The sequence below is a fragment of the Maylandia zebra genome, linkage group LG3, assembly GCF_041146795.1.
Source record: "Maylandia zebra isolate NMK-2024a linkage group LG3, Mzebra_GT3a, whole genome shotgun sequence".
Classification (NCBI taxonomy): Eukaryota; Metazoa; Chordata; class Actinopteri; order Cichliformes; family Cichlidae; genus Maylandia; species Maylandia zebra.
The window spans coordinates 29,256,601-29,317,548 of NC_135169.1; the positions used below are offsets into that span (position 1 = coordinate 29,256,601).

The 60,948-nt window shown below is 37.8% G+C and overlaps 4 protein-coding genes and 2 long non-coding RNA genes across 7 annotated transcripts; all 6 read right to left on the reverse strand.

Annotated features, from left to right (window-relative positions):
* Positions 1–3,999: 3,999 nt before the first annotated feature.
* On the reverse strand, positions 4,000–6,933 carry LOC143417058 (uncharacterized). The gene is made up of 3 exons (XR_013097273.1): positions 6,807–6,933; positions 5,665–5,884; positions 4,000–4,824 (listed from the first exon to the last, which is right to left on the reverse strand). It is a non-coding gene; the product is annotated as an uncharacterized LOC143417058 (long non-coding RNA).
* Positions 6,934–16,985: 10,052 nt separating this feature from the next.
* On the reverse strand, positions 16,986–20,347 carry LOC143417060 (macrophage mannose receptor 1-like). Its single transcript, XM_076882695.1, has 5 exons — positions 20,269–20,347; positions 19,853–19,962; positions 19,322–19,708; positions 18,816–19,163; positions 16,986–18,329 (listed from the first exon to the last, which is right to left on the reverse strand). The coding sequence occupies exons 2-5, from the start codon at positions 19,884–19,886 to the stop codon at positions 17,986–17,988; spliced, it is 1,113 nt and encodes a 370-aa protein (XP_076738810.1). The 5' UTR covers positions 19,887–19,962; positions 20,269–20,347; the 3' UTR covers positions 16,986–17,985.
* Positions 20,348–27,304: 6,957 nt separating this feature from the next.
* Positions 27,305–35,368, reverse strand: LOC101477785 (collagen alpha-1(VIII) chain-like). The gene is made up of 4 exons (XM_076882185.1): positions 35,253–35,368; positions 28,655–28,842; positions 27,856–27,987; positions 27,305–27,582 (listed from the first exon to the last, which is right to left on the reverse strand). The coding sequence occupies exons 1-4, from the start codon at positions 35,366–35,368 to the stop codon at positions 27,305–27,307; spliced, it is 714 nt and encodes a 237-aa protein (XP_076738300.1).
* Positions 35,369–37,046: 1,678 nt separating this feature from the next.
* Positions 37,047–40,174, reverse strand: LOC143417059 (uncharacterized). Its single transcript, XR_013097274.1, has 3 exons — positions 40,099–40,174; positions 38,934–39,153; positions 37,047–38,126 (listed from the first exon to the last, which is right to left on the reverse strand). It is a non-coding gene; the product is annotated as an uncharacterized LOC143417059 (long non-coding RNA).
* Positions 40,175–44,014: 3,840 nt separating this feature from the next.
* On the reverse strand, positions 44,015–45,484 carry LOC111501023 (collectin-12-like). Its single transcript, XM_076882186.1, has 3 exons — positions 45,463–45,484; positions 45,071–45,304; positions 44,015–44,461 (listed from the first exon to the last, which is right to left on the reverse strand). Exons 1-3 carry the CDS (start codon positions 45,482–45,484, stop codon positions 44,115–44,117), a joined length of 603 nt encoding a protein of 200 aa, XP_076738301.1. The 3' UTR covers positions 44,015–44,114.
* Positions 45,485–49,314: 3,830 nt separating this feature from the next.
* Positions 49,315–58,569, reverse strand: LOC101482560 (E3 ubiquitin-protein ligase TRIM62). 2 transcript variants are annotated; one of them, XM_004563512.3, is made up of 14 exons: positions 58,481–58,569; positions 55,354–55,582; positions 54,976–55,163; positions 54,814–54,895; positions 54,642–54,724; positions 54,459–54,546; positions 54,293–54,381; positions 54,044–54,160; positions 53,422–53,517; positions 53,241–53,344; positions 53,039–53,147; positions 52,754–52,892; positions 52,644–52,670; positions 49,315–51,313 (listed from the first exon to the last, which is right to left on the reverse strand). In XM_004563512.3, the coding sequence occupies exons 2-14, from the start codon at positions 55,562–55,564 to the stop codon at positions 50,769–50,771; spliced, it is 1,878 nt and encodes a 625-aa protein (XP_004563569.3). In that variant the 5' UTR covers positions 55,565–55,582; positions 58,481–58,569; the 3' UTR covers positions 49,315–50,768. The 2 variants fall into 2 exon arrangements, with proteins under 2 accessions (XP_004563569.3, XP_004563568.3); XM_004563511.3 differs by having other exon boundaries at positions 54,814–54,898.
* Between the last annotated feature and the right edge of the window lie 2,379 nt (positions 58,570–60,948).

Sequence of the window (60,948 nt, forward strand, 5' to 3'; positions counted from 1 at the left end):
CGATCCTCATGTGTATTGGGTTCAGCTGTTCTTCCCTCCTGTGTGTGATTACCCGATTACCTTGTGTGTGTATATTTAGTGGGTGTCGGTCTGTGTTCATTGTCGGCTCGTCTGTGTTCATCTGCGTTCTATGGTGTTCCGTTCCTGTCTCTGCGTCTCTCTGCTCTGCTCTCCGTTTCGTTAAGATTTCAGGTTTGCTCTTTAGTTTCTCCCAGTTTAGGTTTCCGTTAGTAATCTCTCACGCTTCGTTGCCTGTTTCTGCCACTTTGTAAATAAACATCACTCGAATCATCAGTCAATGCCGCATTTTGGGTCCTCCTTTTCCTCCACACTACACGGCTCACTCCGCCAGCCGTGACACAAAGTGCTCTACGCAACATGCTACATTCACACACTTTCTCTTAACGGAGTGCTTCCTAACTACATTCATACACATTCACAGTCACAACATGCAGACTCGAGAAGCCAGGGATTGAACCACTAACCTTCCAATCAATAGGTGACCTGCGCTACCACCTGAGCTACAGCCACACACTGTCAAAGATGTGTAAACCCTCACTAGGTTTTGGATCAAGTGTACATTCACAAACCTGTCAAACCTGCATTTGAAACGTTGGCTACCCTAGCAGTATAGTGTTGCAACATTGCATTTGGGTCTTCTGAATAAAATAGGAAAATAGGACCATAAATAGTGCCTCATTGCGAGACCTGGCCCGCATCTGGTTGACATACACTCTGCCATGACACCAGTCAGTCAGAAGTGCCAGCTTGATGCCAGATACCGGCCAGGTCTATTTTCCAAGGGGCCTGGGCCACATAAACCAAACCATAATTGAGCTCGTAGCATGCCATCACATAAACAGTGCCATCTGTGCCAGGTGTTGCCCATATCTGGATGACATACGTCTTTTCATGCCAGAGGTCAGCCAGCAGTGCCGGCTTGATACCAGATCCGAGCCAGACCTGCTTGCTATGTGGGTTATGGCTCACTACCAAGGCCGGGTCTTTTGTTTGACTCATCAATGGCCTTTTTGAGAACATCAATTTCTCTCACTTTTTACTTATAATATTTACAAGTTATAATGAGATTAAAAACAAGAAGAGTTGACTATTATGCTGAGATTTGCTGGCATGAGAGTTTTGTGTTTTTCAGGTTTGCGGGTATTTAAAGAGTTGATAGCACACATAAAGCATGTCACTGGACACTGCAAATGTTAACATCATGGTGGAGTTAGATCAACAATCCGATTATTAATCAACCTGGAGAACTGATATTTGGCTGGAAAATTAATTCTCATAAACAGCAGTTCCTCTAGTGGCTACTGGAGGCTGGCTCCAAAAGGGATTCAGTCCCAACAGACAGACCGTAGTGTTAAAAAGCCTTCTTAATGCTGCTTTTAATGCTGTTTAACTCTAAACAGCATTAACAGACGTGTTTAAAAACAGGTATAAAACTACAGTAGTTGCCCCCTTCATGACAGTTTTACTGTCAACAAATTGGCTATATGACCCATCTATGTGGATATTAATAAAGGCCTAACGTTAGGGGTGTGGTGGTTTTGACTGAGCTGTATGCAAACACATGCATGCAAACATGTATGCAAACAGCTTTCTGTTTAACACTGATGTTTGCTTAGCTGTGCCAACTACAGGGAGTGCAGAATTATTAGGCAAATGAGTATTTTGTCCACATCATCCTCTTCATGCATGTTGTCTTACTCCAAGCTGTATAGGCTCGAAAGCCTACTACCAATTAAGCATATTAGGTGATGTGCATCTCTGTAATGAGAAGGGGTGTGGTCTAATGACATCAACACCCTATATCAGGTGTGCAGTAGCCCAATAACCGTTGTCAGGATTGATTGAGAGTTTCCCCTTGTGGTTTGCATCACGTCTCGCCAGACCCAGATCCCACCTGGTCTTTTTGCTGACCTCCACCTCCCAGTATGCCCTGCCAGAGGACAGCCTGTTGAGCCCCACGATACTTCCAAACATATTAAACCTTTGCAGAGAATCAGGATCTTTTGACATCTTTCCACCATCTCTCACTTTTTTCCCCATTATCAGAAATGTCAAGGCTTTGGTGTGCGGTATCACATAAGCATTCACAGCAATGACAACAATCTCTTGAACTGAAGCTTCTCCAGGTTTGCTCAACATATTCCAGAAAAAAATGCTGGCACCATGAACATGCGGGCTGATCTGTGCGAGGGAGGAGGACGGTAGTGACGTGGCATTTTCAAACCATATCGTTTTATCCTTCTGCACTGAGAAGCAAAATTTCTGGCTTACTTACTTTTTATAAGTTAAGACAACTCAAATAAACTGAGTTGATCAGCTTTTTGAATGAAAAGTACTGTAACTTACTTAAACTGAGTTCTAATAACAAGTTGATAAAGACTGGGTTCAGTCTACTTAATATTTTGAATAAAACAAAATATTAGATTTTACAGTGAGGTATCTGGCAAATGTCTCACAGAGAAGCAACACATATTTCAATGATGATTAAAAAAAAACGTACCGACTTTGAATATTTTTACAGAATATTTTTAAACCATCTAGGCAGTGCCTCACACAGGAAACCAGGCAAACTCACTCAGCATTCAATGCTTGTCTTTACAGGAAACAAAAAGCAACAACAACAACAACATCATCTTTTCTTCCCACGAGATATGGCGGAAGAAGCGGTAATACTAGTAAACAGTAAGTATTGTGTGTACATGACAGCTGGTTATGAGATTTGATTCTTTAATAATTCCTCTTCAAGAACAGTTTCACGCTTTGAGTTTTACAGATAGAATATTAGAAAGGTGAGGGGAGTAACAATAGCTTAGTGGAACTTTAAGGCAATATTTCATTTTTCTTTAAAAGCTAATATAAATTTTCTGAAAACTAAAGGTAGTTACTGTCTAGACACAGGGATTGAGAAAATTGACAATAAAATAAAATAAATGATCAGCGACTATGGTTAAGACTGCAAGTACAATACCCGAATATATGTGTGATATGTGTCTATGATTCATACATTTTTGTGCATATAAAACTATTTTCTATAAGGTCTTTTACAAGCCTGTGCTCCCATGCACAGGTGGTGTTTTGATATATTCTCCTATCCACCACCTGTAACAGCACTCTTGCCTGACTAGAACATGTAAATATAAACTTGACCTCTTATTTATGTTTGAAGCCAACGTTGCAAAAGTGCAGAAATCCTGAGAGAAAGCAACTACAATCCAATGAATTCAAAAACAGGCTGGTAACTGAGGTGAGCAGATCGATCCAAAAATCAATAGTATTGATACCAACACTAGTATTGGTATTGGATCAATACTAGCACAACTGGGTCGATACTTGCTTTTATCATTCAAGTTCAGTATGTAGCCTGCTGAACTGTGTTAACTATTTCTTTGGAAAAAATAAACCTCAAACATGCACTATGGTCTCCAAAAGCCCAATTTCAAAACACATGAAAAGCTCAAAGGTGTGTTTTGTTGTGTTAAGTAATTATTGTGGAAAGTAACAATCACAGTGATATAGTGGTGATTGAAATGTGTTCAGAATTTGCAAATTGAGAATTCATCTTTCACTATACCTGTATTTACTTGGTATTGGATTCATACCCAAATTCTGAGTGTGGCACAGCACTACTGTGAATGAGGGAAAGTGTGAATGTTGAATGTTTTTGTTGAAATGTCCAGGAATGTATAAACATGTTAAATGACAAGATATATGTGTTCAAATAGCGTCAGTTAACGCACAGCTTCAGGTTTTTTATTTCTATTTAATTCTTCATAATTAAACAATAAGAATAAGTAGCCTGACATCCTGTAATCAGTATGAAACTATAATTTGATGAAGCTAAAATACAATAACACATTAAGTTTTTGTACAAAGTATCGGTATAGGATCAGTATCGCTGATACCACCCTGAATTTTACTTCTTCTCAATTTCTCAATAGTAACCACAAAACTCAAAATATGTCAACAAAAACCCACAACTCACTCAGACTGTTTATTTTGTTCATAACAAAATGACATAACAGAGTGAGTTGTTTAGGTGCCATAAAATAGAAACCAAAAACTATGTTAACTTCCAAAGAGATTTAGTTTTAATGTTAGCATATAAAATATAAAAAGTAAATAGGTTTAAAATATTTGCGGGACAGTATGGAAAAGACTGACAAATAAACACAGAGAGGATCACAACGAAGCTTAAAATGAAAACCATGCTTATAAAAGACATTGTCTTATTTATGATGGTATCATGATGAATTTTCATGCGTTTCTCTCTTTGTATAGCTGCAAATAAACTGTAGCTGAAAGTGCATTCATAAGAAATTTAACTGTTCCTTTTATATGTGGAATATAGTCACATTTTTGATTTTCTCACTGAATGCTATAGGACCAGGATTTAATGAGATAAGCAAAGGACATATAACAAATAATAATATTTAATGTAGCAAAGAGCCAAAAGATATAAGGAGATTGTTTATCCAAGCAAAAAAAATAAAAATTAGCTAACCATGACAGCGTTCATCTGTTGGCTTCTGGAACACATATTTTTCAAAGTGAACAGGACGACACTGGTTTCCAACTTTGTCACAAGCCACTATCACTTTTGTTGTGCTTTTCGTAATTCTTGTAACGCTACAGCTGCTGGTGTTCACTTCAACATCATGTATCTTAAAGGTTGAGGTACTGATGCATAAGTTATCACGAACACGCCTGCCGGAGCCATTACAGATCTTCACCACACGTTTCTCATCCTTCTTCTTGATGAAGGACTGCAGAGGTCTTTTGCAGAGTCTTTCATTCTCCAAGTACCTGAAGAGTCATATCAGTGTCCGATGTTAATGTCAGGACATTAACCTTTTTTCTTTAAAAAACAAACAAAAAAACCCCCATAACACTTACATTAATATAAATAATATCAATAATGTTATAGTTATTTTTAGTAAATGCTAAACAGCTCTTACTGGCTATTTTGTTGAGTACACATGTTCAAAACAAATATAATCAGTCAGTCACATAGCAGCAACTAAGTGAATTTAAATATGTAATATGGTCAAGATGATGCCCTTAAGTGCAAAACAAGCATCAAAATGGTGAAGAAAGGTGATTTAAGTGACTCAGAATGTGGTAATGTTGTGGTTGCCAGAATAACTGGTTCAAGTTTAAAAAAAAAAAACAGTGCTACAGGTGTTTTCTCATACAACCATCTCTATGGTTTACAGAGAATGGTCTGAAAAAGAGAAAATAACCAGTGAGTGTCGGGTCATTGCGCAGAAATGCCTTATTTATGTCAGAGCTCAGAGGAGACTAGTCAGACTGCTCAAACTAGATTTTTGAACTAACACTGAGTTCAGTGGGCTTAAATGTCCTCCATAATCACCACATCTCAATCCAATATTACCTTTGGGATTTTGGTGAAACGGGAGATTTGCATTATAAATCTGCATCCACTGTGATGCTGTCATGTCTACATGGATCAAAATCTCAGAGGAATGTTTCCAGCACCTTGTTGAATCTATGCCAAGAAGAATGTAAGCATATGGTTTGTTGAAAGCGTACTTGTGTACTGGATCCCATTGTGTTTTGCCAGTTGCACTGTTAAGGAAAAGACAGCATTCTATCGATCCACCTATCTATAAGCCTTTAACTCACATTTGCCATGCCTCCTTTGATTTTCTGTTGAAGTTTTGCTGAAGGATGTGCTTCTGAACAAATCTGTTGAATCCATTATTGTTCCAGGTCCTCTGACATGGGCGATTGTTGTACTTGTTCCGTGGGTTGGAGTTTCGGCTTGGATTGTAAACCATTGCATTCCATCCATGCAGAAGTGCGAGAGTGCACAAGATAGTCAGAAGGACAGCGTTCATTTTATCTAGTGTGTATGAAAAAAACATTGTGAGTACATTTATTCACACATTCAGAAACAATGTAATACATGTCTAACACTACAAAGGTCTGTATTAATCAACGTTTTCTTGTTGTTTTTTTAAACAAGCCATTATTTGACTATTAATCAAATTATAGACAAAGATGCTAACGTGTCATGTAACTACCAATTATAGAGCACTAAAGGTTCAGCAATAACCAGTTTTCATACATATATTTAAAGGTGGTTATATTTGGCATAAAGCTTGCTGCTTCCCTTCCTCTTTTCATTCTATATAATAATAATAATAATAAATAATAATAATAATAATGGATTGGATTTATATAGCGCTTTTCGGGGCCCTCAAAGCACTTTACAATACCACTATTCATTCACTCTCATATTCATACACTGGTGGAGGCAAGCTACAGTTGTGGCCACAGCTGCCCTGGGGCAGACTGTCTTTATCTAAGTGTGCATGAGTGTTGGGCTTTATGTCTTCCGCCAGTCTTTCAGTGCACATGTGTGAAGTCACTCACAAATTATTGGAAATCCTACTGGTGCTACTGTAAAAGCTCCAGTGCTTCCCATCATTCTTCAGCAGATCATCCTGCCAGTTAAAACACTTAAACTGTAAACTTAACCATCTCAGGTATAAAGTAGTTCTTTATTGCTTATTGTGAGATTTATGTAACAAAACTGGTGGAAATAAATTAAAACAAATCCACTGTAAGTGCACTGTAAGTCTAATATCTACTTTTTCACATCAGGGTCATCATTATCATTGTAGTGGTTTTACTAAAATGTCGGAAAATTAAAGGTTTTCAAAAGACTGTTACTGCTACTTGATAAATTATAAAAGATTGTCTTTATATGTATTGTTAAAGGCAGAAACTGTGCGTGGCGTGTGTGTGTGAAGAGGTCTTACCTGATCACATGAACTTCCTATGTTGTCAGTGTAGCTGTTTTAGTATGGAGGAGAAAAACAACTGAGGTTTGAGTCTATGAAACGTTTCCCTCTTTTAAACCAGCATCTTCTCTGGTGTGAACTATAATAACCAATCATCTCAAATTTCCACTTTCTATAAAGTATAGGTTAATGATCATTTCAAGGCAAATAAGTAATGTGTAAATGTTTTTTGACACAAACTGAGAGCACACCCTTCTGTTTCTGTAAATGAAGAAGTTCACACTTGTGTCTGGTGTTAGATGGTAAATGGTAAATGGCCTGTATTTGTATAGCGCTTTTCTAGTCCCTAAGGACCCCAAAGCGCTTTACACAACCTGTCATCCACCCATTCACACACACATTCACACACTTAGTGTGAAACTTTCCATTTTACACCCACAGTGGGTGGACAACAAATAAACTGAAGTATAGAAAAACAGAAAAAGAACACAAAGAGCACCGGCCACAGAGCTAAAATATTTCACTAGACTGTCATTGAACACCTTTATTATGAATCCATCATATTTCACATGATTGGCAATCAATAAGCAAAATATGGTTGAAGTGTTTTGCTTTGTACGGCATTCACAGTGAGTTACAACAAATTTAATGTGAAGTATTGAATTGTTTTTAACATTATCATGAAATAACACACGCTCACTCAAATGCATACAAGTGACATCAAATAGCAAATTCACTCATTGCACTCCTTTTTAAACTCATGTTTTATATATAGAAATAACTTTTTTTACAGCAACTAAATTCTTCTTAGCTATGAAGTGAATTGAGTAAAAATGTCTAACATGTTATTGAAATCACACAGTAAAGTATCCTTTGCTTATCTTTTGATGTTTTGATCATTTTGTACAATTTTTAGAACTTTATTTTAAATCTAGTACCCGGAGCAGATTCTTCTCATACTTTACAAAGCTTTGCCTCTTCATAACACTGACACAATGTAACAATCTGTCTTATTTTTATATAAACCTGGAAAAAAATCTGACATTTTTAGGCTTTAGAAACAAGCAGAAAGCAGAAAGTCAAACTCACTGGTTACATCTAGTGGACGATTGAGGAATAACAGTCTGGAAAAACTACAAGGTCAAACATGTTTTATTGTATTATTTGAACCAACATCTTGACAAAAAATATAAAGTTTGAAAAAAAAAAGAGATCTGTAAATGACAGTTTTATTGATTTAAATACATCATATATAATGATCACAACTGTTGCGGATTATAAATGAAAACATTTAAGAACAAGAGAAGAACTCATTCATCTTTTTACATATAAATATAATGAATAGTATTTATAGTCAGGGGTTAGAGAAGGGCCTTTAAGTAACAGTTGCTCAAGTATGTGTGTGTCTATTGTGACTCCAAAAGCATGTCAGTCTTGCAGCTATGAGCTCTCTTAAGAAAGGCAAGACAGTACACCAAGCCTATTCAAATGGCGGCCCGCGGGCCAAATGCGGCCCAGAAGCAACCTGCGAGTGGCCCTGCCTGTGGTCCTGGCAGAAACACAGAGCAAACGCAAAAAATTAATTAATTAAAAAAAAAATTTAAAAAATTAAAAATTCCTACAGCGTAGTGTAGACTGTGAATGCAACACTCCTAGTAGCCTAGCAATATTTAACCCACAATGCACCGTGATGTAAACATATTAAACAATCACAGCAGCATGTCTTTCTCACTCCAAAAGCGCAAAATTGACAATGAAAACTGTCGGTTTAACCCTGCCTGGACTGACAAATACTTATTCATTTTACCGAGTTTAATAATCTTACAACCGGAGTTGTACTACCATGGTGAGGGTCCTGTACAGCCCAAGAGAGAGCGGCAGCAGCTTCCCTTCGTGTTTGCTTCTTGGCGAAGAAGAAAAGGCCTTTCACAGATTCTGAAACAGCGAAATACTGCATGCTGGCCGTGGTGGATGCGGTGAAAAGTGATGAAAAAATTAAAGTAAGTGTGACATCTGCTATTAAAAACGTACCCCTGTCAGACAGTTCAAATATTCGTAGAGTTGAAGTTCTGGCGTCAGACGAGTTTGAAATGCTTTTAGATGACCTGAAGAAAACTGATGTAATGTCTATAGCAGGAGGTCACAGACAGAACTGATAATGCACAGTTGTGCGTACATGTCCGTTTTTTGGATGGGAAATTGCTCGGCTTACTACCGTTAGAGGGACACACAGCTGGCGAAATGATGTTTGAGAAGATTTCAGCTCTTTTTGAGGAAAATGGTCTGGATATGAAGCGTGTCTGTATACTTGTGACGGATGGGGCTCCATCCATGGCAGGAAAAGTGAGTGGTCAGCGAAATATTTATTTTAAAAGGGAATTATCAAAATGTTTTTTTTGTTAATATTATTATTATTTCAAATGTGCAAAAAATAGTTTAGTTATAGCTCCCTTTTTTTAAAATGGACCTTTTGGTGTGCATTTGTGAGAGGTCACCAGATTTACAGGGGAATAGGAATAAAAAAAATACTTGTTTTTCAATACAGTTGTGTGGGTTTGAAATTGATCATGATCTGCTGCTTACTGGCTTCAAAAAAAATATCTGGCCCAGATAAATTCCTCGGTTTGAAAATCTGGCCCAACTAACTTCGTAGTTGAATAGCCATGCAGTACACTATAAACTTATTTACACAAAACTGTGTTTCTAAAAGATTTTTGTAATTCTCACAGCTGGGTAGCTGTGAATTAGGAGGTAGAGCAGGTCAGTTAATTAGAAGGTTAGTAGATTGATCCCTGGCTCCTCAAACCTGTGTGTCAATGTATCTGTGGGCAAGATGGTGACCCCTGAGTTGAATCATGTGCTCTCCCTGGAGGATGAATGTCAGGGTTAAAGAGCTTAGACATTGGAAAAAAAGGACTTGTGTCAATGAATGAATGAGGCTTGTAGTAAGAAAGTGTTTTGAGTGCTCAAAGCAAGTAGAACAGCACGTTATAAGTACAAAATGGTCAAGTGCCCTTTTGTGTCAAAGGTGTTAGTGTGAATTTACTGTACTGCTAAAATGTCACCTTCATCTATGCATGATGATAATGGTTGACATGTGACATGGCACTCAGAGGTTTTGGCTTCAAATTTACTCATGGCATCTACAAAAGACATTCTTCAAATTTTATCAGGGACAGGTGAGTGGGTCTCTACTTCTTAATCCTGGAGTGTAAACACATTTTTAATTCCAATTTGGAGAATGACCGCTTAGATGAAGTAAACACAGGGATAATGCCAAGAGTTCTCAGGTGAATGAAGCATTTTTGAGAAGGTGACATTTTGTCTTATTAGGGTTGAATGGGTGAGAATTTTAAAGGATTTCCTGTATGCACCAAGGACTACTGTAAGGAGTGTAGACTGTTACACTGGCAACATAGTATTTATTTATCCCAACAGACACAGGTCATCCGTTTACAGCATGTCACTTTAAATAAGACGTCATTATGAAAAAAGTAGTTAAGTGGTTTTTGTCAAAGTTTACAATATAAATACTCTGGTTTGTCACATTAGTTTTTAATATTTATTAACCATTAAAGACTGGAGATATTATCACAAAGACCAGTTTATAAGTTCGTAAAGACAAAAAGATTACAAAGATAAAAAATGAACTACAAACATAAAAATTAAAACTGACTTTTTTTCTGACATCTATCAAAAAAAGTGTAATAATGAAGTAATGCAGCAATAATGAAGAAAGTAATTATGATATTGTGGCGGACCACTAGAGGGCTCCACTCACACCCAGGATTGAGGAAATTGCTGTGTTGCTGTGTTTGTGGTGCGATGTGTTCAGTTGATGTGAGAAGAGGAATAAAGCAGGAGTGAGAACTAAGAGCTCCGTATCGTCTGTTTACCTCCACATTGGTGACCCCAGACTCGAACATGCTACAGGTCGTGGATGATGCTGGCTCCGCTCTGGATGCAGCTGTGCTTGCTGTGGCGCTGAAGCTACCGGACTTTTGGCTCCATGATCCCCCGTCGTGGTTCATGCAAGTGGAGGCTCAGTTTGCCCTTTGCGGCATCTCGGCAGACGACAAAAAAGTATCACTATGTGGTGGTCTCGCTTGACCCGAGACCCACCCGCCCAAGTAGGGCTGGGCCATATCATACAGTTCACGGTAATACTGGTATAATGTTGGGCAACGATAAGAAAATGAAATATCCCGATAGAATATGGGTAAAATGCGCATGGGCAGTGCCTTTGTTTTCGCACAAACATGGCAGAAAAAGCATAGCGGCGACGGAGAATAAGAAGGGCGAAAGTGGATCATTGAATGAATCAGATGAACCAGAATCGGTTTGTAAAAATGCTGCAACTTCAGTGATGTTGAACTGGTTTAGTTTTCATCCGTCAGATACACAACAAAGCACTATTTTTGGTAGAGCATGCTAGCGGGCTGTCATTATTACCGTGTTTTGTGGAAAATACGGCACACTTAAAATCAATTCTTTGACAGTGCCCCTTATAATCCCGTGTGCCTTATGTATGAATTCTGGTTGTGTTGACTGACCTCGAAACAGCACATGGCTAGTGGCCTGGGGGTCGAGGTCCCCCACACCACAGCATACCACCTGCAAGCTAACAGGATGTGCAAACGGTTTCACCAGTCACTCAAGGCTGCGCTCCGGGCTTCCTTAACAGGTGGTAACTTAGTTGACCGTCTTCCGTGGGTTTTGCTGGGATTGCGCAGCGCGGTTAAGGAAGACCTCGGGGTTTCCCCGGCTGAACTGGTCCTCGGCCAGCCCCTCCGGGTACCTGGGGAATTCTTACCTGAGAGCCCTCCCCCATGTTTCAATACCTCTGTGCTGCCTCTTCGTCCCCCAAGAAACTCATTTTCTGTTCCTGGCCCTGTGCACCACTGCCTGCCTGACACTTTTGTTCCAAGTTCGTTGGACTCTTCTCGTTTTGTTTTCGTCAGGCACAAAGGACCCCATTGCGCCCACCGTATGACGGGCTGTACAGGGTTATTAAACTGGGCCAAAAACATTTCCTTTTGGACTTTGGAGGTCGGCAGGAAGTAGTCTCTGTTGACAGACAAAAGCCTGTGTAACAGGGTCATAAACCACATCTTGTTATAATTACACAAAATGTGTTCTAAACCCCCTTTTCTACAATTCCCCTGTGGGAGAGGAGCTGGAGGGGGCAAGCTATTTATTTGGAGGTCTTTCTTTCTTTTACCTTTTATCGTCAGGATCAGACACAACGCAGAACCACACCGGTTACACTTGCACATGTTCTGCGAGACGATCAGATGGTCCCGGCCCAGGCCCCCTGCCACGGCTGCCCGCCTACCACCGGGCTCATGGATTCTGCTTTTTCCTCTAGGAGTTCATTTTTCTTTAGCTTTGTTTACATTTTTGTATTTATCGTCTGCAGCTGCGACAAACAAATGAAGTTATTGAAGAATTATCTGGAACATTATGCCACAGTATGAAATGGGACTAGATTATACAAGCTGAAGGAATGTAGAGAGATCAGCGGACATCTGAAAGATAGCGCAAGCTCTTGACACTAAAACCATGCTCGATTTACTTCACTCAGACATGTCCCGAGTTTTTCACAGACAGTATGTCAAATGTGCAAATCAACAAAGACTGTCGAGCAGACAGTCCAATTTATACATACTTGCACAAACTTCACAACCACATTGATTTCCTCTTGCACTCATCAGCTTTTCACAATAAAACAGGAATCTTGTAAAAATTAATCATATATAATTCAAATGCTCTTTTAAACTTATTAAACACATTGTACTCATTTTAAAATGAATTTCAAGAATTTTATAAACATAGCTGTTATTATTTTACATTTGAATGGATTTTAACATTTTCAATATTTCTGTCATGTGATGTGGTAGGACTCAGGCGCAGAGCAGAGTTCAGGGGAAAACAACGTTTATTTACACAGTCACCAGGTGCAGATATATACAGTGAGAGGAGCGGGGGTCCTTGGTCCGAAAGGGAAGTCCGGGATAGGAGTCACATACACGCTAGCTCTTCTTCTTTACAACGGTTCAAACAACAGGTTGGTCACAGGTCTGGGGAAACTGTGCACAGAAGAACAGAGGGTTACACAGAGATCACAGCAGGTCCACAACACTTAAGGATACCAGGCTGAGGTTTACTGACGTGTCTAGCACAATCATCCAGCTGTGAGGCTGTCTGCGTCCCGGCCTTAAGAGTCCAACCCATAATTAGAGCCTGACAAGATGCAGGTGTGTGTGCCAAGGGCGGGAGCCTGCAGTGAGCTCCGCCCTGGTGGGGAGGAGAGAGGAGAATGTACACAAAACACAGCCGGCCGGGCAGACATGACAATTTCAGTGTATTTTAATTAATGACAGTTTTAACGTGCTTAAAAACCAAATAAGTCAATTAATTGAAATAAACACACCGTACATTGTGTTTGTTTATAAATAATCTGTATTTGCATGTACCAACAAAGGTTGATATTCATAGAAAAAGAGATAAGCTGGCAGATGTTTCATGTGACCATAAAATGTGGTTCATCTGCTACGATGGTGAGGAGATGTGAATAATATGAAATGTTATAAAAATATAATGAAATCACATGAACTGAGAAAAAATGGTCAGAGGACAAAGGCTAAGACTGCTTCGAGCTGTCAAAATGTTCTCAAACTAGATTCTTAAATTATATTAAGAATATATATAAAATATAGAACTAGATATTTGTTAAATTATAAAAGAATCTTGAGTAATATTTTTTTTAAATGTATATTAAAATGTATATAAAACAGCATTAGTATCTGTTAAATGTGAAGTGGTCTTACTGGGTCTGATCACACCAACGTGTTGTTAGTGTAGCTGTTTTATTATGGAGGAGACAAACAACTGAAGTTTGAGTTCATGATCATGTGAACTAGAACAACCAATCATCTCAAATTTTCCTTTTAGTATTTGTTAGTGCTCATTACAAAGCAAATGTATAGAGGTTTCTTTTACACAAACTAATACCACATTTTACTGTTGTTGTAAATTAAGAAGTTCACTCTTGTGCGTTAGTGTGAAATTTTCACTGTACACCCAAAGTGGGTATAAATCAACAAAACTAAATTACAGAAAAGTAGAAAAAGAAAACAAAGAGCACCAGCCACGGAGCTAAAATATGTCACTGCACTGTCAGGTATCACCTTTATTAATAATTCATTATATTTCACATCATTGATCATTAATAAAATAATTACAAATATGCAATCAATAAACAAAATATAGTTGAAGTATTTTTGCCTTGTACAGCATTCACACTGAGTTACTAAGTTTAATGTGAACAACTGTCTGTGAGGTCCTCAGTCATCCAGGTCATCGTAGTCTACGGAAAGACAAGCGTCTGGACTTCTTTAAGTTGGTTGAAGATGTGAACAAGTGAGTTTTTTTCAACAGTATCAACAGCCGGGGCCACTTGCGGGCTAGTGGTATGAACAAAATAATAGCAGAAATGCTGCCACGTGTCTGCCAGAAAGAGAGGACAAGTTTGTTTATTTGGTAGTTCAATGAAAGGCTTCAGTTAGTTAAGAGTTATTAAAAAACAACTTGCATTCATGTTTGCAATTTTGTCTTGTTATACAATATTTCAAAAAACAAACAAAACACTATTTACGGAAATGTTTGTGGGTGTTTTCTTGTTTGTTTGTTTTGTACACAAAAAAAGAAAGAAAAAGAAAAACACTAAAGTGGCCCTCCAATGAGATGACAGTGCCAGCAGTGGCTCACACCTCATTAAAGTTTGAGACCCCTGGTCATGTTATTGAAATCACACAGTAAAGTGATCTTTGCTTACTTTTTGATGTTTTCATCATTTTATTTGCCTTGAAGTTCTCTTTCAAATCAAGCACCTGGAGCAGATTCTTCTCATATTTTGCAAAGCATGGCCTCATCATGACACTGACACACATTTTTATATAAACCTGGAAAATACTGAAGTTTTTAGAATTTAGAAACAAAGCCAGGTATGATATGCAAAGTTGGAAATTTCGATTTAATAATTGTCTAGTCAAAGGGTTTGAGAAATGTCAAAAGAAAAACAAATAAAAATAAAGTGATTGTGGTTAAGGCTGCTAGCACATTAGCAGAAGTAAAGAACTGTAGTTCATGCAGTTATTTATAAATACAAAACAAGCTTTTTGTATCTGTGAACAGAGGGTAGCTTTGTAGATTGTGATCCTTCACTGCCAAGTAACTTCTGCTTTATTATTTATATATTTTATGAAGGAACATTAAAGTGACCTTTGCTTACCTTTTTTTTGTTTTGTTTTTTAAATGAATTCTGTTACACTATTAGAGATGTGTTTTAAATCCAAAACCTCGAGCAGATTCGTCCCATATGCTACAACATTGTATCTTTATTACACTGAAACATAATCTATGTTATTTTTATATAAACCTGGAAATAATCTGAAACTCTTAGAATTTAAAAACAAACTTTTTACTCTCTGCAGATTTTCTCATATCTACAGTGGAATTATTTTAACCTGCACAGTGTTTTCCTTTTAACTTTACAGTAGTCAGTGTGTGCACACAGGAAACACAGACCAGTTGTGTGCATTGTAACTCATTAAAAGTGACAGCCCTCAGCCAAGCAAGTCATTTCTTCAGATCGACTTTAAAAATGTGCTTAATTTAAAGATAGCTTTTCATATGAATTAAAAAGAAACATGTTGACCCTCACTAAGAGTTCTGCCTTGTGGTTTGTGGGAAAAACTTCATAATGCAGCAGAATAATGAACCCAGTCACACCTTACACAGCTTTACATGTTTAAAAGCAAACAGTGCTGACTGTGATGGACTCATTACTGACTTCCCTTACAGTTAACTGAACTCAGCAACACTGATTATTCACAAGGGTGCAGAGAAAGGCAGCACCATTCTCACATACATGACTCACAGTATCAGGTCTGCACAAACTCGTGGGGTCCATGCATCGAGAGTGTTGCTGTCAGTACAGTAAAAGTGGGAGTGGGGTCAGGGTGGGTGTTTGGAGTGGGTACTTTATCTGACTTTATATAATGAAAGTAACATGAACATCCCATTCATTATCCAGAACTTTCTTCCATATAGCACAAAGTGACACACGTTGGAGAAAGTGTGCAGCAGGAAGAAAGTCAAACACACTGGCAACATCTAGAGGACAAATAAGGAATAACAGTCTGAAAAACTACAACATCAAATACATTTTACTCTTTTAGGCTACGTTCACACTGCAGGTCTTAATGCTCAATTCCGATTTTTTGATCAAATCTGATTTTTTTGTCTGCTTGTTCACACTACAGATAAAATGCGACAGCAAACGCGCTCTAGTGTGAACGCTCAAAGCGGCCCGCATGCTCAACAGAAGATGTCACACACAACGCGCTCTGTTTAGACCCAGAGCAAACAGTATTGTTTGACTGATGGCCCTTAATATAAAGACTTCGGACTTCACCTTTCCCAATTTTTGCTGTAAGTTATTTTGTTATTTACATAATAATGTAGATAACCTAATAATGATCCTTATTGCTGTTTTAGAGGAGCGGTGCTTCAAAGGACAGTTGCAGAGTTCTGTCAGAATCTGCAGATTATACAGTACAAATAAAATGTTCACGTTTCTCCAACGTTGTCTTCCCAGCAGTTTCACCGGATGGCCAGGAAGCGTTCACAATGTCTTCTCGGGCGCTTCTCCGGCGCTGATAATTGGCGTCTGTCTTGTGTCAGTGACGTAAAAGACGGATTTAATGCGATTTGACCGTTCACACAGCAGTCGCTTTCTAAAACATCAGATATGTATCGGATTCAGTGCCACATAGAAGGTTAGTAGATCGGTCAAATCTGTGTGTCAAAGTATCTTTGGGCAGGTGCTGAGCACTGAGTTGCCCCCAGTGCTCCCACTGGAGGGTGAATGTCAGGTTAAAAGAGCTTAGGCAAGAAAAAAAAACAAAACACTTTTGTCAATGAATGAATGAGGCTTGTAGTAAGAAAGTGCTTTTTGTCAGTAAGTCACACGTGTAAGGATTTTAAGGGTTTTCTGTAGAAATAAATGTACCAAGAACTACTGTAAGGAGTGTTGATTGTTACACTTGCAACTGAATATTTATTTATCTTGACACACACAGATTGTCAGAGGTTGTGTGTGGAGGCGTGGAAGAGATGACCCAAACGCAGGACTCACGGTGCAGAAATGATGAGGATTTATTGGAGTGGGTGAATAAACAACGCAGGAACGGCAGAACTGACTAGCTGACTGAAAGACTGAGTGGCTGGCTGAATAACTGAGCACTAACGGGAACGACTACATAACATCACACAAACATCAATGACACGACAAGGGCTGAAGGGAAGAGAGGGCTTAAATACACGACTAACAATGACAACGATTGGAGACAGGTGAGTGAACAACTGAACCTAATGAACTAATGATAAATGGGAAGAGGACTGAACATAATGCACACAGACCAAGGCTAACACAATAAAACAGGAAGTGGAACAGGCAGTAGATAAACAGTGAACGTGAACTGAAAATACTGGGTCAACGACCCAGAAACCCTGACACAGATCACTAGTTTACAGCACATCACTTTAAATAGTCATATGAAAAAAATAGTTACCTTGGTGAAAGTTTACAATATAAATGCTCTGGTTTGTCGCATTAGTTTTAATATTTACTAACCATTAAAGATTAGAAATATTATCACTAAGACCAGTTTATAAGTGCACAAAGACAAAAAGATTACAAAGATAATAAAAATAAAATAAACAGCAAATATGAAAACTGAAACTAACTTTGTTTCTGACGTCCAATAAGAAAAGTGTAATAATAGAGTAATGCAATGAAGAAAGTAAGTATAATATCGCTGAATCCGACAGTCAAGAGGAAAATAATAAACCATATTACTTGAGTGCAGATCAGACTTTATCAGTGTTGAGCCATTTACAGCTAAAGATTTGATTTTTGCTTCTAGCTGAAATTTTGTCATCACCAAAAAAATCAGGCATCATGACTGAATCAGGCAGTCAAAAGGAAACTATATTTACTTTACTGAATATCAGATATTGCCAATTTTGTGCTGGTTAAAACAATGTTTGTTTTTTTTGTTTGTTGTTTTGCTATTAGTTGAACTTTTGCCAGTAAAAAAAAAAAAAGAGCCAGTGACACAAATCAGAAATCTTATTTAAAACAAACAAAATTATATGTCTCATTGTCTCTCTGACTGACCCACTCACACTGTCCTCCACTCTGCATGCCCACAGCCCTGCCACAATCCTCAGTCTTTCCCTCTCTGCTCCACTTCTCATAACAGACCAACTTGTCATTGACCCAGAACCACAGATCCAGAGTGCAGGAGTAGCGCAGGCCGAGCCAGACAAAAGGACTCGAGGCATTCTTGGCTGTCACCTCTGCCCATCTCTGTTGGTAAGGGTTAGTGATGGAGACCAGTCCCCTGTGAAATATTCTGCAGTAATCCAAGGCCTCCTCCCAGGTCTTGTTTTCTTTGATCAGGATCAGTTTATCTGCCATAAAGAAAAAACAACACATTGAGTTGAATCTAGTGAGCTGTAAACATGAGAAACTCTCTGTGCTGTTTATTTTGTTCCAATTAAAAAAAAAAAAACCTAGAAAAAGCGTGTGTGTTACTCTGCCCTCAGTAGAAACCAGTATAATAACAATAATGAACTTTGTGCAGACAGGTCGACAACATCCTGAAATATTTATGTGTTTTTAAACTATTAGGAATCCAAAACAACTTCTCTCCATATTTACAGACAACAGAGACTTTAAAACGTTGGTTGAACATAAAAGTAGCTCAAAGTTATCCCACAGATATTTAAAGTCATCTGACTGTCAACTAAGTGTGTTCATGTTTATGAGATTAATTCAGCAAACATGCAGATGTAGGAGGAGGAAAAATATACAACATGTTCAGTTGGATCTTGTCAGTGATTCCAGTGATCCTCCTTTTAGAGAAACCAATCAGACAAATGTTGATAAAAACTCACCATCATAACAGAAGAAGGGTTTTTCTTTGTCACATTCATCAGAGCTCCATTTTCCTGATCTGTTTAACAGAGTCATAGCACATGTCTTGTTGCTTTGTTTATCATTGAATAACTGCATATCCCAGTATCTGAAAGAGAAATCACTCCCATCTGACCACCTCCAGCTGTCTCTGAACAGACCGACCCATGCACTAAACTTAGTTGTAATCAGGGCCTTCATTTCTTCTCCATCTACCTGATCGAGTCCACTGGCCAAGTCAGTGTAAATTGATCTGCAGTAGCTCTGAGCCTGTGTCCAGCTCATAAATAACGTTATCAAATTCAATGTTTTCTTGTCTTTCTTCATTTCTGTGAAATCAACAGAAAAACACACAAAGACATCCCTCAATAAATTTTCTTGTGAAATTCTGTCTGTCTCTATCTTCTTAAGTTAGTATTATGATATTCCATTATATTTTTATATCATGATATTATAATAATATTTAATATTATTCACATCTCCTCACCATTGTAGCAGATGAACCACATAGTACGGTCACATGAAACATCTGCCAGCTTTTTATCTCCATTATCGTATCTTTTCCTCCCACAGTTTCCAGGCAGTTCTCTACCAGTTCTTCCACTCTGATTCCAGCTGCTGTCATTATGAATGTATTCCACTCCTGGCAGAGACCAATGCCACGTCCTGTTTCCACCTGTGTTGTTGTTCAGTCCAATCCAGGCTTCTCCTTGATTCTGTGCTGAGTTACGGAGTCTGCTCATGTCTGTCATGTCAAACACTTTGGCCAGGTCTGTATATTTCTCTCTGCAGTATCTCTGTGCTTCATACCAGCTCTTGTTTTCTTTAATAAAGTGGTACTCATACAGGCGGCATGTAAAGAGGCAACACTGACCTAATATACAGAAATATGATATAGAGATTATATGAGATTATTGAATTCACTTAAAAAAGTAAAAAACAACAACAACAACAAAACGTGTGAGGTCATAATCTGCATTAATTTTAATTTTAAACAAACAATAAACAATCCACTTACCTATCAGAATAAGCAGATACAGACTCCACTGCATCTTTGATCTGACAGATGAAAGTGATGCTTTATTGCTCAAGGAAACAAAGATTTGAACAGAACTTCTTCGATGCAAACTTTTTGTCAGGAAAGAAAAGATGGATTAAACAGAAAGCAAGATAAAGAAAAATAGTGTGAACATTTTGAACCAGAACAGAAATTAATTCATTTTTAATAATTCAGCAGCTCATGGAGAAGGTAATGAAACCATTAATGTTACTCATCTTGGAAGTTCTTGTTATTTTAAGCTCACAAGTCTTTTCAGTAAACCTCGTGCAAGATAAATGTTTCTTTTTTGTAACACATCACAAAATATTTTCAATATTCTCTACACATCACCTCTGTACTACATACATTAAATATATTACAGTTTTTAAACTTACATGTGATAATTTCTTCTCTATCCGATGTGTTCATGAAGACAGCTCTCAGGTAAATATTGAAACACAGTATAGAGAGCTCTTTTTGTCCTGGTCAGGATTTGAATATTAAAATAAAAGTCTGACTTTCCCTCTGAATGAATGATCCACTGATGTGAGGGATTTTTATATTCCAGTTATGAAAGATGTCATTTACATTATGAGAAAGAGAGACAGAGACAGATTCATCATGTGCTTGGTGAAATGATGCAGGACTGTTGGCCTACCAGGATAAAATTTCTGCTTCCTACATTTGAGTCATTTGAATAAATTTGTGTATCGAGTCACACCATATTGAGTAGTGTCGCGAAATCGATCAATGTAGAGCAGTGTCACAAACCACGGAGGCCCCAGAACAGTGCAATCAAACGTTGAGTTTATTAACAGCCCGGAGAAAACATCAACATATGTCTTCTGACCAAAATACATGTTGTGGACACTTATAAAGCAGTGGGGTACACGCCCATGGCGTCAATGACAGATTAAAATAGGTTCCAGACATTAGTCACAGTTAATCGTACATCTTGTACATCTTTAATAGCTATAACCAGACATAGAACTTCTCATTTTGATAACACCTTCAAGGTAATAATAAATAATAAAGGTAATAATCTTAAGCCCAAGGGCTGGTTATAACCTCCAGTCATCTGTTACCAAGTAGAATAAAATGCAACAGGTTTGCAACAAGAAGCTGGAAACATTTGGGCCTCTGCTCAGGCCTATTCCTAGTTTATATGTATTATATGTACTGTAAGCATGCATTGCAGTTATCCTTCTATGTTCTAGTTTCCCTCAGCATGTATCACCTGGACAGTTACGCCAGTGAAGCTTAAGACCCTTAATGAACCGAACATCAACTCAAAATAGGCACAGATATGCAATGTGTATAAAATACTTCTAACCATACTTGTAATAAAAGTTAACAAAATGGAAGGATCCTCAAATGGACATCTTCATAAACAACTGTAATGCAGTATCAATACTGTGAGAAATATTATTAGATGAAATAATGCTGTAAAGAATGTTATTAATGCAGGTATAATGATGCAGATTATATGGCAGCAATAAAAGAATTTCTGTATCTCCACAGTAGCTAACTCTACTTCTGCTTTCGCTCATAAACAAATTCTGTGCTGTGAGTGGGATCCAAACATCATGCTCAGTGAAATTATGTCTATGTTTGTGTAAGGCATACAGACTTTAACATGAGACCATCAGGCAGTGTCATAGAGGCTGAGATCTCTCGGCTCGACTCTGGCCAGAAATGAAGTGAAAAGATCAACATCCAGTCTTATATGTGATTTATAGATTATATAGATTAAGGAAATTGTGATTGACAGACCCAAAGTTTTAAAGAGATAGTAATGTCAAAGTGCAAAGTGACTTGCAGAGTGATATCTCATTTTTGGGGGTTCAACTGTGGTCCACAGATGGGGGAGAACTTTTTTTGACTCTACTTAATCTCTTGTGCATTATAACATCAGTGTTGTCATCTTTAGACCTCCATGGGGTCATTGTGGACGTCAAACTTTGACTCATTTTGGATGTTGTTTGTATACTGCCTCTGTAGGCTCTGTATTCACATGTTTCCAGAGGGTGGAGGACATGTTTTCTACATGCTAAGAGTTCATTTTTCTGTAGCTTTGTTTACATCTTTTTATGCGTCCCCAGTTATCATATGTGGCTGAGACAAACAAATGAAGTCATTGGAGAATGATCTGGAACAGCATGGCACAGTACGAAATGGGCTAGATTACAACAGTTATGTGTGAAGGAATGCAGAGAGATCAGCGGACATCTACAAGGTAGCGCAGACTCTTGACACTAAGACAAAAGTGAGCAGCTGCTCGGTGGATTTCGCAGACATGTCAAGTTTCTCACAGACAGTTTGTAAAATGTGCGGATCAACAAAGACTGTTGAGCAGACAGTTCAGCAGACGTGCACAAACTTCACAACCACATTCATTTCCTCTTACAATCATCAGCTCTCCACAATAAACCAGGAAACTTGTAAAGATGAATCATATATAATTACTAGATCTCTTAAACTTATTAAACACATTGTGCTCCTTTTAAAAGCAATTTCAAGAATTTTCTAAACACTTTAATTATTCTCATTTTACATTTTAATGGATTTTAACATTTTTAATATTTCAGTGCATTTTAATTTGTTATGGTCCTTAGTGTTTTCCCGTTTTGTATTATTTATCTTTGACTTCATTGTTACTGCCTAGGGTTTTGGAACATATGAGGCAACATGTTTTCCTCCAGGCAAATCCAAGTGTGTCAGCCCTCGTAGGTGATTGGCCAGCTTGAGCCCTGTGGAAAACCAGGAAGCAATGAGTGGCTGATTGAGCTCACCTGCGTCTATAAAAGACTGATGATCTGTGATTCGGCGTGGCTGCTTTAGACTGAGAGCACAGTCCGCCATTTCGGCCCACTTTGTGTTAAACTGTGTGTGTAAAGCCGAGCACTGTCCATTCCCTCTTGCTTGTTCTGGGGAGGTTAGCTGAGTAGGGTTTATTGTATTGGGTGAACCTGGGACCATTTTGTGGCCTTTGCGTTTTTTAATTTCACACTATTTTCACTGTGTTGAATGGAATATAGCCAAAGTTCCTTAAATGAGCTTAAACGGCTGAGATACAGACATACATCCTCTATCGAACCTCATGGTCGATTTCTGCCCCATTGAAAACCATTATAAACGCTATTTTTCATTGCACAATTATTATTATTATTATTATTTGTTGTTGTTTTTGTCCCGTTTAGATCTTTAGCCATCAGAATTGTTGTCTTAAGGCCAAGAAAGATGCCAAGCGGATTTATTTTACCAAGTGGATCATCATGTCCTTGCCATATTGGTCCATTTGATTGACCTTTATTATAATTATGTATTTATTTTATTTTCAGTTGCTACAAACGGGACAGACATGACTGGGGGATAGGACAGGGAGAAAGAATGAAAGAAAGAGAGGGAGAGAAAGAAAACCAAAGGGGAGAAGAGACGGTGAGAAAGGGGGGAAGAAAGAAAGAAAAACAAACAAAACACCTGGATCACCTGTATGGAGAAAAAAAAACAGAAGAGAAAGCAAACAAAAAAAGAGCAACATAATAAAAAACAGCACCATCACAATAAACTAGCTAGCAGTAGATAACAGTAGATACTAAATATTAAACGATATTGTGCAGCACGCAAGATAGACAGCGCACAATGTGCTTTGAGGCAGCAGCCAAGAAAGGTGTAGTCCACGTCTGTGAACACCCGTGTGTACACCTGTGTGCATACCTGTGTGGATCAGCATGCTTGTATTCCAAAGGTTTCTCCATGTAACGATCTGCTAGGGAGTGTGGGGAGCCATAGCCCTGTCCCCCAGGGCATGAAGCAGGTATGGAGGAGATCCAGGCCCCAGACATCCTGAGGCCCCAGAGTACGAGGACCCGAGGAGGACCACCAAAAGGGGGGGAACCGTGCCACCCTCCTGGGAAGAGCTGAGTAGAGCCCCAAACGAGAGGTCACCCAGCAGCTACAGAGCAGAGACCAGAGGGGGTTGCAGTGGCGTGCCCGTGGGCTGTGCCAGAGAGGACCGAGCTTCAGGCCCTGAGACCAGAGGCCTGAGGGCACCCCAACCCCCGGAAGGGGCCCAGCTGGGCCATAGGCGCCCGGCCTCGCCAATCGGCCACCAGGAGTGAGCCGGTACATACATGAGCGCCCAGCCCCAGTCGACAAGGACCACCAACGCACCAACGTCTGAGGGCATCAGCCACCAGCAGGGAGTGTAGTGAGGGGAGATAGGCCTCCGTACTTTGGAGGGCCTGAGACCCAACCTGACATATTGCACAATTATTTTAACTAGGGTTAATGCAATTCTCTAAGTGAGGGTGACAGTCCGGGCCTTACAATCTTAAGGCCCAGAGGCGCAAAACAAAGAAGCGCCGGGGGAAACGTGCCGGCGTTCGGAACTTTTTTGATACATTTCACTGTGTGTTGTACTTGTACAACTATGCATGTGACAAAAAAAACAAAAAAAATGAATCTTGAATCTTATTATTCACATGTGCTATGTGACCTGTCATGCCAAATTAGACAGAACATGTTTCCACTGGGTTGGGATTATTCACGAGGTGTGGTGTCTTTGTTTCGTGAGAAACAGAAAGAGTGAAAAATTAGTGTTGTTACATTCAGTGTGAAGGCTACAACAAAGAATTATATATTTGTTTTCACATGGTATTGTATGTCTTGTGTTGGGAACACTGACACTGGGACCCAAACACTATCCCACCGCTGGAGCCGCTGGCAGCAGCCGGTGGAGCTACTGGCAACGGCCGCCGGACACCGGCAGCGGAAATCACAACTTTCCCCGATTCCCAGCAACATAAATGTTCATGTTCATCCTTCTAAAATAAATATTTTTCTGGTTCAAAGTGATCTTGTATTGTTATTTAGACAATTTTTCTTTCATTTTATTTTAGAACACAACAATAATAAACGTTTAGTGTAAGCAAAAAGTGAAAAACATGATATAGCACAACATTACATTTAGTGTGCTTCTGCAAAAAAAATAGTATTTGATCAAAATGAATATTGGTGCCAATCTTTGGACCATCTAAAGGCCTACTTATAATAACAATCAAATATTACTTCACCACTCTCACATACATGACTCACAGTATCAGGTCTGCACAAACTCGTGGGGTCCATGCAGCGACAGTGTTGCTGTCAGTACAGTAAAAGTGTGAGTGGGGTCAGGGTGGGTAATTAGAGTGGATACTAATGAAAGTAACATGAACATCCCATTCATTATCCAGAACTCTCTTCCATATAGCACAAAGTGACAGTAAATGGAAAAAGTGTGCAGCAGGAAAAAAGTCAAACACACTGGTAACATTTAGTGGACAAATGAGGAAAAAAGGTCTGGAAAAACTACAGCGTCAAAGATGTTTTATTGTTTTATTTGTACCAACATCCTGACAAGTTTCCAAAAGATCCCTAAATTACGGTTTCATTTATTTACATTCATCTAATCTGAGCTTTCCTATTGCTGTGTTCTTGTTGCGCCATCTTCTTGTCTAACACCTGTATAAGTGATCCCAGGCATCTTTTATACTTGGACACATGACTGAATCGTTCTTTGAATTGTTGGACATTGTTGAATCTATGCCATGAAAAATGAAGGCATTTCTGAAGGCAAAAGCGGGTTTAACTTTGTACTAGCAAGTCTGGACACTTAAGGTAGAAGTTAAGTCTATTGTTTTTTTGTTTTGTTTTGTTTTTTTCTTTTGGGGGGGGGGGGGGGTTGGAGTGACCAATAAACCTGTTTACTTCTATATTCATTTCTACCCCAACAATGAGTTAGTCTACATCATGTTGACAATTCTGTCAAAAATAGTGGAACAATGAAGGCAGGAAAGTACTATCATATCTTAATCCATAATACGTCATGCACAATTCCAGATGCTGTCTATCCAGAAAGCATCTGCTTGCGAAAGTGTTATGGGTCAGAAATTTGATTTGTTTCTGGGCTGTGCATTTCTGTTCCTTGTATTTTGTGGTATGTCTTCATTTTTTGCTTTGTTTGTTGTTTTGCCTTATGAGATATTTAGCCACAACGAAAAAAAGTTTCCTTCAATCTGTTTCCATAGATTTCACTTTTTCTGTCATGGCCCTAAAATCTTTCAGGAGGTTACACATGTCAGGATAATATTAATTTGTTTCAGTAACTTATCACCACTGTGGCCCATAAATTGTTAAAATTCATTTTCTAAGCTGTTTCAGCACCACTCACTCTCCAGACCTCCCATTAATATGATCAAACTGGCTGTTTGATGCTGTTTAATAATAAACTGTTCTCTTGTCTGCATCTCTGTATTGCTTATCTATCTGTATCTATCTGTACCAGTTGAACTCAGCATGAGAGCAATGAGGAAACAGTAATACATTTGCTAGCAAAAGAATTCCAGTGTTGCTGTCAATGTATAAGCTCAGACACTAAAAATACACTATTAAAAAACAACTGTGCCATCATATCATTGAAACAGCTCTGGCACATGAAGGCACAATTAGCAGAAAAGAGGTGAAGTGAGACTCTGTTTTGCTATTTCCTCAAAAAGAGGCTTCATTGGTGGACAGCTCAAGATCTTGAACATTGTTAGGTAGGCTGTAAAAGTAAAGTTTATTTGAATGGCATAAATACCCTGCAAAGCACAAAAACTATGACAAGGCTGGAACTTTTCATCTCCTTTTCATTTTATGCCCTGGCCCCTAGACAGGTCATAACATGAATATAAAGATCCTCTGTTTTTCTTGTATTTCTGTTCTATGTTCACTAATTCATTCTGTGCTTATAATTCAAAGTTATATAATGTTGACAGGCTCGAAACAGAGGGACCTCCACATAGGTGTAAATACATGGCTCCTTTTGAGAAACGTGGCATTTTTTCAGGTATCAGTTTGTTGACGAATGCAGTTTAAATGCCCCAGTTTATCCTCCTCACTCCTAAAAATGCTTATAAGTTACTCCTATTTATTTGCACCCCAACAATTATTTAGTATACATTGTCAACACATAATTGTGAAGTAGGAATGGAGGTGATCCCTGTATGCTTCAAAAGTCATACATTATGGTACGTAAATTATTTACTTCAATTTTATTCATTGAGCTCACATTTTGATATTCACGATCAAGCAGAAAAAAAGCAAAACAACGTTGTTTATAAGGCAATAAACTTGAACACAGAGCTCATTCAAACTATCTTACTAAAGATTTTTTTAAACGCTATCAAAATGCAGTTAATAATAGGCAATGCAATGAAACTCAAATCAATTAAATTAACATGAACATACATTTTAAAATTATATCAAATTCAAGAGTGATAATAAAATTAAAGCACAAAATTCTTAAGCACATTTGAATGTTACAGAAATTGGTTTGATTTGTGTGAAGCATCATATTTAAAAGAAGCTCTGGCCTCTCATCCTAAGCAGACATACATTTACTTTTTCTTACGTTTGCGTGACCAAAAAACCACTAAAGGTTGTGTGGTCGTCTCCCCCAACATATGTGTTTGCAGCCATGCTCACATACACTTGGTCTCCTTGCTGCAGCTGCAGGAACACAGCGTTTCCTCCATTATCAGCTCCGTCGCTTTCTGTCTTATGATCAGCTGTAAAGACCGTCATCTCATTATTCTTGAAAATACGCAGATAATGTGGGTAGCTTCTTCCACCGTGATAGAAGATGGTAAAGTAATAAACACCTGCAACAGGTGCTGTAAAGACACCTGAAGAATAAAAGAGTGTTGGTCACATCAAAAAGAAAAGGAAAAAGTAAGGGAGATTTGATCATTACGTCTCATCCTTTAACTACATATAAATGTCATATTTGTAAATTGCTGTTGAAATTTTTAATAATTAAGTTTAGTACATTTAATTTTACAATAACAATAAATATAATTTTCCAAAACTGAATTGCAAACGTGTTTTCGTCTTGCACTTATATCTCTTTTACTTTGTGAAATAAAACAAATGAGCATACAGGAGGCTGTAAATCTTACCTGTGACTGGACTGTAGGCATTGCCAAAGTTTGTAATTACTTTCTTATAGTCTATAATTATGTCTGTGTTGAAGGGTCCGATGTGTGCATTGCCTCTTCCTGCTGTTGCACTGAATATTATTTTGGTTCTTTCTGTGAAAATCAAATCATAAACATAAAATTGTTGTATGTAGGTTCCACACTGACTGATATTGTGACTTATCTGTAAGGACACACAGACGATCAGGTGTATCAGATTTCTTTGTATCAGCAGATAAATGTGACATTTAGCTTTTAATTTGGATAATTATTATGGTATTATTAATGAGCTTTCAGATAACATGGACATTATCCGGTCTTCAAAATGTCATTGTTTTAAGCTTTTCATCTTTAATTAGACAAACAGTGTAATTAATTTTGCATTCTAATATGACAATTTAGGGTGGTCCTACCAAATTTCCAGGTTGTTAGAGAGGCATAAACTCTTTGTTTTTTACTCAGTACACGATTTCCCGATACACAATGTTTATACATTTTAATAAATCATTCCAGCTTTTTCCAATTTTTGTAAAAATAGAAACAAGGCGTAGCTCAAGATTCTTTTATTTTATTTTTTTTACAGCACTGAATTTCAGGGAGTTGATGCTCTATTGTCAGGTTTGAAAACATCAAATAAGAGCAACAACACCTTCCATCTTCCTTCCTATACTAATATTTTTGAAGATTGTTAACGTTGAGTCAAATTAATTGTGAGTATTCAGCCACAATGAAAAAATGCTTAACAGTTTAATCAATGAAATCTCACTTCATTTTGTTTTACCTTTGCTTTGCAGCTCCAAAATTTGGTTTTCGCTGTCTTTCAGCCTGGTTACAGCCTCCTTTAGGCAGATTTCAGTTTCCTTCAGTCTTGTTTCCATAGATTTCACTTTTTCTGTCATGGCCCCAAAGTCTTTCAGGAGGTTACACATGTCAGGATGGTATGGATTTGTTTCAGTGGTATTAGCACCACTGTGTGCCAAAGTCAAGCCGCAAAAGAAGAAAATAGATCGTAAAATGTTAAAATTCATTTTCCAATTTGTTTCAGCACAACTCACTCTCCAGACTCTCTGATGATTATGATCAAACTGGCTGTTTTGATGTTGTTTAATAATAAACTGTTCTCTTGTCTGCATCTTTATATCTCTTATCTGTTTGTACCAGTTGGACTCTGTAAAGCACAATGGGGAAATTGTTTTTCTACTTCCTGACACAGAGGCTTGATTGGTGGACAGTTCAAGACCTTGAACATTGTTAGGTAGGCTGTAAAAGTAACATTTATTTGAATGGCAGAAATGCCCTGCAGAGCACAAAAGCTATGACAAGGCTTTAAGTGGTGTTTAGGAACTTTTAATCACTATAATAAATTTATTATGTCAAAGGCAAGGTTAATCTGCTTTTTGCAACACTACAGAATTCAGCAAATCTGGTCTACATAAAATATATCATATATTATCTTATTCTCACTCTTTGGGTAATCTAGGAAGGTCAGACTCAGTTTTAGATTTATTGTTTTATGAGGTTATTTGTGTTCCTTGGAGCTCAGTTCTGCGTTGTTTGTTGTTTTGTTCGGCTAATTTACATCATTAAGCCCTGCTCTCAAAAACTGGCAAGGGTGTAACTCTGTCTGTGAAACTGGATTTAAGAAGTAACTGTTATAGGTCCTGTGTCTTATTAGACACCATTAATTCTGTTATCAACCCTTCACCTACCCCACACTTACCAGTGTCTCCAGCCACCTGTCAAACCGTTTTACAGTTTCTTGTTAAAGATAAGATAAACCTTTATTAGTTCCACACGTGAGAAATGTGTTGTGTCACAGCAGAAAGTGGACAGTGCAGAGTTACAGTAGCAAAAATAAAGAAAAACACTGGAATAGAACAAGAGAAAAAAGAATACCATATGTCACAACCCGGCTCAAAGGATGTGACACAGTCTGTCAGATATTTTAATGAAATAAAGTAAAGAAACTCAAACACAGGTTAAATGATACAACAGTCATAACTGAACATAACCAAATGAGCATAATGAGCCCCAGATGAAGAGAGACAGAGGTTCAGTCAAGGTAGCTTTATAACTGGGACTGGCCTTCTCAGGTGTGCTGTATCTATAATTGGGTCAGCTCCACCAACCACAAGAGACAGGCAACAAAAAATCAAGGCCAGCCCACTGGCTGTCACACATGCTGTATGCAATAGAATAAAATGCTACGTTGTTTGAAAAAAAATACACTTGGTGTTATTGCACATAATAATAATAAAAATGGATTGGATTTATATAGCGCTTTTCAAGGCACCCAAAGCGCTTTACAATGCCACTATTCACTCACACACTGGTGGAGGCAAGCTACGGTTGAAGCCACAGCTGCCCTGGGGCAGACTGAAAGAAGCGAGGCTGCCATATCGCGCCATCGGCCCCTCTGGCCAACACCAGTAGGCGGTAGGGTAAAGTGTTTTGCCCAAGGACACAACGACCAGGACAGAGAACCTGGGGATGGAACCGGCGACCTTCCGGTTACAGATACGCTTCCATGTGTAGATGTGTGTGTTTGGTCATCTGCAAAGTCTTTGTACTGGCAGCAGTAGGAAGGAAATACCTGCAGAGTCTCTGTGCCGCAGCCTGCCACTGGAGGTGCTGCTCAGTGCTGTCAGAGTCTCTTGCATGGGGTCGGGAGATGTTGTCCAACAGAGATGACAGCTTAGCCACCATTCTCCTGTCACTCACCACCTCCACAGGATCCAGAGGGCATCCTAGAACAGAGCTGGCCCTCCGGATCAGCCTGTTCTGTCTCTTCCTGTCCCCCAGCCAAGTTGCTGCCACCCCAGCAGACCACACGTTAAAACATGGCTGAGGCCAGCACAGAGTCATAGAAGGTCTTCAGGAGTGGGTCCTTCACTCCAAAAGACCTGTGTCTCTGCAGCAGGTACAGGAAAGGGCTGAGTCCAGTCCAGTTTATTGTTCAGTTAAACACCAAGGTACCTGTAGCTGTCCACAGCCTCAATGTCTATACCTTGGATGTTTAGTGCTTGCAGTGGAGGATGTTTGTGCCTGTGGAAGTCTACCACCAGCTCCTTTGTTTTTCCAGTGTTGATCTGGAGGTAATTCTACTGGCACCAGTCCACAAAGTCTTGCGTCAGTTCTCTGTACTCCCTGTCGTCCATATCAGTGATGAGGCCTAGGGGTGGGTTTTGATAATCGATTCATCGATTAAAATCGATTCTGGCTTGGATAACGTGATATCGATTCATTAAAATTCTGAATCGATTTTTTAATATAAATTTATTTTGCCCGAAATGCCAGAATCTCAGTTTCGACAACCACCAAACAGCTAAAACAGTAAATAAGAGCAGGTACACGGATTCTGCACAAAGACGCAAACACAAAGCGCGGACCCGCCGACGGATCAGAATCAGTGAGATGTCGCCTTTCTCACCCGACGGCACGGACACGGTCGGGGCTGAAAGCCGACAGCTCGCTGATTCTGATGTTTCGGCGAGTCCGCACTTTGTGTTTACGCCCTTTTTGCGCTGATTCTAGAGCTGTTAGTTTGATCTCTCCCCAAACAATACTGACTGAACCAGCAGCAAAAGAAGATCCAAACTAAGCTTCACATAAACATCGTCATGAATTCCCTCTTACTTTTGCCGTTTTGCTTCCACCATGATAAAATCACACTTCATGCACAGCTCTCTCTCTCTCTCTCTCTCTCTCTCTCTCTCTCTCTATGTACTTCAAGAACAGTTTCCCGTCTAAAAATCTGTTTTCTGCAATATTCGCTTGCTTGTTACGCACAAGTCTATGTTATTTACAGCGCTGTCGGCCGCTGTTTTTTTCCCTTTTACTTACTTCCGAAAAGAAAACCTAATTTCTGCTGTTCAATACTGAACAAATTTAAACTTTTTAAACTTGTGCAAAATGCAAAACGCTTAGCGTGTCTCTAATAAAACCGCTGTAACTTCAGAGGTAATGTTCATATGTTGATTAATGGTTTTCTTTCGTTTTTGATGTACTGCAGAATATTTTTATAAATCCCAGGCCAGGAAAACCACCTTCATGTTTTTCTGTTTTATCTTCAGCTACTTTGACACAAAGGCATCTGCTGTGATGCTCACACCTTTGATAAAGTCTTGCGAGTGTCAGCTTCCTTTTTATAGATACAAAAATATGTTAATGTACTGATTTGAATTCTAATATTTCTGACTGTCTGAGGCAAAATTTCCCAGATTCAAATCGAATCGAATCAAATTGAATTGAATTGAATCGAATCGTGGATTGAATCAATTCGGGACCTTGTGAATCGGAATCGAATCGATTCTAGAAATCAGTGACGATACCCAGCCCTAATGAGGCCGACTATCGCAGAGTCATCAGAGAACTTCGGGAGGAAGCATCATCCTCTGCAATGCCAGGTTGGTAGGCAAACTGAAGTGGGTCCAGTGATGAGCTCACCAGGGGCCGAAACTTATGATCCTTCTGTTCCCGTGTATTCCTCAGCTGTTTTTGATCACTTTGAGCCTGTTTTTCTGTGCACTTTGGCTGAAGTAGGGCTCTCTGGAAAAGTCCAGAACTCCCACTGCAAAAAAAATCTGTGAGTGTTGTTTGATGGCAATTTTTCATTTGACAAACAAACAAATAAATCTTGTTGTAAAAGCCAGCTTCTTCCAACTATGGGCCCTTGCAAAAATTAAGAACATGTTGTCATTTGCTGACTTCAAAAAAGTGATTTATCTATTTATTTCATCCTGGCTTGATTAGTGTAATAATCTTTATTTTGGTATCAGCCAGGCTCTGCTCTCTTCTTCAGCTTGTTCAGAATGAGGTTAGGGTTAGACGGCACTCGTGAATGAGACCATATTTCCCCAGTCTTGGCTCGTTCACACTGGCTTCCAGTACGTTATAGAATTGATTTTAAGATTTTATTGCTTGTTTTTAAGTCTCTAAATTGATTAGCTTCCCTATACCTCTCTGATCTTGTAACTAAAAATACTCCAAATAGAACTCTTAGGTCAGCTGATAAGTTGTTTCTGATTGTTCCTAGCAGCAAACTAAAACCCAGAGGAGACGAGGACTTTGAGATTGCTGCGCCTAAACTTGAATAGACTGCTTCTTCAAATTAGGACCTCTCCAAAACTCGACATTTGTAAATCTCATCTAGAAACACATCTTTACTCCCTAGCTTTTAATTGTGACTGTGTCTTGTTTTGTTCTTTTTGTGTGTATTTGTTTTCCTTTTTACTATGTACAGCAGCTTGGTTGACCTGTGTTGTTGTTAAATGTGTTTATAAATAAACAGATTGATTGAAAGTGACCATCATGAGAGTATTCCAAAGTGGAGTGGATATTTTCTCTGATTTGTGTGTGGACATGAAGTATTTACTTTAATTTTCCATTCATTATACAGAACTCTCTTCTACATAACAGAAAACAACAATGGGTGGAGACATGAGAACATGAGAATGTGTTCATCAGGATGGAGATAAAACTCACTAATGGCATCTAGTGGACAAATAAGATATGACAGTAAGTGAGTAATTTCTATATCATTATTATTATTAATGATAATAATTGATATTATATGTGTTATTTATATTTTTAAATCTATCTACAGATTTAAAAAAATATCTACTTATCAAACTTATTTGTGGTAACATCATGACAAAAAATGCACAAAAAAATGTTCCTAAATGACAATTTTATTCATTTCTGTCCTTTTGATGTCATAAATATATTACACACATTATTAAATGGCATATGGTGACTCCTGAAGACCACAATATAAGAAGCCCGAGTAGCAAACAGATGGAGATGGTTACAAAAAGAATCTGTAAAACAGAGCTACAAAGAGAAGTAAACATTTTGTTGATACAGTAAGTCATGGAGAATGAACAAGACACAACAAACAAGCAGAATCCGTAATTCATCCTGTGGTATACAGTTATAGCAAACAGCATTTATAGTCAGAGCTGTGGGAAGGGAGTGCTGAAGTGTCTGTGTTTGTGTGTGTGTCTGCACAGAGGTGGAGGGGACTACCACACTCCTCTGTGCACAGCAGACAAGAATCAGCAGACAAAAAATGTTACAGATACAGAGAGTTCAAGTATTCCCGTCTTGCAACTCTTAGGACAGCAGTCAAGACATATAATTTAAGCATATTCGCACAAAGTTAACTTAATATTTTAAAGTCCTGTGTGGCTTAGTGGGTAGAGCAGCCCATCTGCTAATGGCAAGGTTGGTGGTTTGATCCATGGCTCCCCTTAAACTGTGTGTCATAGATCCTGAGTCCTAAATTACCTCCTTATCCCCCAAGGCTTGAAGTATAAGAGGCAATCTGCTCAAAATGAGTAGAAAAGCACATACATACACTTATATTATTTTCTTAAGGATTAATAAAGTATTCTGATTCTGATGCATACATACACCAGTCCATGCACAACAAAGTCAAGTTCCCTGTTGCATCCAAGGGATTAATGTCAAATTACTTCTTAAAGTTACTTTCATCTAGGTGCAAGATTTTAATGCTCCCAAAAATTGGCTAAAAGCTGATTTTGAATAATGCACAACCTCCAGCTGCTGGTGTTCAGTACGTAACATCATTTGATCATAATATGTCCTAATATTTTTTTCTTAAAGAAATAACAGGAATCGTGTTCGACGTGTTTTAACAAATTGATCTTTAGAATATATTTTGTCATTTCTGTCTTTTGCAGGTGTTTCAACAAACCCAGACATCCTAGTTCCCAGCCTTGTTTTTGTTAGTAATTTTCTGTAATTTCATTGTTCATATTGTTTCTGTAAAATCTATACATTTCCACTGTTGTATGTATGACCTATTTTTACTTTTCAAATGTTAAAATCTAGAAAAATAGTACATAAAAGATAAAACGTTTGATGCCTCAGTCAGAGGATTTTCATTAAGGCATGTTATAATAAAAAATGTTGAGATTTGGCAGATGAAATGCCCGATGGGCAGGTAAGCAAACTAATACTGCATACCCAATCATACATATTGCCAACCACATTCAGTGCATGTGATTACTACTGCTTTTGCACAGCAGTGATAATCAAAGGATCGCTGTTTTTCTCATTTTGTTTCAGATGTGGACTGAAGTACGGGAGGATCTCACCACCAAACGAACACTCAGTTAATGAGTAGATGTGAGACTGAGACGTGACATCGTAAAAGGACACGAGACCTTCCTCATAATCTACAAACACCCCAACTTTCCGAGGTTTCTCTTTAACCGAAAGGCTCACGGGTGGTTTTTGTCAGGACTGCATATTTCTGGTCTTCATAATGTACAGTAGCCCAGCAACCGTTGTCAGGATTGATTGAGAGTTTCCCCTTGTGGTTTGCATCACGTCTCGCCAGATCCAGATCCCACCTGGTCTTTTTGCTGACCTCCACCTCCCAGTATGCCCTGCCAGAGGACAGCCTGTTGAGCCCCAGGATACTTCCAAACATATTAAACCTTTGCAGAGAATCAGGATCTTTCGACATCTTTCCACCATCTCTCACTTTTTTCCCAATTATCAGAAATTTCAAGGCTTTGGTGTGCGGTATCACATAAACATTCACAGCAATGACAACAATCTCTTGAACTGAAGCTTCTCCAGGTTTGCTCAACAGAAAAAAATCCTGGCACCATGAACATACGGGCTGATCTGTGCGAGGGAGGAGGACGGTAGTGACGTGGCATTTTCAAACCATATCGTTTTATCCTTCTGCACTGAGAAGCAAAATTTCTGGCTTACTTACTTTTTACAAGTTAAGACAACTCAAATAAACTGAGTTGATCAGCTTTTTGAATGAAAAGTGCTGTAACTTACTTAAACTGAGTTCTAATAACAAGTTGATAAAAACTGGGTTCAGTCTACTTAATATTTTGAATAAAACAAAATATTAGATTTTACAGTGAGGTATCTGGCAAATGTCTCACAGAGAAGCAACACATATTTCAATGATGATTAAAAAAAACGTACCGACTTTGAATATTTTTACAGAATATTTTTAAACCATCTAGGCAGTGCCTCACACAGGAAACCAGGCAAACTCACTCAGCATTCAATGCTTGTCTTTACAGGAAACAAAAAGCAACAACAACAACAACATCATCTTTTCTTCCCACGAGATATGGCGGAAGAAGCGGTAATACTAGTAAACAGTAAGTATTGTGTGTACATGACAGCTCGTTATAAGATTTGATTCTTTAATAATTCCTCTTCAAGAACAGTTTCACGCTTTGAGTTTTACAGATAGAATATTAGAAAGGTGAGGGGAGTAACAATAGCTTAGTGGCAATATTTCATTTTTCATCAATCAATTTTCTGAAAACTAAAGGTAGTTACTGTCTAGACACAGGGATTGAGAAAATTGACAATAAAATAAAATAAATGATCAGCGCCTATGGTTAAGACTGCAAGTACAATACCCGAATATATGTGTGATATGTGTCTATGATTCATACATTTTTGTGCATATAAAACTATTTTCTATAAGGTCTTTTACAAGCCTGTGCTCCCATGCACAGGTGGTGTTTTGATATATTCTCCTATCCACCACCTGTAACAGCACTCTTGCCTGACTAGAACATGTAAATATAAACTTGACCTCTTATTTATGTTTGAAGCCAACGTTGCAAAAGTGCAGAAATCCTGAGAGAAAGCAACTACAATCCAATAAATTCAAAAACAGGCTGGTAACTGAGGTGAGCAGATCGATCCAAAAATCAATAGTATTGATACCAACACTAGTATTGGTATTGGATCAATACTAGCACAACTGGGTCGATACTTGCTTTTATCATTCAAGTTCAGTATGTAGCCTGCTGAACTGTGTTAACTATTTCTTTGGAAAAAATAAACCTCAAACATGCACTATGGTCTCCAAAAACCCAATTTCAAAACACATGAAAAGCTCAAAGGTGTGTTTTGTTGTGTTAAGTAATTATTGTGGAAAGTTACAATCACAGTGATATAGTGGTGATTAAAATGTGTTCAGAATTTGCAAATTGAGAATTCATCTTTCACTATACCTGTATTTACTTGGTATTGGATTCATACCCAAATTCCAAGTGTGGCACAGCACTACTGTGAATGAGGGAAAGTGTGAATGTTGAATGTTTTTGTTGAAATGTCCAGGAATGTATAAACATGTTAAATGACAAGATATATGTGTTCAAATAGCGTCAATTAACGCACAGCTTCAGGTTTTTTATTTCTATTTAATTCTTCATAATTAAACAATAAGAATAAGTAGCCTGACATCCTGTAATCAGTATGAAGCGATAATTTGATGAAGCTAAAATACAATAACACAGTAAGTTTTTGTACAAAGTATCGGTATCGGACGAGTATCGGCGATACCACCCTGAATTTTACTTCTTCTCAATTTCTCAATAGTAACCACAAAACTCAAAATATGTCAACAAAAACCCACAACTCACTCAGACTGTTTATTTTGTTCATAACAAAATGTTTGTTGTTGTTTAGGTGCCATAAAATAGAAACCAAAAACTATGTTAACTTCCAAAGAGATTTAGTTTTAATGTTAGCATATAAAATATAAAAAGTAAATAGGTTTAAAATATTTGCGGGAAAGTATGGAAAAGACTGACAAATAAACACAGAGAGGATCACAACGAAGCTTAAAATGAAAACCATGCTTATAAAAGACATTGTCTTATTTATGATGGTATCATGATGAATTTTCATGCGTTTCTCTCTTTGTATAGCTGCAAATAAACTGTAGCTGAAAGTGCATTCATAAGAAATTTAACTGTTCCTTTTATATGTGGAATATAGTCACATTTTGGATTTTCTCACTGAATGCTATAGGACCAGGATTTAATGAGATAAGCAAAGGACATATAACAAATAATAATATTTAATGTAGCAAAGAGCCAAAAGATATAAGGAGATTGTTTATCCAAGCAAAAAAAATAAAAATTAGCTAACCATGACAGCGTTCATCTGTTGGCTTCTGGAACACATATTTTTCAAAGTGAACAGGACGACACTGGTTTCCAACTTTGTCACAAGCCACTATCACTTTTGTTGTGCTTTTCGTAATTCTTGTAACGCTACAGCTGCTGGTGTTCACTTCAACATCATGTATCTTAAAGGTTGAGGTACTGATGCATAAGTTATCACGAACACGCCTGCCGGAGCCATTACAGATCTTCACCACACGTTTCTCATCCTTCTTCTTGATGAAGGACTGCAGAGGTCTTTTGCAGAGTCTTTCATTCTCCAAGTACCTGAAGAGTCATATCAGTGTCCTATGTTAATGTCAGGACATTAACCTTTTTTTCTTTAAAAAAAAAACAAACAAAAAAAAACATAACACTTACAACATATAATTATTTTTAGTAAATGCTAAACAGCTCTTACTGGCTATTTTGTTGAGTACACCTATTCAAAACAAATATAATCAGTCAGTCACATAGCAGCAACTAAGTGAATTTAAATATGTAATATGGTCAAGATGATGCCCTTAAGTGCAAAACAAGCATCAAAATGGTGAAGAAAGGTGATTTAAGTGACTCAAAATGTGGTAATGTTGTGGTTGCCAGAATAACTGGTTCAGGTTTTTAAAAAAACAGTGCTACAGGTGTTTTCTCATACAACCATCTCTATGGTTTACAGAGAATGGTCTGAAAAAGAGAAAATAACCAGTGAGTGTCGGGTCATTGCGCAGAAATGCCTTATTTATGTCAGAGCTCAGAGGAGACTAGTCAGACTGCTCAAACTAGATTTTTGAACTAACACTGAGTTCAGTGGGCTTAAATGTCCTCCATAATCACCACATCTCGATCCAATATTACCTTTGGAATTTTGGTGAAACGGGAGATTTGCATTGTAAATCTGCATCCACTGTGATGCTGTCATGTCTACATGGATCAAAATGTTTCCAGCACCTTGTTGAATCTATGCCAAGAAGAATGTAAGCATATGGTTTGTTGAAAGCGTACTTGTGTACTGGATCCCATTGTGTTTTGCCAGTTGCACTGTTAAGGAAAAGACAGCATTCTATCGATCCACCTATCTATAAGCCTTTAACTCACATTTGCCATGCCTCCTTTGATTTTCTGTTGAAGTTTTGCTGAAGGATGTGCTTCTGAACAAATCTGTTGAATCCATTATTGTTCCAGGTCCTCTGACATGGGCGATTGTTGTACTTGTTCCGTGGGTTGGAGTTTCGGCTTGGATTGTAAACCATTGCATTCCATCCATGCAGGAGTGCGAGAGTGCACAAGATAGTCAGAAGGACAGCGTTCATTTTATCTAGTGTGTATGAAAAAAACATTGTGAGTACATTTATTCACACATTCAGAAACAATGTAATACATGTCTAACACTACAAAGGTCTGTATTAATCAACTTTGACGTTTTCTTGTTGTTTTTTTAATCAAGCCATTATTTGACTATTAATCAAATTATAGACAAAGATGCTAACGTGTCATGTAACTACCAATTATAGAGCACTAAAGGTTCAGCAATAACCAGTTTCCATACATATATTTAAAGGTGGTTATATTTGGCATAAAGCTTGCTGCTTCCCTTCCTCTTTTCATTCTATATAATAATAATAATAATAATAATAATAATAATAATAATAATAATAATAATGGATTGCATTTATATAGCGCTTTTCGGGGCCCTCAAAGCACTTTACAATACCACTATTCATTCACTCTCATATTCATACACTGGTGGAGGCAAGCTACAGTTGTGGCCACAGCTGCCCTGGGGCAGACTGTCTTTATCTAAGTGTGCATGAGTGTTGGGCTTTATGTCTTCCGCCAGTCTTTCAGTGCACATGTGTGACACAGTCACTCACAAATTATTGGAAATCCTACTGGTGCTACTGTAAAAGCTCCAGTGCTTCCCATCATTCTTCAGCAGATCATCCTGCCAGTTAAAACACTTAAACTGTAAACGTAACCATCTCAGGTATAAAGTAGTTCTTTATTGCTTATTGTGAGATTTATGTAACAAAACTGGTGGAAATAAATTAAAACAAATCCACTGTAAGTGCACTGTAAGTCTAATATCTACTTTTTCACATCAGGGTCATCATTATCATTGTAGTGGTTTTACTAAAATGTCGGAAAATTAAAGGTTTTCAAAAGACTGTTACTGCTACTTGATAAATTATAAAAGATTGTTTTTATATGTATTGTTAAAGGCAGAAACTGTGCGTGGCGTGTGTGTGTGAAGAGGTCTTACCTGATCACATGAACTTCCTATGTTGTCAGTGTAGCTGTTTTAGTATGGAGGAGAAAAACAACTGAGGTTTGAGTCTATGAAATGTTTCCCTCTTTTAAACCAGCATCTTCTCTGGTGTGAACTATAACAACCAATCATCTCAAATTTCCACTTTCTATAAAGTATATGTTAATGATCATTTCAAGGCAAATAAGTAATGTGTAAATGTTTTTTGACACAAACTGAGAGCACACCCTCCTCTTTCTGTAAATGAAGAAGTTCACACTTGTGTCTGGTGTTAGTGTGAAACTTTCCATTTTACACCCACAGTGGGTGGACAATAAATAAACTGAAGTATAGAAAAACAGAAAAAGAACACAAAGAGCACCGGCCACAGAGCTAAAATATTTCACTAGACTGTCATTGAACACCTTTATTATGAATCCATCATATTCCACATGATTGGCAATCAATAAGCAAAATATGGTTGAAGTGTTTTGCTTTGTACGGCATTCACAGTGAGTTACAACAAATTTAATGTGAAGTATTGAATTTTTTTAACATGATCATGAAATAACACACGCTCACTCAAATGTATACAAGTCACATCAAATAGCAAATTCACTCATTGCACTCCTTTTTAAACTCATGTTTTATATATAGAAATAACTTTTTTTACAGCAACTAAATTCTTTTCACGAGTAACGTGTGACAGAGTCATTGTGGTAGCTATAAAATGAATTGAGTAAAAATGTCTAACATGTTATTGAAATCACACAGTAAAGTATCCTTTGCTTATCTTTTGATGTTTTGATCATTTTGTACAATTTTTAGAGCTCTTTTTTAAATCTAGTACCCGGAGCAGATTCTTCTCATACTTTACAAAGCTTTGCCTCTTCATAACACTGACACAATGTAACAATCTGTCTTATTTTTATATAAACCTGCAAAAAAATCTGACATTTTTAGGCTTTAGAAACAAGCAGAAAGCAGAAAGTCAAACTCACTGGTTACATCTAGTGGACGATTGAGGAATAACAGTCTGGAAAAACTACAAGGTCAAACATGTTTTATTGTATTATTTGAACCAACATCTTGACAAAAAATATAAAGTTGAAAAAAAAGGTTCTGTAAATGACACTTTTATTGATTTAAATACATCATATATAATGATCACAACTGTTGTGGACTTTAAATGAAAACATTTAAGAACAAGAGAAGAACTCATTCATCTTTTTACATATAAATATAATGAATAGTATTTATAGTCAGAGCTTAGAGAAGGGCCTTTAAGGAACAGTTGCTCAAGTATGTGTGTGTCTATTGTGACTTCAAAAGCATGTCAGTCTTGCAGCTATGAGCTCTCCTAAGAAAGGGCAGACAGTACAGTATAACCTTATTTACACAAAACTGTGTTTCTAAAACATTTTTGTAATTCTCACAATTATTAGGAGGTAGAGCAGGTCAATTAATTAGAAGGTCAGTAGATTGATCCCTGGCTCCTCAAACCTGTGTGTCAACGTATCTTTGGGCAAGATGCTGACACCTGAGTTGACTCATGTGCTCCCCCTGGAGGGTGAATGTCAGGGTTAAAGAGCTTAGACACTGGAAAAAAAAGCACTTGTGTCAATGAATGAATGAGGCTTGTAGTAAGAAAGTTTTTTGAGCGCTCAAAGCAAGTAGAACAGCACGTTATAAGTACAAAATGGTCAAGTGCCCTTTTGTGTCAAAGGTGTTAATGTGAAATTAATTTACTGCTAAAATGTCACCTTCATCTATGCATGATGATAATGGTTGACATGTGACATGGCACTCAGAGGTTTTGGCTTCAAATTTACTCATGGCATTTACAAAGGACATTCTTCAAATTTTATCAGGGACAGGTGAGTGGGTCTCTACTTCTTAATCCTGGAGTGTAAACACATTTTTAAATCCAAGTTGGAGAATGACCGCTTGGATGAAGTAAACACAGGGGTAATGCCAAGCAAGGGCGTAGATTTGGTATGGACGGAAGGGACATGTCCCCACAAATATCCATCGATTATTGAATGTCCCCACCAATAATTTGATCTCTTCGAGTAAAGAAAAACAAAACCCATAGAAATAAATAAAAAAAGCGATCTGTCAGCGTCTCATTCACCCAGCGGTGCAGAAAGAGTTAAATTACTTCTCTACTGGAGTCCTACGTCATGTGACAAATATGGCCAATGTGATTGGCTGTGCCTTTCAGGGAGCTCTGTTTAGTTTTAGCAGCGGCAAGCCTGCGCTGCCAGGACCTGCAAGGAGGAGAGGAGGATGGCAGCAAAAAGAACCTGGATATAAGAAAGTATTTTTCAAAGAAACCTGTAAGTCCCTTAAAGTCAAGTTCACTCATAAAACCTGTCCATCATAATAACGTTACAGGCTATGCAAGGCAATACATGCCAACCCTCCCGTTTTTTCTGGGACAATCCTGAATTTCAGTGCCCCTCTTATTACTCTTTCTGGGTTGCAAAATAAACTTTTACAAATTTTTCAGGCGAGAATGTAGCTGTGCAAACTTCAAATATCTAGAACAGCAAACCCCCGGCACATCGTTTTAGGCTTTGGCCCACATCAGTCTAAAATTGTATGTAACCATGAATAACGTGTTGCCATGTCCACCAGGAGAGACTGGACAGTATAGATGTAAAACAAATATGCCAGCAGTTTACCTCAGTTAATGAGAGGAGAAGGCATGTGTGTGGCTCCTTCACATACTGGACATTGAGTTGTTGTGTGGGACACCAGTAGTCCATGTCTGTTGCTGTAACAGTAGTTCATGTTTAGAGTAAAACATCCCAGCTCACTGACTTGATCGGGGCAATAGTGCCTAAAATGTTGCATAATTTTGCTAAGAGATCTGTTACTTTGTGGTAATCTTAGATGAGTAGTTTTATGGACAAAAACCACCAGGTCATTCAGTGTTCCCTTAGTGCTAACGTATAAGAGATGTTGGTGTAGTATAACTGAAGTAATGTTGTTAAGTCCTTAAAGTCATATTCTTTTATTGTCATGACTGTATTTGAAGCCATTTTTATGTTTGTATGATACCTGATTTATATGGAATATGGTTGAAGTAAACTAAAGTATAAAATACTTAGTCAGTCATTTGTTTAATAGTAACTTAACATTATATAATTCACATATAAAACTATGAATTGTAATTTTAAATGGTTTAAAAGCATGTAGAATAGCATATGTAGGCAAGTATATTTCTCCTCTTTTTATCAAGAAAAAAAAGGAAACAGGGCAGGGTTCGGTGGTTGAATCATCCGTCCCCACCAATGCCAAAACCAAATCTACGCCCTTGATGCCAAGAGTTCTCAGGTGCATGAAGCAGTTTTTGAGAAAGTGACATTTTGTCTCATTAGGGTCGAATGGGTGAGAATTTTAAAGGATTTCCTGTATGCACCAAGAACTACTGTAAGGAGTGTCGACTGTGACAGACACAGGTCATCGGTTTACAGCATGTCACTTTAAATAATACATCATTATGAAAAAAAGTAGTTAAGTGGTTTTGTGAAAGTTTACAATATAAATACTCTGGTTTGTCACATCAGCTTTTAATATTTATTAACCATTAAAGACTGGAGATATTATCACAAAGGCCAGTTTATAAGTTCGTAAAGACAAAAAGATTCCAAAGATGAAAAAAATAAACAACAAACATAAAAACTAAAACAGACTTTTTTATCTATCAACAAAAGTGTAATAATGAAGTAATGCAGCAATAATGAAGAAAGCAATTATGATATCACTGAAACTGAATGTCAAGCAGAACATGAGGAAACCATAATTACCTTAGCGAATATCAAATTTTACCAATATTGTGTCGTTTACAGCTATAGATTTGTTTTTCACTCTTAGTTGAAATTTTGCCATCACCAAAACACCCCAGTGACTCACAGCAGAGAACTACAAAATCCCAATTCACTCCAGAATGAAATCTGTAATAAATGGAGATAAGATAAATCTTACTTTGCCTCGTGTCTAAATTCTAAAATAGTTCTGAAGTCTTATTTAAAACATAAAAAATTGTATTTCTCATTGTCTCTCTGACTGACCCACTCACACTGTCCTCCACTCTGCATGCCCACAGCCCTGCCACACTCCTCAGTCTTTCCCTCTCTGCTCCACTTCTCATAACAGACCAGCTTGTCATTGACCCAGAACCACAGATCCAGAGTGCAGGAGTAGCGCAGGCCGAGCCAGACAAAAGGACTCGAGCCATTCTTGGCTCTCACCTCCACCCATCTCTGTTGGTAAGGGTTAGTGATGGAGACCAGTCCCCTGTGAGACTCTCTGCAGTAATCCAAGGCCTCCTTCCAGGTTTTGTTTTCTTTGATCAGGATCAATTTATCTGCCATAAAGAAAAAACAACACATTGAGTTGAATCTAGTGAGCTGTAAACATGAGAAACTCTCTGTGCTGTTTATTTTGTTCCAATAATAAAAAAATAAAAAATAAAAAAACCTAGAAAAAGCGTGTGTGTTACTCTGTCCTCAGTAGAAACCAGTATAATAACAATAATGAACTTTGTGCAGACAGGTCGACAACATCCTGAAATATTTATGTTTTTAAACTATTAGGAATCCAAAACAACTTCTCTCCATATTTACAGACAACAGAGACTTTAAAACGTTGGTTGAACCTACCAGTAGCTCAAAGTTATCCCACAGATATTTAAAGTCATCTGACTGTCAACTAAGTGTGTTCATGTTCATGAGATTAATTCAGCAAACATGCAGATGTAGGTGGAGGAAAAATACACAACATGTTCAGTTGGATCTTGTCAGTGATTCCAGTGATCCTCCTTTTAGAGAAACCAGTCAGACACATGTTGATAAAAACTCACCATCATAACAGAAGAAGGGTTTTTCTTTGCCACATTCATCAGAGCTCCATTTTCCTGATCTGTTTAACAGAGTCATAGCACATGTCTTGTTGCTTTGTTCATCATTGAATAACTGCATATCCCAGTATCTGAAAGAGAAATCACTCCCATCTGACCACCTCCAGCTGTCTCTGAACAGACCCATCCACACACTCATGTTACGGCCAATGAACAGAGCCTTCATTTCTTCTCCATCTACCTGATCGAGTCCACTGGCCAAGTCAGTGTGATTATATCTGCAATAGTTCTGAGCCTGTGTCCAGTTCTTCTTCTCCTCAATCAAATACAATGTTTTATTGTCTTTTTTCTTTTCTGTGAAACAAACAGAAAAACACACAAAGACATCCCTCAATTATTTCTCACCTGAAATTCTGTCTGTCTCTATCTTCTCACTTCACAATTATGTGATTGCATTATATTTTTATATCATGATATTATAATAATATTTAATATTATTCATATCTCCTCACCATCATAGCAGATGAACCACATAGGATGGTGACATGAAACATCTACCAGCTTGTCTCTTTTCCTCCCACAGTTTCCAGGCCCAGGTTCAGTACCGTATCTTCCATTCAGATTCCAGCTGCTGTCATTATGAATGTATTCCACTCCTGGCAGAGACCAACGCCACGTCCTGTTTCCACCTGTGTTGTTGTTCAGTCCAATCCAGGCTTCTCCTTGATTCTGTGCTGAGTTACGGAGTCTGCTCATGTCTGTCATGTCAAACACTTTGGCCAGGTCTGTATATTTCTCTCTGCAGTATGTCTGTGCTTCAGACCAGCTCTTGTTTTCTTTAATAAAGTGGTACTCATACAGGCGGCATGTAAAGAGGCAACACTGACCTGAAATACAGAAATATGATAAACATAGTCTGACTGAAGAAATTAAATATTACAGGTTAACATCGTTACATAAATGAGACTCTGACTGTAGTGAATGGGCAGATGTGAGAAGACTGAGTGAATCTAAGTTAAAGTCTTTTATTTGCCAGTTGCATACATACAATAGGTCCAGGTACATGGGCAATCTTGTACAGAGCTGAGAATAACAGTCAAATAAATACAAATACAAAGACACACTTACAGATATGGTATATAACAAAGTGCCTACAGAGGTATTATATAGGATTATTGATATTTTTTTCTTAACAGAATAAAATGTGAAAAAAAACATGTCAAGTAGTTCATTTATATTCATAAATATTCTATATTCATTTTATTTAAATTAAAAAGAGTATATTTGGTAAACAATCCACTTACCCATCAAAATAAGCAGATACAGACTCCACTGCATCTTTGATCTGACAGATGAAAGTGACGTTTTATTACTCAAGGAAACAAAGATTTAAACAGAACTTCTTTTTTTTCACTTTATGTCAGATGAAAGAAAAGATGGATCAATACAAGATGGTAGGAAATATGGAGTACATGTGAAAAAGACCAACATACTTAAAGAAAAATAGTGTGAACTATTATGAACCAGAACAGAAACTGTTTTTTAAATAATTCAGCAGCTCATGAACAAACTGATAAAATTAATGATATTACTAATCTTGAAAGCTCTTTTTTATTTAATGCTAGTTCATCTTTTCAGTAAGAGTTGAGGTAACATATTTTTTAGTTTTGTTTTTTTTAGTATCACACCTGATAAGATATTTCAGATATTCTCTACACATCACCTCTGCACCACATACATAAAATATATTACAGGTTTTAAACTTACATGTTATAATTTCTTCTCTATTCGGTGTGTTCACGAAGACAGCTCTCAAGTAGATATTGATATACAGTAAAGAGAGCTCTTTTTTGTCAAGGTTAGGATTTGAATATCCAAATACAAGACTGGGACTATTTCCCCTGAATGAATGATCCACTGATGAGAGGAATTTGTATATTCCAGTTATAAAAGGTGTCATTTACTTTGCACTACTAACTGTCCACCAAGCAAGAACGTATAAACATATTGTCCTTATCTGTGTTGCTTAATAACTTCATCCATTATCTTAAACTGGGTGTGAGGCACAGTTAGAACTTGATCTGCTCTAGAAAGTACAGGATATCACTGCTTCAGCTGCAGCTACTCAGACATCATGGCAGGAGGCTGCAACCAACAAATGAAGGCATTTATCCAATCCAGTCTACTAATTTTTAATCCAAACCACACCTAAAACTGTCTTTCTGGGTACATTATTTTTTTATATACAGTTACTGGTGTTATCAGTTTATTCAATTTAGGTTATTAGCCCCATAGAAATGAGTCCGATAAGATCTAAAGCAGGTGTATGTAACGATCACTGCTGAGTGATTGCCACTCTGTCAAACAAATCACAAAATTAGTTGAGCCAGCAGATTGACTCATAGACCCGAATAAAGAAAACTGAATGGAATTTCTGCTCTGCTTCAAGTTTTCAGGTTTGCTTTGATTGAGATAATCATCTTGTACTTGGTGAAATGATACAGGATTCTTGGATTACCTGGATAAAATTTCAGCTTCCAACATTTAATTTTAATAAAATTGTGAATGGAGGCACACTAGACTGAGTATCTAATTTTACTTCTGCTTTTGGTTATGTGCAAATTGTAAGCAAATGCTCAGTGAAATAATGACCTTATATTTCGTGGCATGCTTTTATTATTGTTTTGTTTGTTGTTTTGACTGTGTTGCTGTATGGACTATGCAGTGGAAATGTAAAGAGTGATGATTGGTGAGAGTTTTGCCTGGGCGCCGATCCATTGGTAGTGCCTCAAGGTAATGCTTCGCGCGTCTCCTCCTTCACTCAATACAGACGAATGAGAGCGAGAGCTGTGTGTCAGTATTATTCATTCATTTCTCCTCACTGCTTCCCCTGTTTAAGGTAACTGCCATCCACAGAATGCTATAAACGTGGCAGCATGTGTTACTGTTAACTGTTAGCCCATTATCATTGTTCATCAAAAGGAAAGAGGTGAATTGTGGACTGTTTTTGCTGAGTTGAACTCCGTTGCATGCTTTCTCTATTGCTCCACCATATTGTGTCATGATTTTTCTGTTACTACTACTTTTCTACCACCAGCTTGGCCTTGGGTCAGTTCTCTGTACTCCCTGTCGTCGATGTCAGTGATGAGGCAGACTATTGCAGAGTCATCAGAGAACTTCTGCAGGAAGCATCATCCTCTTCAATGCCAGGTTGGTAGGCAAACTGAAGTGGATCCAGTGATGAGCTGACCAGGGGCCGAAGCTTATGATCTTTCTGTTCCAGCAGATTTCTCAGCTGTTTTTTAACACTTTGAGCCTGTTTCTCTGTGCACTTTGGCTGGAGTGGGACCCTCTGTCCAGAAGTCCAGTTGCAAAAAAATCTGGGAGTGTTCTTTGATGGCAATTTTTTTATTTGAGAGAAACAAATAAATTCTGTTATTTATTTGGCTCAGGCTCCTTGCAAAAATTAAGAACATTTGGTCATCTGTTGACTTCAAGAAAGTGATTTATGCATTTATTTTATCCAAGTTGACTACTGTAATAGTCTTTATTTTGGTATCAGCCAGACTCTGCTCTCCCATCTTGTTCAGAATGCTGCAGCCCGACAGTTTACAGGCACTCTTAAACACAACCATATTTCCCCAATGTTTCTCATTCACATTGGCTTCCAGTATGTTATAGAATTGATTTTAAGAGTTCATTGCTTGTTTTTAAGTCTCTAAATGGACCCTCCTACCACTTTGATTTTTAAACTAAAAATACTCCAAATAGAATTCTTAGGTCAGCTGAAAAGTTTCCTAAACTGGAATAGTCTGCTTCTTCAAATTATTACCTCTCCAAAACTCAGCATTTGTAAACCTCGTCCAGAAACACATCTTTATTCCGTAGCTTTTAATTGTTAATGAGCCTTGTTTTGTTTTTTCTCTGTGTGTTAGTTTTACTTTTACAGCACTTTGGGAGACCTGTGTTGTTGTTAAATGTACTTATAAATAAACTGATTGATTGACTGAAACTGACCATCATGAGAGTATTCCAAAGAGGACATGAAATATTTCCATCCATTATCCAGAACTCTCTTCTACATAGCACAAAACAACAATGAAGAATGTGTGCATCAAATTCACTAGTGGCATCTAGTGGACAAATAAGAAATGACAGTCTTGATGTCATTATTATTATTATTATTATTATTATTATTATTATTATTATTATTATTATTAATGATAATAGTTGATATTTTACATTCTATTTATATATTATATTTTTTAAATCTAGTTATAGATTTTAAAGATATCTACTTATCAAATATATTTGTGGTAACACCATGACAAAAAATGCAAAAAAAAAAAGTTCCTAAATGACAGTCTCTTTAATTTCTGTCCATTTAATGTCATAAATTATATTACATACATCTTTTAAATGGCATACAGCGACTCCTGAAGACCACAATATAAGAAGTCTGAGTAGAAAAAGTACAAAATGAAACAAATGATTGAGCAGATTGAAATAGTTACAAAAAGGATCTGTAAAACAGAGCTACAAAGAGTAAGTAAGTAAACAGTTTGTTGATACAATAAGTGATGGACAATCAGCAAAAACACAACAAACAAGCAGAACTCGTAATCCATCCTTTGGTCAACTATTATAACAAACAGCATTTATAGTTAGAGCTGTGGGAAGGGGGTGCTGTATGTGTTTATACAGCGGTGGAGTGGACCACAGCTGTACACAGCAGAAAAGAATCAGCAGAGTCCAAATGTCACAGGCACAGAGATTTCAAGTATTCCAGTCTTGCAACTCTTAGGACAACAGTCAAAGCTTATTCGCACAAAGTTAACGTAATATTTTAAAGTCAACTTTCAACAACAGGGCCCCTGTGGCTTAGTTGCCAGAGCAAGCCATTTGCTAATGGTAAGGTTGGTGGTTTGATCCCTGGCTCCCCGTGTGTCATAGATCCTGAGTCCTGAATAACCCCCAAGCCCCCAAGGCTTGTAGTAAAAGTGAGTAGAAAAGCACATATATACACTTATATTATTTTCTTAAGGATTAATAAAGTATTCTGATTCCAATTCATACATACACCAGTCCATGTACAAGAAAGTCAAGTGCCCTGTTGCATCCAAGGGATTAATTTGAAATGACTTCCTGAAGTTCATCTAGGTGCATGATTTTAATGCTCCAAATAATTGGCTAATAGCTGATTTTGAAAAATGCACCACCTCTAGCTGGTGATCAGTACGTAACATAATTTGATTGTAATATGTCCTAACGTTTTTCTTAAAGAAACAGGAATAGTGTCTAAAGTGTTTCAACACGCCCAGACCTCCTAGTTTCCAGTGTTCTGTTTTTCCCGGGTTAATAATTTTCTGTTATTTCATTGTTCATATTGTTTCTGTAAAATTTATACATTTCCAATGCTGTATGTATGACTTATTTTTTACTTTTCAAATGTTAAAAGTGAGAAAATATAGTACATAAAAAATAAAACTCTAAAATTGATGCCTCAGTCAGAGGATCTTCATTAATGCATGTTATAAGAAAAATGTTGAAATTTGACCGATCAAATGCCCGATGGGCAGGTGAGCAAACTGTTACTGCACACTGAATAGAAAATATGGTACATAAAAACCTGAGTCAGGTGATCTTCGTGCATGTTATAATGAAAAATGTTGAAAAATTAAAAATGTTGAAATTTGGACAATCTTGGAAAATCTAAGAAAACTCATCAGAAAAAACATTAAACTGTTACTGCACACCTGGACACATATATTGCTTACCAGTGATGCATTCACTGCACCAGATCCAGTACATGTGATTACTACTGTTTTTGCACGGCAGTGATAATCAAAGGATTGCTGTTTTTCTCATTTTGTTTCAGATGTGGACTGAAGTACGGGAGGATCTCACCACCGAACGAACACTCAGTAAATGAGTAGATGTGAGACTGAGACGTCACATCGTAAAAGGACACGAGACCTTCCTCATAATCTACAAACACCCCGACTTTCCGAGGTTTCTCTTTAACCGAAAGGCTCACTGGTGGTGTTGCCAGGGCTGCATATTTCTGGTCTTCATAATGTACAGTAGCCCAGTAACCATTGTCAGGACTGATTGAGAGTTTCCCCTTGCGGTTTGCGTCACGTCTCGCCACACCCAGATCCCACCCGGTCTTTTTGCTGACCTCCACCTCCCAGTATGCCCTGCCAGAGGACAGCCTGTTGAGCCCCAGGATACTTCCAAACATATTAAACCTCTGTGGAGAATCAGGATCTTTCGACATCTTTCCACTATCTCTCACTTTTTTCCCATTATCAGAAATTTCAAGGCTTTGGTGTGCAGTCGCCGGGTCCAGCTTCACGTCCACTGCAGTCAAAAGAACACAAGTGATTAAAAAAACAGGACCGTGTGGTGGGTAGAAGTGTGGAAGCATCACAAGAGTTATGGATAAACTACAATAGAAGACTCCCCTTACTTTATTTACTTTTTCTATTAAACATTTCAGCCAAAGCTGACCCAAACATGGTGGTAAGTATTGCTATGGAAACATTAGTAACAACAGGTTTGTCCTCAGTAAGAAATAATATTTGTATATGAAATCTTAAGGAGATGAGATATGAGCATGCATGATACCCTAACCGTTCCCTGAACTTTTTTTCACATCTTCCTCCGGATAAAGCAATAAAGAGAGGTTTCACACTATCGACAAGCAGCTAGGCTAACAAAAGAGCATCAGGGCATTGTGTTCGCCATGCTGACCCCTTGAGGTCTTGTCATCATAACAAGTAAACACTACTTACTTATGTTAGCTAACTCACTATTTAATTTTTTCATTGGTAAATAAACAATATATTAATATTTTTTAGCTAATAACTGTGCTAATTTTCCAATATTTTATTCACATAACTCCTGAAATCTTACAGTACTGAATCACAGTGCATTAATTTTGTTGAGTTTGCTGCTCGCCAAGAGGTGTCAAATATCGTTCACGTGACAAAATTTGAGAGTAATAAAATGTGCCCGAGCTAAACGTGTTCATATCCTTAAAAATAATTATTCATGTTTTTCCATAGACCCTTTTTTCAGGGGGGTTAGTGATTGCAGTTAAGTGAGCAGTTTTAGAAATATATAAGCAGACAAATTACTGTGGGGCAATTTGTTTCCACAGTGACACAGTTACAGTTGAGGAGGAGAAACTTTATGCCTTTGTGTTTAAATAGGAAAAAACTGAAATAACAAAAATATGACTTGTGCCATACAAACTGTCTCACTGCCCGATGACCAATCATCACCATCAGCTAGATAATGAGTGAAAGTAATCGCTACAGACGATGTTAAAACTCATCTTTGCCATTTGTTTCTTAAATAACTTTGAAAGAGTACATTAGAAAATTATGTTTTATTTTGGAAGTCTACATATTAATTTTGACTGCATCCAACTAAACCTTAACAAGATGAGTTCAATTCTGGCAAACAATAAGAGCTGAAGGCTTTTTTTATTTTGGAATTTGAGAGAATCCTGCTAAATTTCTATAAAGCTTTGGTTTTTATTTTAAAATTTCACAACTTTTAAAGCCTATTAATTTTCCATTACAAGACCTACTGCTGTTCATCAGTATGTATCTGTATTAAACATCAAAATTCAAAACAATCACATTTTTTCATTTAAATAAGGTTTTCATTTTGAAATACACACCTGCAAATTTTGTAATCCTCCTGAGTTCTGTGGAAACAAACATTTTACTAAGTGGCAATAAATCAGAAAATACAGATTTTAATATAAGTATAACAAAATGATGGGCGCACCGATGGATGAGAGTTTTTCCAGTTTGTCGTGAATTTGCTTCATCATGGCTGAAGTCGTAGTTCTCAGTGTGCCAAAGGAGAGTGAAGTGTCAACATTTTTCCAGTCAGTAGATTCATTCAGGCCTGTTAGTGGCGAAACCTGTGTGTGCACACAGTAAATATCAGCGTATGACAAGATTAGATTTAATGAGTTTAACGAAACAGAATTTCCAAAGTGCAGAAATGCACTTTTATGCTGAGATGTTAAAAAGACCAGAAGATGGACTTCAGGTACTCAAAGCTCACCTCCAAGTCTGGGTTTTTGGGTGCTTCAGCAATGGCCTTTTTGAGCACATCAATTTCTCTTTGCAGCTTCTGGATGATATCCTGAGCATCTCCTTTCACTTTCTGTCTCCTAAACAGTATTTAAGAGAGTAAAATGTACAGCTCTATAACAGCACACTGGCAATGTTCAGTTGCTCTCCACTGATAAACTAACAGTACCAACCTCTCCTCCAGAGGCTTAAGGGCTTTCTTTCGAGCATCTTCCACAACTCTGATAGCCTCTGAGAAGAAATTATTGACTTCCAACCATTCGGCATCCAGAGTACCCTGAAAAGAGAGTGGATGTGTTAAAGTAACATCAAAGCAAGAAACCAAACGAATGAAAAATAAATAAACATCCTTACCTTGCAGTCTATTTCCGATGATCTGACTTCAGCCATCTTGAGCTCTCTGATGTGAATTTTCTGCTGCAAATCAGATTTCATCTTTTCCTGTTTTGCCTTGAAAGAGGAAAATGGCTCAGAGTCAAAGGTCTCATGATAGAAGGACACATCCTGGTCAAAAATGACTCCAATGTTTCTCACAGTGCTACTGGAGGCCAAGGTAATGCCATCCAGAGTAAGAATCTGGTTAGATATCATATTTCTAAGATTTTCAGGGCCGAGTAAAATAACCTCAGTTTTATGTGAATTTAGAAGCAGAAATTTAGAGGCCATCCAGGTTTTTTGTGTCTTTGCGATATTTCTGCAGTTTAACTAAATGTGGATACTAGGGAGGTTTAAAGCTAGAGGTGTGGTGGCTTTGACCGAAAGGTGTGCAAACACATGCAGCAGTAGCCTGTAACACTCTGTGAGGCTTTACTTCCACTACTATGAGTGTCTGAACTGGACCTCCAAGCAGTGTTTGTGCTGTTGGCACTTTTTGGAGCATTTTTAGAATTTTTTCAGTTTTAGTGACTGAAAATTCTACTAATTATTACATTGTTACTCAGAACCACTATTTTAACAACTATTAAAACTGCATTACCTTTTGTAGTTTTTTAGTCTTCTTCTCTTTCAGCCTGTCTATCTCCTTTTCTTTTTCTTCAGGGCAGATTGCTGCGTGCTGGGCTGCTTTCCCAGGAAGCTCCAAGAGTTGTACCACCTAAAATATGAAAGCAGTAAGTAATGAAATTAATCTTTATACAGTTTAACTCTTAGCAAAATTGTTTCACATTTATACTAAAACCATATTTTACATGCATCTGAATAACTGTACTTAAGAAATCTGCAGTACCTGCTGTCCACCAGTAGAGAAGTCCAGAGCTCGACGGGCTTTGTCTGAGCTCACGGTGCTTTGATGAGAGCGCTGAGGAGTCTCAAAGACTGCAGAGGAACAAGAGAGTTATTACCAAGCAAAGCTGGCTTGAACTATCATCAGCTGTGAAGATTGTAATGCGTACATGATGTGTCTGTCTCCATCTTTGTGGTTGTGTTGTCTGTGTGATCACTGTGGTTGCTGAAGGTCTGTGACACAGACATGAACACAGACTGTAAAAGGAAAGTAGAAGTGGAGATTCAGTGGGTGTCACTTGACAAGTTGTCCTAACACTTCTTTGATATGTTTGAAAAGAAAATCTGTGTACCTGTGCACCAGAGCCTAAATCAAGCCCCTGATCTTCGCCCATGTTTGAACCTGTTGGCACAGACTGTTGCTGAGTTTCAACCACTGTAACAAAAGAGGATTAATGGTTAAATTAAGCCACCTTGCTTTTTTGGAGTGTTGTCATTATGAACTAACTAAATTAAAATGCATACATGATTTAATTATCTCTACTGCAGAGGCTTGTCTGGCTGGAGAATCGATTTGGGGGATGAAGCTTGATGGCAGAAACATATTCTGCTGGAGAGAACAGATGTGATTATACAGTTCGATGCTAATCTAGTGTAATTTCTCATATTTTGGTGAAAAAGCCATACCTCCTCCTTGACTGAAGGACTGAAAGTTGGTCTGCTGCACTTTTGATGAGATTCTTCTTGATGATTTCTCCAGAGTTGAACTTTGTTCTCTTCCAGTTGATTTTGTGTAGATCTCATCCCTCCCTGGAGATCTCCGAGGTCCTGATCAACTGTGATTCTGGGCCAGCTGTAGTAGCTTGAGTTTGAATCTGTTGTGTTTGTGTGACACATTAAGGAACGATTATTTTAACTCTTCCTGCATATTCTTTGTTTATTTTTTAGTAAATCATTCCTTAACAATGTGAGAATACACTGTAACGAACTGTCAAAGTGACAAATTTATCCTCTGCAGCTGCACAAAGTGTAACTATAGGGCAGCAGTACAATCAGCGCACTCACCAGACTTCACAGAATTCTTGAAAATATCCATAAATGGGTCTGTTAATTTGATCTGAGGACTCAGGATAGTCACTGTAGGAAGGTAACTGAATTGTTCATGTTCAGGGATCCTCATTCCCTTTGGTGTACATCCCATCTTTCCCTGGTGAACTCTGAGGCCCTGGTAACTTGTCGTTTTGGACCAGCCACAGTGGCAAACCTGAAGACTCATTTTGGATGAGTTGAGTATCTGAAGTAGACAGAAAAGGGTGTAAACAACAGGGAAATCAGTAAGAGTTCAATTATTAAATGCACTGTTTAGAAAATGTGGTTTTAGATTTTAGGAATAATATGAGTAATGTGTGAATTATCAGTGAGGGTAGTTTATCACTAGTTTGCTTCAATAATTGATTTTAATGCTATTCTTTCCAAACAATTTGGTTATTATTGTTTGTCTTCTGCTAATGAAATTAAAAGTCACAGTTTTTTCTTTTCTCATGATCCTAGAGTTTTGAGTTTTGGGGTGTTTTGCAGGTTTTTAATTTATTTATCTGTATTACAGTTCTGTATTGTTGACATTCTGGCTTTTTTATGGTTCACATCTTAGTCCTGTTCTCAGTGTTTGTTGCCTCATGATTAGTTTTGATAGTCCACGTATCAAGAGTGTTTTTTATTCAGTTTTGCTTCCCACTTCCCAGCCCGTTAGTCTGATTCCATTCAGCTGTGTTCCCTGGTGTTTTGCATCTCCCTGATTTCCTAGTATGTAAACAATGTCTGAGTCCTCCTTTGTTCTTTGTCATTTTCTCCCTCAAGGTGTGTTTCCTGTGTGGTTCCAGCTTGTCTTGTTAAAGGCTTGTTGTGTGTTCATAGTTTCTGCTATGGTGTATACTCTACTTTTAGAAGAGTTTTTTTTTACTATTAAAAGTTGTGCTTTTCAGGTTAAAAGTAACCTTTCAAGGCATTACTGCATGATGTCCTGATGTCCTTATATCAGAAAGAAATGATGACCATATTGTTTTTGCCCCTCAGTTACCCATCATTTCTCTGTTCCACTTTACAAGACAGACATATAAAATACTAAGACAAATATATTACCCCTTATATATAAAAATACTTTTTTTTTAAAAAGTGAAACTGTCAAAAATTACACCTCGGACTCGCTTGTGTTGCACAGTGATTAGGCGCCCTCTAGTGGCACTGAATGTGCAACAAAAAAAAAACCCACTGATATTACAGTTTTGTGTCTTAGTGTGGAGAGTTCATGTCAGTAAAGATATACATTAAAACTGTCACCATTCCACTGAGATTTTAAAAAACATTATCAAGCTACAACATATATGTACTTATACATAATATTGAATAATTTAATTCAATTTTTATTTATATATCACAACAACAGTAGCCTCCAGACACTTTATATTGTAAGGTCTACATTATGAGGTACAATAATACATACAGAAATCAATCATATGACCCCTACGAGCAAGCACTTTGGCGACAGTGGAAGGAAAAACTCCCTTTTAACAGGAAGAAACCTCCCACAGAGCCAGGCTGGGGAAGGGTGGCCATCTGCCTAAATAAAGCATAAATGTGGTGAAATATCGATCCTATACATAACACATAAATGGTAAATGGCCTGCATTTGTATAGCGCTTTTCTAGTCCCTAAGGACCCCAAAGCCCTTCACACTACATTCAGTCATTCACCCATTCACACACTGGTGATGGCAAGCTACATTGTAGCCACAGCTGCCCTGGGGCGCACTGACAGAGGCGAGGCTGCCGGACACAGGCGCCACCGGGCCCTCTGACCACCACCAGTAGGCAAACACGGGGTTAGTATCTTGCCCAAGGATATTTGGCATGCAGCCAGAAGGCAGCCTGGGATTGAACTACCGACCTTCTGATTAGTGGCTGACCTGCTCTGCCACCTGAGCTACAGCCACATAAATGTAATTAGTGTTTTATTATTTTTAATAAGCATTAAACATTCATTTTAAAACTCATCTCCCTTTCAAACTTTGACCACACATATAACACATAATTATAGGCAAACACTCACGCCCTGACATTTAATCTGTAGCTACTAGAAGGAGTTAAAATGACTCTCCAAGAGTAGTATTTGCATTTCAGGTTGGATTTGTTTATTCTTGTCATGGAAAGAAAAGCAGCCTAGTGGAAAAAAAGCTTAGCACACACCGTGCAACCTGCGGTTTAATTTTATAGCCATGACAGCTTCCTTATCCTGAAAAGATCTGTGTAATTAACAGAAGTTTTGTTGTATAAGTTTGTGTGCATGTGCACGGATTCGGCTTATATAGGGTTTTTTTCTGGGATTTCGCGCAACCCAGGAAAAAATAATCAATACATAATGGGCTTGGAGTGACAACATTATGAATGAAATGAGCTTTATTTGGAAGCACCCCCCCCCCCTCGACAGGTTGTGTGTGAGACTTCAGCACAGCAGCAGCAGCAAGTAGGCGCACCGAGGGCCCTCGCGCTCAATTTTCGAGTATATCTGTGTGATAGAATTTAGAAAACACATCGGTGCAAATTATAAGTCTGGTGTTTTTGTGTCCGTTGGTTTGTTTTTGTTTCGTGAGCTGGTTATTATACCGCTACACCGAGCCAGAGAATACCTCGCCGCCCCGCCCCTCTCCTTCCTGTGCAGCAAGCAACAGGCGCACCTCGCAAACGGATGGCGCCCTTACTCGCCACAAATGGGCAATAGAAAACTGACTGGTACCCATGCAAGCACAAAAATGCGTTGGCAGCATTGGTGCCAGCAACTATTTTTGCCGATGCCCATAATCCCGCCCCCACCATGTCGCCTATATCAAAACCCCCAACTGTATAACGTTGTGTGCTGCACTCTACAAACTACGAGTTAACTAACAACTTTTTAGATTTTATTTCACATGCAAGATGACGTCACAGCATCTACACAAAATAAAATACATATAAAACATATATATAATACTTATAGTATTATACAAAGGAGTAATGATTTAATATAATCTGATTCTTCTACAAACAAGGCTTTCATTCATGCAGGCACGAGAGTGAGTGGGTCAGTGAGACTGTCGTGTTATTTTATCATGAAGCATTTCAAAAAGTTCAAAGTAACACCAAAGTGCAGAGCAGCCTACCTGCGCTCCTGCGTATCTCGATGCTCCTCTGTGAGATCTGCTTTCTCCACATTCTGCTCCTCTCTAATAAAGATTCAGCAGTTTCAGTTTCCTTTCGGCAAAATCAATCCCGAAACTGTGAGGAGTTGCGACATATCACTGCGAAATACTTGGTTACTGAAAACGTCATGGAAAAGAAATAAACAAATAAACGTCATGAGGAAAAAAAGGGAACAACGTTCATTCATTCTTTAAGAAAAACGAGAGAGAGAGAAAAAACCCAAATACAAACAGTTGACATATAGATGCTAAAATCTATTTTTGATACCTAAAGTGTAAAAGTAGAGGTGTTTGTCACACAGGTGGGGCTTTGTGTGCAAAGGACACTCCTCATTTAGCACGCAGGTCATTTAAAAAAATGTTTTTTAAGCTGAACACATAAAAGTGTCATATCCTCCTCACTGGACAATAAAGAAGAGAGAGGCAGAGAGATAGATGAGTTTATTTATTTTCCATTTCCAGCATGAAGCAAAAGCAATATGTGACAGCAGACTGGGACTGAATGATTTACCATTAACACCCGGGTAGAACCCCCGCACCTGCTTCAAACATGGCACTTAAAGAAAAAATATAATAAAAACAAATCACATATACACAAACCAGTTCACAAAAAATACCACACCCATGTATACTGATGGCTAGCAGTGGCACCATGTTCTTCAACATGCAAACTGAGATAGGGGTGAAGTTCCCCAGTAAACAAACACTCTTTGATTTGTAGAATGACACAAAACCTTCCTCGTAACTCAAAAAAACTCCAACGTTTGTGAGGTTTTCCTTTGGGCAAAGGAAGCAGGTGGTTCTGTGAGGACTGTGCAGACTTTGTCATCTTTGTGCGAATCATTTTTGGGGTTTTGTGAGAGGTTCTCCTTATGGCTTGTGCTTGCTTTTATTACACCCAGATGCTTGTGTTGCTAACCTCCACCTCCCAGTAAGATTTCCCCTTACCTCTTGTTTTTGTACAGAGAAAGTGATCAGGCTTTTTCTTCATTTCCTGACACCAGCTGCACCGGATCTTCATCCTTTTTCACTCAGCGAACTCTTTCCTTGTGTTGGTCATTGCTGTGCAGGAAAAACAAAGTATGTGATCACAGGTGAAATAAGGGATTGTTTTCCCAGTGCAGGTTTAGAGTGTTTCATTTTGTGATAGCCATTGATCCATTTTTCAAATAATCTCTAAGGATCTGACTTTTTAAGAAAGACACAAATATCTCTGCTTATTATTTGGCTAACAGCTTAAAATAGACATAGCATTTTATAATAAGTTAACAGCATTCCCACAAAGCACCCCTGCACACCAGCATTGCACTTAAATTATACTTTAATTAAGATATAGTGATGATTTAATCACAAAAATATGACTGGCTCAGCATTACATGAATCAAATTTTTAAACTGATGTTGGAGTGAGAACATTGTTACAGGGAAAATGTGTCTGTCTGCAGATATTAACTAAACATCTGTATGTAGTACGAAATGGACATAATAATAATAAATATGCTAAAGTGAAAATAAACTTAACTGAAACTCAATACTCTTACAAACTAAATAGTTCCCAGAAATAAAAAGAATTAAGTAAAGCTTATTTAAGATGACTATGTTTGGACAACTTATTCATTGCACGTATACATTACTTAGAACAACTTGATTTTAAGTTTCTGACTGTACAATACTAATTGTTTACTGACTGACAAACATTTTAAGTTCCACTAAATTAAAGAACAATTTGTGGTCATTTTTTAATCACATTTCTTTATTATCCTTGAAATTTCTAGTACAATACTTAAATTAATATAACACTGTATGCAAATAAAAAATAATTAACACCACTTCTTGTAATGGTGTTAAAATCAGCCCAACTTTTATTTTCAAATCCAAAACATACATCAGCCAACATGCTAGACGTTGTTCTGCTGAAAAACAAACAACATTGCCACTATTGTTATAATCTTACAATGAAACAAAGTCTCAGATTTAATTTCTGTAAAACTAAGTTTAGGCTTTCTACAACTTTGTTTTTCTAGTTACATTACTTATATTTTCAAAATAAAATGTAATTATTGTGTAGCCACAGGTGCTTGTTTCCAGTCCAGGCATTACTGCCTGAATGACTGTCATGGATTTAGGTGATCCAAACGTAAGTGGAACACAAATGGGACAAATATGACATAGTGAGACAAAGGAGGAAGAAAACTAAATACACTGCACACAGGACAGGGACTATCAAAATAAAACAGGACACATGAGACATGGACTGAAACGTGGACTTGACACTGTGACTGGGTAAGAACAGACATGAGAACACAACTAACTTGAACACATGGAACACAGAGGAGGCACAGTTACAAAGCCTAAAGACTAGAAACTAACAAATCAAGCAGGGGAGAATTAAGGAAAATAGAAATACAAATAACAATGCCAAGAACAATG

Excerpts from the sequence above, each read along its gene's own strand:
- LOC143417060 (XM_076882695.1), bottom strand. The coding sequence starts at position 19,886 with ATGCAGTGGAGTCTGTATCTGCTTATTCTGATAG. Across the intron at positions 19,709-19,852 it reads GTATCTGCTTATTCTGATAG|GTCAGTGTTGCCTCTTTACA; the intron begins GTAAGTGGATTG and ends TCTGTATATTAG. Across the intron at positions 18,330-18,815 it reads ACCCTTCTTCTGTTATGATG|ATAAACTGATCCTGATCAAA; the intron begins GTGAGTTTTTAT and ends TCTTTATGGCAG.
- LOC101477785 (XM_076882185.1), bottom strand. The coding sequence starts at position 35,368 with ATGTCGAAAGATCCTGATTCTCTGCAAAGGTTTAATATGTTTGGAAGT. Across the intron at positions 27,988-28,654 it reads TTTGGAGCTGCAAAGCAAAG|AAAGAACCAAAATAATATTC; the intron begins GTAAAACAAAAT and ends TGATTTTCACAG. Across the intron at positions 27,583-27,855 it reads TGCCTACAGTCCAGTCACAG|GTGTCTTTACAGCACCTGTT; the intron begins GTAAGATTTACA and ends TTTATTCTTCAG.
- LOC111501023 (XM_076882186.1), bottom strand. The coding sequence starts at position 45,484 with ATGTGGTTCATCTGCTATGATG. Across the intron at positions 45,305-45,462 it reads GTGGTTCATCTGCTATGATG|AAAAGAAAAAAGACAATAAA; the intron begins GTGAGGAGATAT and ends TTTGTTTCACAG. Across the intron at positions 44,462-45,070 it reads CTCTTTCAGATACTGGGATA|CAGATAAATTGATCCTGATC; the intron begins TGCAGTTATTCA and ends TTTTCTTTATGG.
- LOC101482560 (XM_004563511.3), bottom strand. The coding sequence starts at position 55,564 with ATGAGTCTTCAGGTTTGCCACTGTGGCTGGTCCAAAACGACAAGTTAC. Across the intron at positions 54,382-54,458 it reads GATGGAGACAGACACATCAT|TCTTTGAGACTCCTCAGCGC; the intron begins GTACGCATTACA and ends GTTCCTCTGCAG. Across the intron at positions 53,345-53,421 it reads CATCGGAAATAGACTGCAAG|GGTACTCTGGATGCCGAATG; the intron begins GTAAGGATGTTT and ends CTCTCTTTTCAG.